The sequence below is a fragment of the Hydra vulgaris genome, chromosome 09, assembly GCF_038396675.1.
Source record: "Hydra vulgaris chromosome 09, alternate assembly HydraT2T_AEP".
Lineage (NCBI taxonomy): Eukaryota > Metazoa > Cnidaria > Hydrozoa > Anthoathecata > Hydridae > Hydra > Hydra vulgaris.
The window spans coordinates 52,555,177-52,627,265 of record NC_088928.1 but is presented as its reverse complement, the minus strand read 5'-3'; the positions used below and the strand labels follow the sequence as shown (position 1 = coordinate 52,627,265).

The window sequence follows — 72,089 nt, the reverse complement described above, 5'->3', positions numbered from 1 at the left end:
AACAAATAATTTATAGTAAAACTAAAATTAAAAGAAAGTAGTAATGAAAAATAAACAAAATATGAATAAAATTATTTCAGTTTTTCAAACTTAAAATAATTATTCGAAAGTTGTTTAGAAAATGTTAACTTGTATAACTACTAGTTCCTTATTTGTTCTTTACTAATGTTAAATAAACTAATTCTTAATTAAAAAAAACTAAAAATTTTTATCTTATTTAATAACATTTATTTATCTTTAAAAAAGCAAACTTATTGTTTAGAATATATTTTGTTAAACAATAGAGAAATTTACGTAAATATGTAATATTGCCTTTTTTTTAATTATTGTTATATTAATTATATTTTGAGGCATGTACATTTCATAATATTTATATATGTAAATGACATATAAGTTCGTAACAAAAATTTCTTCATCTGTAATCAACCGAAACCGTCGCCATCTTGGGAGGCCAAAACTGGCTTCAAAAAATTTGCCACATACGCTATCCAGTTATATTTTGAGATCAGTGGTTTTGCCTAATCTGATCTCGGTACGAGGTGTGTATTAAAATACGACTTCGGTTGAAACAATTTTCCGGTGAGCAAATCCAGATTTCGCATTTTTCGTAAAATCAAGACCCAAATTATTTAAATTTATTTAAACCGCTTATACTCATTTTCCTATAATAAATTGCAGTAGATAAATAATTTAATAGATTTATTATATTAAATAATTCTTTTTTATATATTAAAGCAAAGTTTGTTATAACTTATGTTCTATTAAAAACGAATTCGAAATTCAAGAACTTATAATATTCGGATCGTGATTTTACGAAAAATGCGAAATCTGGATTTGCTCACCGGAAAATTAACTTGCTCGAGTTCACTCTACCAAAAAAATTATTTAAAAAACTTGAGATTTAAAAAGTTTTTTGGCATATACTTAGGTATATTGAAAAAAATTTAAATTTAAATATTTGTAGTTGGTTATCGGGGATATAGCTCAGTGGTAGAGCATTCGACTGCAGATCGAGAGGTCCCCGGTTCAAACCCGGGTGTCCCCTTTTACGATTCTTTTTCATTTCTTCAATCCTTTAAATTATCTTTTTACAGTTTTCTTTATCTAATTAATTGAATTTTTTTCTTATATTTATTTAGCTGTGTGTTAATGTTATAACTATAATAACAATAATTCTCATAATAATAATAAAGTTACAAAAAAATACACAAAACGCGTGTTTTTTTTTCTTTCTAACAAGTTAATTGAGTAAGGATTGAGAACTTTATTTTTTTCAAATTGAAAGTACAGTATAATTTTAATTATTCACACTTCAAATGAGAAAATATCGGAGAAAAGTATTAGGTTTCCGAAATTTTAATATTGGTTTAGTTATTCGTAATGTGCTACCTGCGAGTTAACTTTATTTATTTGAAAAAAATTCTAAAGGATTGTTTGCAAATGTTTTGTTTGTTTTATTTGAATTTATTTTAGATCAAATCTGGTAACTGCATCTATATTTTAGTATTGTTAGCTGTTGTTTAAAAGTATTTGTTAGTTGGTGTTTTACGGGTACGTACCTTAATAGAATTGTATGTTAATGTGTCGTTTTATTTCAACATCCAAAATTTAATAGTATAATTAGCAGTGGTAAGTAAAAGTTTTCTTTTAATACTATTACAAAAATTGCATTATCTAAATTTGTTATTTATCTAAAAATGTAAGTTGTGCTCAGTAAGTATATATTTTTTTTAATTATATTTTAAAGTTTAAAAAACACATGCCTATTTCTTTATGGAGTTACATTGCCAGTGCTATAGCCCTGAGCTCCACAGTTTTGGAGGCTTCGGTCCATAGATAAATATATTTTTAAAAGAAACTCTGAAAATAATTTTTTTGAATAATCATGGAAAGAGGCCTCCTGCTGTAAAACAGCCCTGGGCCCCAAAATATCTTGATCCACTACTGCACATTGCTATAATATATTTTAAATGAAGTCCAGAAATAAAAATGTGCAGGGAAAGGCAGTTTGCTAATTAATGGTTTACTTTTCTGTCATATGTCTTTAATCGTTCTGCATAAAAAATCGTACACATGAATAGGAGGAACCTTGGCGTGGTTTATGTGCTTTAAACAAATACCTTACTGACAGATACTCTTTCAACCTTGATACTGTGAAGATAGAGCATCAGCATATATTCTGAATTTAGTTTATACAAAATAAATGGAAATTTGACTGTACTATTTGTGTTCAGAGAGTAGCAATATTCAAGTTATAAGAATCATTTTACAATTAGTTTTGAATATTAAAATTGTTTCGATTACTTTTAGTAGTGTACACTGTGGATTTTAAGAATGAGATATTGGTTTAATTTCAATTTAATTTAAATTTATAGATATTTTTATAGAAAAGATAATGACCCAAATTTAGTAAGGATTTTTAACATTTGATTTTTAACCTATTTATTATGACCTCCCTCCATGTTTACTTTGCAAACTTTCGTGTGCAAAATAAACAGGGAGGGAGGTTATAATAAATAAGGTGAAGTGTGAATTTTTTTAAAATATCAACTCGCGTAGATGGGAAAAAATTAACTATTGATAAATTGTTAGGGGGCATTTCTTTGGCATTTGACAGTAGTTTGCATGAAAGGGAATGGGGTTGTGAGACTTGTTTCGGGAGGGGGGGGGGAGAGAGGCTTTATAAATACAAAAAATTTTGCCAAAGGAGAAATTTATCCCAGATCCGCCGCTGGACTAGGGCTTGGAAACCAGTGGAAACCGCAGCCGGTTAACCGGTTTTTTGTTCAGTTTTCTTGATACCGAAAAAAATTTTTTTTCCCTAAAAAAACCCAGTTGTTAATTATACATTACTAAATAGATAAATTTTAAGATTTCTTGTTTTGACAAGCAAACAAGTAACGTCACGTCAAACAAGGAAATCACAAGTAGTGTGAAAATATACATAGTTTTAAAAAGAACTTTGATATTCCATTTAGTTTTACTTAATTCAATATTTTTTAACCAATTATTATTAGATTACATACTGACAGTCTTTCAACAACATTTAAATTTTCAAATAGTTATAATAATCAAAACAATCCAGAAAAGACAAGTAACACCAACTTGAAGTATTTTGTCAACTTTTTGATATTTTTGTTTTTTATTTTATTTCGTTTGTTTAATTTTTTTTTTCTTTTATTGTTGTTTTTTATTTTTCATTTTTTTAGTTATAAGTTTGCCGTTTAAAATAATTACAACTCTCGTATTGATAAAATATACACATGGCGGGGGCAAGAAGAAGACAAAATAGTCTTATCGCCAAGCTCCCAATAATCCGTAAATAATATAGCTATCAAATCTTGTCAGTAAAAATGTTATCAAATATAAAAACAAAACAAAAAACAGCAAAAAAACAAAACAAAAGTTTTTTAGTGAACTAAGTTTTAAACCTTTGCAAATAAAATGAAAATATACCATACAATATTTTAAAGGCCAACAAATAAATATAGCTCTAGAAGAAGTCCTTCATGTTTTGATTAAATAAAATTATTTCTTTTAGTTTTAATTTAAAAATATTTATGTTTGCAAGCGTTTTGATGTCATTTCTAATTACTTTACTCCATAGTTGTGGGCCTCTAGCTGTGATAGAAAACTTAGTGGCTTTAAAGTGATTTTTAGCTTGAACATAATTATTGTTTGCATGTCTACTAAGGTATTTGTGCTGTATTTTTTTAAATAGCGTTTTAAAAATATTTGGCATCGTATCGTTATTGATTTTATACATAAACATTAAATGATGATATATATTTATTTGGTAAACATTTAAGATTTTCAGATTAATAAATAGTGGTTGTAAATGAGAGAGACGGTCTGCGTTGGATATTATTCTTATGGCATGTTTTTGTCTGTTAAATAGTTTGTTTAGTTTTTTTTTATTGGTGCTGCACCAAGCAATGTTAGCATAATTGAGATAACAATGAATAAAAGAGAAGTAAATATATTTTAAGCAAGTTTGATTTAAATAAGGTTTTACCTTATAAAGTATGCCAATATTTTTAGAATTTTTATTTTCGATTAAAGTGGTTTATCCATGTGATATTTTCGTCAAGAAGAACACCTAGAAACTTCATTTGAGTGTTCTCTTTTTATAAATTGATTCCCGATGCTAATATTTGGGAGCTTTAGAGGAATTTCGTCTCTTTGATAAAAGCGATGAAAAAAATATACTTAGTTTTGGTTAAGTTTAATGACAATTTATTTGTATTAAACCATTCAGTTAATTTTAACAGTTCTTCGTTGACTGTTTTAAATAGAGTTTTTATGTTACTATGGGAATAAAACAAATTGGTATCGTCAGCAAACAAAACAAATCTAAAATATTCAAAGCTCTGCTTAAGTCGTTAATGTAAATTAAAAACAAAAGCGGTCCTAAAATGGATCCTTGAGGAACTCCACAAGTGATTGTCTTATTGTCAATTTTACCACCATCATAAGAAACATACTGCTTTCTATTAGACAAGTAGTATGTTTAATTATTTTAATTTGAGATAGTTAAATCTCAAAATCGTGCACCCCATCTTATTATGTATTCACTGTATATTATCATGTATACATTATTATGTATCACGACATTGTAAACTGAAAAAAAAAAAAAAAATTAAAATAATTAGGCAACAACGACAAAAATTTTCTTCTACAAATTTGATTTTGTATTACTTAAGGTATTATAAATCGTAGTATATTTTTACATTTACTTTTGTAAAATAACATAATCAGTTATGAATGGTATAAAAATAAAAAAGTAGTTTATTGAGTTGTCACAGAAAAAGTAGGGTTGGAAAGAAAAAAAGAGATTTTAAAAGCAAAAAATGATCCAAGTTCATTGGATTCGAACTAAATTAAAAATGAATAAAAAAAGATGTAAATGTTACTGTACATTGATAAAAATTAATGTTTATAAGTTAATGAAAAAATTATATTTTTTTATTTTAGCTTAAGTATAAAAACTTTCTTTTAGTTTACAGATGGTAAAGGTAGGTTGTAGGATTTATACGGCAGTAATATAAATTCCTTTTTTATAACAAAAAAACCGGTTACCCAGCTTTACAATTTAAAAAAACCAAAAACCGGTTTTTTGAAACTTTTCGGCTTTTGCCTTGCACTTGTAAATTTTTTTAATTTATTTATTTCTTTTTATTATTATTCTTTTAGGTGCCCCAAGAAGTCCTTACGGTCTTATCACAGAGCACCGCGTAAGAGCATATTGAAAGGAAGTTCACGCCTCCTTCCTTAACGATTTTACTAAACTTACCCAGAGGTGGCGTTGAACCAGCGATCTCTAGTTTCTGAGGCAAGCACGCTAACCCCTGCGTTACGGCTGCTCAGTAAAGACCCATTAGCAATAAATGCACATGTTTTTGTCAAATTGTTAAAATCAAGTTCATTAATTTATGAATCACGCAATTTTTTTAAAAAAGCAATAAAAAAAAAGTTGTAAAAGTTACTAAAGTTGTTATATGTTACTTTAACGTTTATTACATTTATGGAAAAACAAAAATTAGTGTTTTTCGAGTTGGTCTGCCTTTTAAGCCTGTGTATAATATATTTCTAGCTGTTACTTCTTTCAACTGCGATGTAAAATATTCACAAATTACGAAGAATAAAATCTTTTTTAGATTAACAAGTATTAGTTTTGTACAGTGTTTTAAAGTAACAAAGATTTTTTAAGTGTAAGGATTGCATATGAGGTTTTAAATAAAATTATAAACATAATTTTAAAAAAGATAGGAAGACTTTTTATGTATAAAGATTGCATTTAAAACATTATTATAAAAGGTAAATTTTATAAATGCACTAACTATGTTAGATTTTAATAATTAATTTAAAAAAACATTTGAAAATACACTTGATTTGAATTTGCTGTAAAATAATAATAAATTAATTTGCATCGTATAATACTTATAAAACACACCTACACACAAATCACCCTATTGGTAGCATTGAATGATAATACGGTATACATTTAAACCATTTTAAAGTATAGTATAATCTTTTAATTTATTGATTTATAAAGTCAAAAGTGCTCTAGCAAGGTTGTGACGAGTGATACTCAAGTGTTAAAAACACTTATTTAAACGTAGAGGCAGAAATTATGACCTCAAAATCATTAGTTCTTTATTTTAATTGCTAACTATATTTTTAAATAGTTTAACTTTAGCAAAAATGTTTTTTACTTTTTGCCTTTCATTAAGGTCAATATCAATAAGGTCGTTAAACCAAGAAAAAAATAGTACAAATATTTAATCAAGTATTTTTATTTTCAGTTTTTAGTAACTTTTAAGCCAGTTTAATGGACATTAGAAAATGGTTCTTTCCCATTAGAGATGGGGGGTACAAACTATGCTTAGCCTTAAATAAAGCTTGCTACGTCAATGAACGTCAATATGCTTAGCAAATAACAGGATAAAATATTTTTAGAAAGTTTTGAAAAAAATTATTATAGTTCCTATAAAAATAAACCCAACAAATTAACAAATTTCTAAAGTTTTATTATCTACATCACAATATTTTACCATAAATATGTCCATAGCAACTGCCTAAATAAGACATAAAGTTTCACCATTAAATATAGAATAACTTATCTTTTTTTGAAAAGTTGCAAGACTTCTGGAAATTTTGAGTTTTACAATATAGTTATACAAAAGTGTTATGGAAAAAGTGGGAGATCAATTAGTTTTATTTGTCCCACTTCACCGCTCAAAAAATAAAATTGTTTTTGAAAAAGTTTGTTTCACAAAAAAAGGCAACCTCAATAATTAACAAAAAAAAAAATTAAAAAAAGATAAGATTGATCTCCTAACTAGATATTTTGGGATGTTCCACTTCTCCCACGTCACACTTCTCCCCACCCTCCCCTATCATAAACAAATTTAACTCTTAATTTTTTATATCTAACTTACAATGAAAATGATATAACATTTAAAGCAGTAAAGAAAAATAAATTAAAATTGGGCCTAATGGACAGTGATTTAAAAACACTTAACATTTAACCAAAATACAGATTTTATTTAATCTTATGAGCTAAATTTTCTACAGGTTCTTATGATTCTGACGATATAAAAAAATAAGTACTGAAATAGTAGATTTGAACGTTACTTTATGTTTGAAAGTGAAACAGCTTTTTTACATTAAAATTATATTACTATTAAAATTTAGTTTTCTCCCTAAATACAAATGCTTTTATTTTAATTTTTATTACATGCAAACATAATAGATAATTCTATTTTAATTTATAAAAATATTTGAATATGTTAGTATATATGTGCATGCAAAATTTATTCATTTTTCTTTCAATTTTGTATAATTGAATGTAAAGTTTACTAAACATCAACTTTATTTAATTATTAAGGAAAGAATTTTGATTGATAGAAAAGAATTGCTTCAAAATTTACCTTTTAGTTACATTTTTTTTACAAAAAATATTATTTGTCCGAACCCCTACCCCCCCTATCCCCACGTGAGCACCTTTGAACCTACTTTCAGGATTTTTAGCCTTCTTTCCTTGTCTTCCTTTTTTGCACCATAGAAAAAATTTTCGTCAATTTTGAATAAAAATTTTTATAAAAATTATTATTGGCTTAATTTAAAGTTATTCCTGATCACTGATGGTATAAAAGGAAAGATTGTCATTTTTTGATGTCATTAGAGGTGTTCTCTACTAGGTTCTTGAAGCATTTTTAAGCATATATACTCAACGATCTTTCTAAGTTAGTTTGAAAATACCAAAAATAACTCCAATCTTTAAAATAGGTGACCATAAAAAGATAACTAATTGGTGACGGACCCAGCATTTTTTGGTGTTTTAGATAGCTAACTTCCAGACATGGAGCAAACTCTAAACACTTGTGTGTTTATACTTATGTTAAAATAATAATTTGCAAAAAATTACGATGATTGGAGGCTGGGAATAAAAGAGACCTAAAATTTTATCCCAACACCCTTTTTCCCCCCTCCCCTACACACAGACCCTAAACGTGAGGGCATCAAGTTGATAAAATATTTTTTGTACCATTCTGAACTAGGCTTATATTTATATATAAACTTTAAGTTTCATAATATTATCTCTCAGCGTTCAAAAATTATGACCATTGTAAAATTTGGGTTTAACTTTATATGGTCATAAACACAAAAAAGCAATTTTAAATAAAAACAAAGTAAAGAGTGTAAATTTAAAATTGATTGAGATAAACATGAATAAAAGTTTTTTTCCGCAATGAAAAATTAAATTTAAAAAAACATTATTATTATTTTTATCATATATCCTAAACTACCCCAATCTTGTCCAAAACTAACCCCTCTTGTGGGGACAATGAGTAGCTTTGAACTAGCTGGGCTTTGCTTTTTTTAAAGAATTAATAACTTAATTCTTTTTTTCAGCAAAAACTGCAACTTTTATTTAAACTGTACAAAAGCTGTGGTACTTTTTTCAAAAATCTTCTACCTTACTGTGGTCGTCTGTATCAAAGGTTTTGAAAAGATCAATAAATACTCCTAATATCAATTCACAACTATCAAACGAAATTTTTTTTTTTGAAAGTTTAATAATGGCATGTTCATTAAAATGAAACAAACATGAAAACATGAGAATATGAAAGTTGTGATTAAGAAATATATATATATATTGTCTGCGACTTGAATTTGAAAGCATCACGTAATACTTTAATTCCTCATCCTGGCACATGTGTATAAAGTCTTGGATGAGTTTTACTCCTTTTTCAGCACAATCATTTACTACATTTAACTTTTCTATAATTGTTTTTTAGAATCGATATCATAAAAAATTATTCCAATTGTTAAGATAAAATATATTCAGGCGTTTTTTAATATTATAAATGTTAAAAAAATGTAATAAATCAAATTAATTAAGAAAAATATTTACTTCAAGCTAACTTGAACCCATTCTGTTTCTATTGCAGAAAGATTTGGCTGTTGAAATAGAATCCAACTTTGATGTCAAACCAGTTGCCATAACTTTGGAATTTTCGTAATGTTGATGTTTGGAAAAGGTAGTTTTCTTCATGTTAATCTTGAAGGAATAAAAATAATTTTTTCACTTGTGTTATTGTCTTACGTTTCATCACACTTAACAACATTTCGTTCGTATTTTATCATGTCCCTGATTGCACATATATCTAAGCAAGGAAAAGAGGCTGCCTTTTGTGCTTTCAGAAACTATATTGCATGAAGTAGCCCAGTAAACTCAGCAACTTGATGAACTGTCGCTATTTCTTCTGCACTAATTATATCAAGTTGTTGCAAATGAAATGCAAGCAGTTCTATTGACATGTAGTAGATAGCTTTGATAAAAATCTTGCATAATAAAAAGCTATAGGTTTACAAAACTTAAAGTCTGCAAGTTTATCACTGCCTTGCCAAACCAAAACAAGCCCTGCCAAATGCTTGTAGTCACCACGTGTAAATTTTTTCTGTGAACAAGGATCGTTTAAGATAAGTTTTGGTTAGAAAAGATTTTGAAAAAATGTAATTATTATAATTTTCCTAATATATTTTTTTTCAATTTAGAAAAAAGAAATATACAAATTTCTACCCTTTATTCTAAATATGTTTCTTTACGCTTGCTTCTTTTAAACCTGCTTAGGTTGTTCAAATTTATTTCCAGGATAATAGTTTCGCAGAAACTGATTTTTTTTGAAAAGAATATCAACTTTTTCGTCTGAGACCATCCCAGAAACTGCATGTACTGCATGCTAGATAATGACAAACAAGATAATAAAAAATCCATTTGAACAGAACTAGAACAAAAGTATTTTATATATAAACAATAGGTAGTATAGTTCTAACCTTAACATGGACCCCATTTAAGTGATGTCTGCAAGCAAACCATAGAAACGGTCTGCACATCCATTTTTCCAGCACTAGAATTGTACCCTGAAATACACATGCACCTTTGCTAACTTAAGAGAAATATCAAAGTCCTTTACGTTTCCAACAGCTGAGTTAATGATACTAGCCAAAGTAGATGTATGTGGTGAATACCATTTCTTTTAGCCGTAGCAGCAGTGGTTTTTACAATTTTTCTAGATAGCATACCTTCAACAAAATCTGGTTTCTTTTTTTCAAGATCTTGGCTTCCTTTCCTTTGATATTCATTATCTTGGTTATCCTCTTTGTATTGTGATTCTTCACTGCAAATCTGATTTACAGCTAAATTGGGTATATATTCAGAAGCTAATAATTTACAATTTGAAGGAGTCACCCTCTTCTTGGTAGATTCAATCTCCCTTTGCTATCTTTAATTAATAAGTACTTTTTGTCTATTCTACCCATCACAGCTTTACGTTCTCCTCGTTGATTATTCAAAAAGTTTATAATGCCTTTTCTTCTTCTTTACTAATTTGTTTGTTTGATAAAATGTTTTGTTGCACATTTTCCACACTTATATCAAATAATAACTTCATTTCATGTTTATAGCTATCTATAGTACTTAAATTTTGCGGTGTATTGCGTGATTTATTTTTCAATAGCTTCTTTCTACGATCTTTCAAGCTAAAGATCTTACTTCTTTATAAAGAAAACAACGTTATAGTGCTATAGTAAAATTGTTAAAATAATGTAATAAGATTCTTACTCTCTCTCTCTCTTACTCTCTCTCTCTCTCTCTCTCTCTCTCTCTCTCTCTCTCTCTCTCTCTCTCTCTCTCTCTCTCTCTCTCATATATATATATATATATATATATATATATATATATATATATATATATATATATATATATATATATATATATATATATATATATATATATATATATATATATATATATTATATATATATATATATATATATATTTATATATATATATATATATATATATATATATATATATATATATATATATATATATATATATATATATATATATATATATATATATATATATATATATATAACATAAATATAATTTTCTTAATTATTTTTTTATCTCGCGCTGACTTTTTTTTTATAAATTGCTAAATACACTGGGAAAAAAATAAAAAAACTGAAAACTATATGAACAAATTATATTTATGTTATTTAAAAAAAAATATATACCAAAAATTATCATTGTAGGTTTATTTTCAGGCTTTGCGACACCATTGTTGACACTTTTTACCGGATGCAACCAATTAATCAATGAAATCCAGGCTTTTCTGGCGGTGAGTCATCTCATAAAGATAGAACTCTGATTTTTTTTATCTATGCTTATTTAATTTATGGAAACATATTAATTAACAGTGTATGCTGATTAACCATCTAAAAAAAAAGGAGGGGAGGGTTTTCTTATCCCTTTTTGGTTATTTCTAATAATGATTCATTATCAGAAATAACCAATAAGAATTGGTAGGGATTTAGCAGCAAAAATAAAATACATGAAATTCTCAATCTCAACATATTGACATTGGTAAAGACACCTACTTAACACAACGAGAACAGCTCTGAGATCCAACATATCTGCCAATAAAATTACTGCTACTCTAACCAAGTTGGTTATTGAAGGGGAAAGTAATCTAGATAAGCAGTCTCGTTTATATTGAAGTGTATACAGAATGAAAAATAAGGTATTAATAAAGATTTTAAAAATTTATTGCTGTGTCAAATCAATTACAAGGATAGCAAAATAGTAAAGAATTTGATACCTGAGCACTGTGACAAAGTAAAGGAAAAAATCTGTGTACTTGAAAGTTTTGATGGCAAGAATTGCCTGTTAGGTGCACGAGGCATTGACTCCGCCACTGGCCTAAACCTGTTTAACTCAATTAGTTACCTTTTGAAGAAGGTGGCTATAGCCGACAACGTGCACGCTTTGTGCTTTGATAATGCCAACCGCAATACTGTTAAACTGCGTGGAGCTATATGCAAGTAAAAAAAATAAAATATAAAAATTTTAATCTTATTACTAACTGTGTTATTTGAATTTTTAAAGTATTATAACAATTATGAAAAGCTACAGAAATATTGATAATAGTTTGACTGCGGTAAGTATAAAATGTAAGAAAGCAATTTAATTTTTAAAGACTGAGATCTGACCTTGTTAACCCCTTACTGATGTTGGCCTAACATCACGTAGAAAAGATAGAAAAGTTCCACATAAATCATTTTTTAATGGCTGTTGGTTGCAAGGCCACTGTTCGTCCTGAAAATCAACTTTTATGAATTGCTTCATAAGTAATGTCATTTCATTGATACTAAAAGTTGCCAGCTGAATAGGTTTGAATGGAAATCTGTTTGTGGAGCTTGGTTAGAAGCTTAAACAAATCAAGAAAAGATAAACTTATGGAGTAAAAACCAAAGCATTTAAAAAGTGAGGTTAGTTTAAAAATATTGTTAGCAGACATTTATTTAAACTCTATATAATCATTTTAAGAAGTATTTTTTTCGTTGCGTTATAGTATCTAGGTTTTAGAAACATTTAATAAAAACATAATAACACATTAGATTGGTAATAAGAGAGATGACTACCATGACCTGGCAGAGTTGTGTTTTATGTACCTGAACCCAAGTTTTATTTGCAAGTTTAAGAAATTTGGTGCTACGCACCATGTCAGATCCATGACTTAGTATTTATTAACTAAAAATTCTCCTTCTCAAAGAATTTCTGCAAATGTTTATAAATCTGGATTCAGCTCTCATCACCATAATAGGCAAGTTTATTGATATCTTCTATGCACCCAAGTTTTTTGTTAATAAGAAGTCAGACATTGCTCCATTACAGGTATTCAAACAAAATATAAATATTAAGTTGAAATATAAATTGACCATTTCTAAATTTTCATGTATTAAAACTATATATTTATAAATTATAATATATAATTATAAATTTTTTTATCTTTATCAGGACTTGAATTCTATCTGGAAGATGTCCAAGTATGTTGAGGATGAACCTGCTACAAGTGCAGTGTTCAAATCATGGAGACACCATAGCTGGTGCCTGGATTCAACTTTTGTTCCCATAGTGCTGTCAAATTCATATGATTCAATCACTGAACAAGAAAAGAAGAGGATCGGCTAAAAGTTTTAAAACATTAACAAGCGGTCAAAACTGGCTCACCTTATATCTGCCAAAATCATGGCTAATATTTTACATTTTAGGCCATGACAAAACCAAGTCCAGCTAGTTCATGAAATATAAATTCTGATTATTTGGAGTTCCAGTTGTACGTTAAAAACCTGGCTGTTGTCAATGGTTGTAGCAAGAGGGCTGTAAAGCTGGTAGAGGAACAGTATGAAAAGTTAAGTCTGAGCATAAGCTGAAAAAGCAGCTCAAATTAAAAAATAACTAAATCGTGCAATCCTCAAAGACAAAAGCTGCCTATCGCAAATTAGTTGAGCAGAAAACACCATCTCAGTTTTTGAAAGAGTTCCCTGACATAGAAAATGTAAGTGTATTCAGCTCCTGTAAAATTGACCCTGAATTAGATAGCAGCACTGATTCGTTTCCTAATGTTGATGCTGCAGAACAACTGTTTAGTGATCATGGGACTGCAAACAACACCTAGTTAATTGTTTTTTTTTTGGTTTTTGTAATGTTTGTTTAAATCATTTTTATCATTGTTTGTTTGTTATAGTACTTAAAAGAGATTGACTGGGGTGGGCTCTCCTCACCCCCTTCTTTTTGAAGGTTAATCAAAATACGCTGTTAATTATTATGTTATATAAATTCTTTAAGTGTACATACAAATAATCAGAGTTCTATCTTTATCAGAAGACCCACTGCCAGAAAACCTGATTATCATTGATTAATTGGTTGCAACCGGTAAAAAGTGTCAACAATGATTCCAGGTCTTGCGCAAAGCCTGAAAGTAAACCTACAATTAAAGTTTTTGGTATATGTCTTTTTAATAACATAAACATTCTTTTGTTAAAACAGTATACAGTTTTTTTATTTCTTTCCGGGAATATTATGCAGTTTAAAAAAAAATTTGTTTAAGTCAGCGCAAGGTAAAGAAGTGTGGCCTTGGCCTTGGTAATGCTACTTTTGACCTTGTTAACGAATCTGGCATTGAGTCTATATTTTATTTTTCTAGCTTTAAATAATTTGCCATATAAATATTGCAGAACTTGCTTTTTAGTAGGCAGTTGAAATGATCGTAGCATCTCTATTGTATCATTTATTAAAAAACATTATGTTTCGATATTGTATCTTTTCCCATTTTATTTTAAATTATACTTGTTTCTACTGTTATGTAGACATTTTATTTTTTCCGCTAAAGCAAATCATAAAATAAGGAAATAATAAAAACTAAATTTATTTTTGAAATTTTTCTGCGAAAAAAATCAGTTTCTCTACTTAACTTCCACAAAAGCTTAAAAGCGTCTTAAATATTTGCCTTCTTAACAAAATAAACTGACCGGCAAATTGAAAATGTAGTAAAAACCAGTCAAATTTTTAAAAACCGGGTCAAAACTCTGGGTCCAAAACGCTTGAGCACAGTCCAAGTCTTATTTAATTATTTTAAGGTTAGGCTTAACAGTATCATATAGCCTTACAAAATCTGATAAAAAACAGTGCCTCAAAGATATTCATTTTTTAATTCATTTGTAAAATTTTTTAAAAGGGTCCCACTTTTTTAAGAGTACACACACACACACATATATATATATATATATATATATATATATATATATATATATATATATATATATATATATATATATATATATATATATATATATATATGTATATATATATATATATATATATACATATATATATATATATATATATACACGTATATATATATATATATATACACGTATATATATATATATATATATATATATATATATATATATATATATATATATATATATATATATATACACACAAGTGCTTATCAGAGTCTTGTTTTCCAGCCTTCTGGAAAGCGGCATCTGATATCCCTATTTTCAAAATTTCTGGAGAGCAATCTGATTCGTCCAACTACCGTCTCATTAGTCTTCTTCCTATCATAAGCAAGGTTTTTGAATATTTAATTAACAAACAATTAATCTCTCATCTTGAATCTAATAACTTACTTTATTCATCAATAGGGATTTCAATCTTTTTGTTCTACAGCGAAAATGCTAACAGTAATAACGGATAGATTTTATCGTGCATTTGATAAAGGTGGAGAGGTTAAGGCTATCACTCTTGACATTTCTAAAGCTTTTGATAAAGTTTTTCATGCTTGTCTTCTCCATAAGCTATCTTCTTACAGTATATCTGGTAACATCTAAAGGTTTTTGAATCCTTCCTTTCCAATCGTAATATAAAATTTGTTCTCGACGGACAGCACTCTTCTTCTTATTCTGTAACTTCAGGGGTTCCTCAAGGTTCTATCTTTGGCTCTATACTCTTTTTAACTTACGTTAATGATTTTCCAGATATTCTTACATCTAAAGTGGCATTGTTTGCTGATGTTACCATTTATTCTTGTCGTGATAAGAAGCCAACACTCTCTGATTTTTTGGAGGGGGCATTGGTGCTTGAAAAGGATCTCACTTCTGCTACAGCATGGGGCTCACAGTGGCTGGTGAACTCTAATTCAGATAAAACTCAATTTTTTTTAGCCAATTGTTATCGCATTAGTTTAGATCTTCCTATATTTATGAACGGTAATGTACTCTATGAGTCATCAACTCTTCATCTTCTAGGATTAACACTTCCGATCTTTCTTGGAAACCATATATCAAATCAGTTGCAAAATTAGCATATGCCAAGGTTGCATCTCTTCATCAGGCTCAACACTTTCTTACCTCGGATTCTATTCACTATCTCTATATATCTCAAATCTGGCCTTGTATGGAATACTGTTGCCATATCTAGGGCGGATCTTCTAATAATGCCCTTTCTCTTTTATACAAGGTGCAAAAATGCATTGTAAACATAGTTGGACCTGCTCTTGCAGCCAACCTCCAACCATTATCACATCGTTATAATGTTGCTTCTCTTTCTCTTTTCTACAAATACTATAATGGGCACTGTTCTAAAGAGCTAGCGTCTCCTGTGCCATCTACTAAAATTCATTCTTGTGTTACTCGTCATTTAATTAAGTCTCATCCTTTTTTTGTGACTGTTCCTAAGTGCTCCATATTCTTTTAAGGAAATTCCTTAATACAACAGTTTTTTTTTATTTACTCTCTTATAAATAATCTCTTGTTTATAAACATAGAGATTATTTGAGTATGAAAAGTAAATATTTAAGAATTTATTCAATATATTTTTATTTGCAATAATTTTTTTTGAAGATCTAAACTATAAAGTTTTAAAAGTATTGACGATTTTTAGAAATACGTCAAAAAGTAATAAAATCAAACAGAGTAAGTATGATTTAACTATATATGATAATATTTTGGATTTGAATTTTTATGTTTTTTTGATTTTTTGTGAAAAGTTAAATATTTAAAATGTATTAACACTAGTTTGTTATTTTTATTTTAATAGAGTAACCATTACGGTTCGTTAAAAACATTTAATTTTTAGATTGCCAAAAGTAGTCATCGACCGAAACCGATATTTGAGCCGAAACCGAAAGTACCGAAATTTCGGTTCAGTGAAGCCGTAGTCGAAACCGAAATTTCGGCCGAACCGAAACCGAAATTTCGGCCGAAATTTGAGAAAGAATGTTTAAAATTCCATGAGCCTTTTATGATCACCGAATTAAAGCAAAAAAAAATATTTTATATATATCTAAGCAATCACCATGAAACATAGTTTGATAAAAACTATAATATGTCAAGACATTTCAATAATTAAAGGTAATAATTAAAGTATTTTCTCTGCGGAATACTTTTTTTTCATGTTTCCTGGCAAAAGTCTGTTTCTTTTATTTGAACGAATGTCTTGAATACTGCTTTTTCAGTTAGGAGATTGTTTAGAGTAAACGACTTCTTAAATGTGATGAAATGTGATGTGATGAAAGTCCGCTAAGTGATTGAAGTTTTGGATTTTGCGATCCACGAGATATTTTCAAATTGCAGATATTGCAAGTTCCGTATTTGAAATCACTAGCTGTCACGGTAAAATGATTCCATAAACCAGTTTTTTATCGATTATTTTCCATTGTAAAATTTAGCACTGAGAAACTTTTGACGAAACTATTGGTTTGGGTTGCTTTACTTAAATGTTAATTCATTTTAAGAATGATTTGAGAATAGTAACTTAAAACTATTAAGTAACGTGATTTCAAATAAAATTTCTACAATTTTATAATTAAAAATTAATTTACTAACAAACAATTACAATTAGGAAACCGTCATGATCCCACTCTAAATTAAAACTTAAAAAAAATCTTATAAAAGTTTCGGTTCATTTCGGTTGCGGTTTGTACCGAAATTTCGCCCGAAACAGGAAAAGTAAAAAAATTGTTGAAGCAGAAATTTCAGTTTCGGTTTCGGCCGAAATTTCGGCCGAAGCCGAAAGTTTCCGTTTACTAGCCAAAAGTAATCGCCTCCGCGAACTTCCGTTTGTTGGATAACGCAAGTACCTTTGCTTTTTTTTATTTTTTTTTTTATTTTTTTTTTATTTTATTACATTTTAAAAAAAGCAATTCGTTATATAATATAAAATAGAGAATCATAATTAAACTCTACATGTTCAATATTAGGAAATAGTGGGGACTCGTAGAAGACCGTACGGTCTTGTCGTCAAGAACCCCTAAAAAAAGTTTTGTGTTGAAATTTTGTATAACAAAATATTCACAAAATAATTAGAAAAATTTACCATGAAAAATAAGAAATAAAAGAACTCAAGCTCTCAAACACTTGTACTAGATGCAAAAATAATTTATAAATTAAGAACATAAACAATAATTTGAACAAAAAAAATTATTAAAACTACGTTTTTAGTCAGGACGGAACTATTAGTTTAAATTTATTAGTTTCGGGTTTTTTAAATAATGTTACCGCCCTTACTTTTTCCCTTAAATCAAATTAATTTTGTGACAAGACCTCTGAAATGAATTTGGCTAATAATATAATGATGCATTGTTCTGCAGATTAAAGATTAAAAAGATTTTTTTATTATATTACAACGCACGATATAAATTTTAATTTACTTAAACGCATCAAGTTGACGCTGTTCGATTAAAATCACACTTAGTGAAAAAAATAATGATAATATAAATACTTGCTTTTTAAATTTTGATTTGAGGTTGTGAGCAATGAAGAAAATTGTATATCTTTCACTGTTACCTTTATTATTAGTGTTTATTTTTATCATGAATAACGTAAGTTATTTAAGAAAAACTAAATCTTATATATACCAACGAAGTGGCTTTCAACAAGAAACTGAAAATCTGCTTTATAGCTTGAAAACTTCAGACTTTATCAAAGAACATTCTCATTTAACAAAAACATGATGGAAAAATACTTACGATCTTAATAAAAACAATGTTACAGTTTCTTCACCACAAAATGTACTTTGTTTATTTAAAACTTTGAAGATAAAAAGCAAAAAAGAATACAAAAAACAGATCGTTGTTTTAGGCATCGGGGTTCATTTAGGACCAGCAGCCGACAATAAGGAGGTTGTACCAAAAGCAGGTTTTAAGTATATTAGTTGGGAATACAGGGATAAACATTTTAATGGACTACAGAGCAAGCTAATTAACGGTTATTCTAACGAACATTTGAAACTAACGCAAGAATTGTTTTGGAATACTTACAAAAATGATTCAGAATTAAATAAAGCTGACATTATTGTGTGTGGATTTAATATACGTCATTGTTTAATATTTGCTCCATTTAACAAAAAACTTGTAATTAATAGTAATTACAGATAGGAACATCATACGAAGATATGATTGAGTTACAAAAAGAATTGTATAATGCTGTACGATATAATCCTGATGTCATTATGGCTGGTGGTATTTTTTATGATGTGATGTAACAGCAGCATTATCTTGGATCACATAAAATAATACCATTACCTGCTTCATGTGAATATGTTCAGGGTCGAATGAAACAAGACATCCTCGAAAAAAGAAATTGCATTAATGAAGGTAAAAATGCTAGCAACAAAACATTAGTTATAATGTTTCCAAAACGTTTGTCAAATGGAGGGAAAAGGACCGCCGATGAAATTATACAAGAAGCAAAAAAAAAAGAAAGAACTTTTGAAATTAAGTATTTTGGCGAGTGTTTTCCAAGAGGATATAATTACTCTCAACTGGGTATGTATATATTTGTGTTTTAAACACTTTGGTTTATTTTGCAAACTCTACCATCAGCCACCGAATTTGGACTAGTTATTTATGAATTAAAATTAAAAAAAAAAATTTAATAAATGTTAAAAAAAAAAAAAAAACCAACAGAAAAGTATTGTAAAACAAAATCCATTAATTTTTTTACAATTATAATATTATATATAATATAATACAATTATATAAGCCTTACTTACGTTTTTTGATAATGTAACAAACATTGTTAAAGTAAATGATTATTTTATATTTACAGGTCAATTTGATGTTGCAATAATGTTAGGATATTCAGTGATGTCATATTTTACTTGTGAAGTAGCTAATATAGGTAATCTAATATTTGTATACATATGTTCATATATATATATATATATATATATATATATATATATATATATATATATATGAACATATTTTGTAAAAATCAAGGTTCAAAAAGTATCCAACACATTGTAAAAAATTTACTCAATACTTTGTCATGTGACCTGTAGCAGCCGAAACTGCTTCTAAACAATTGGCAACTTGTTCACAAGATTAGCACGTATACTAATAAGAATTTAGCCCACTCTTCCTTGCACATTTCTTTCAATTGATTAAGATTTCTTGGATCTCTCTCCTGTACCCTCAATTTCAATTTCCGCCACAGATTTTTAATAGAATTGAGGTCAGGTGATTGGCTTGGCCATTCCAATAAGTTAATTTTCCTCTCCTGAAACCACGCACGAGTTGCCCTAGCCGTGTGCTTAGGGTCATTGTCTTGTTGGAATATCCAACCTCGAGGAAGGTTCAATTTTTCGGCTGACTTCACGAGACATCTCTCAAGAATGCCCGAATAAATTTCGGAGTTCATCCTTCCTTCTATGATTCCCCAGGGCCTGCAGAAGAGAAACAACCCTAAAACATCATGCTGCCACCTCCAAAACCTCACTATTGAGACGGTATTCTACGGGTGAAACGCAGAGTTCTTCTGTCTCCAAATACGACTGACACAGTTCCGATCAAACAACTCATTTTAGTCTCATCTGACCATAATATTTTATCCTAAAAGCTCGAAGTTTTACTCAAGTGCTCTTTAGCAAAGTTCCGGGGTTTCTTTACGTGAATTTCCTTCAAGAGAGCGGTTTTTCTTGGTGACCGAGAGTGGAATCCTTTCTTTCGAAGAACTGTCCTAATTGTATTCTTGCTAACATTTGTTCCAGATTATTGCAAGTCCTTTTGCTGTTCAGAGCGAGTCATTCGAAGATTATTTTGTACTTTTCGAACTTAATTCCTAGCTGTACTGTCACATATTTTTGTAGGACGCCCTGAACGAGGCAGACTAGTCAAAAGATGGAAGGATTTCCACCTCCAAACAGTATCACCAACTGTCGAAACTGGGGTATTTAACACCGATGAAATTTTTCTATATCCCAAACCATCTCTGTGCAGATGAATAATTGATTTTCTAGTTGATTCAGACAATTCTGCAGTTTTAGGTATTGTTGAAGTGCGTAAAATTTAGGCAAACTTTTAATAAAGATGTCAGGTAATTAATGAATGCAGTTAGAAAGATTCTATGACGTTCTTTTGCATTCTAGAATGTTCCAACGTTTTCTGATTCTAGAATTTTCCCTCGAACATAACGGATGAAAAATTATTGGCGAATTAAATTCTTTTTTTACGATGTCTAGGATACTTTTTGAATATTAACTTTTACAAAATTGCAATTATCAAGTCAACATTTAATGATATTGTTGTTTTGATATGATATTTGTATTTCCCATGTAAAATTATATTAGAATAGTGTTTGTTTATGTTATTTTGTTGAATGGTCTTTAATTAAATAAAGTTTTTCTATCGTGTTGGATACTTTTTGCACCCACTGTATATATACATATATGTGTATATATACAGTGTATATTTGTATATATATATATATATATATATATATATATATATATATATATATATATATATATATATATATATATATATATATATATATACAGTGGCGGATTTACCATATGCGAGGCCATAGGCAAGTTTTCTATTATATTAGTTGAGTTTTTAATTCTTGTGTTCTATTGTGTTTTGGATATTTATTAGAACGTAACGAAGCAAAAAACGCACATAGGTTTTAAATGTACATTAAGTATTTTTTTTTATTTTGGATGAAGATGCACTAATAAGACTACTCAAAATGCGATACCATTTATTTTTTTCGCAGATTTTAGGAGGATCGATTACATTGACTTAAAACTTAACTTTTCTGACTTTTAAAGACGCAAACTCATCAATTAAATCAGAACAGTCCAAGGCCCGACTTATTTTATTTTCAATGGAAATCATAGCTAATGCAGATAAGCGGTCTTGACCCATAGTGGAACGTAAATAGATTTTTATGAGTTTTAATTTGGAAAATGACCTCTCTGCGCTTGCCACTGAAATAGGGAAGTTAGTAAAATTTGTAGGGCAATAAATAAATTTGGAAAAATTTCGATTAAAGAATTTGCCGTAATATACTTCAAAATTTCCAGTGCGTCTTTCGATTCCGCCGAAGCTTCCATTCTTAAAAATGTATTTATTTCCAAGTATAACTCTTCATGGTTCACGTCTGATTCTTCTGTACTAGGATTTCTCAGTGATATTTCTAAATTTTTACAATCATTCAACAATTCATTTGCATCTAAACTTCGCATTTTTTCGGTACGGGTTAAAAAACCTAATATTTTGTTGTATGAATCAAGCATTTTGAATCTTTCATTTAAGCTTACTAATGCAACATCAATTATTGCATTAAAAAAATCTACTTAGTATTTAGACTTTCCATTTAGAGGTGTATCAGTTCCTTCATATTCAAAAAAACGTCGTTTTCGGCTAAGCCGCACTTGAGGGAATACTGGCTCAGTACCTAATTTTATAGCTATTTCTTCAGATTTTTTAATAATCGCTTCAAATGATTCATCACTTCTGAATGATTCTAAAAAAATTTTCGTAGTTTCCTCCAATTTTATCATAATAGAAATATCTGCCGAGGGATTCTGCATAACTTTACTTACTTTGTTAATTTCAAACAATAAATTATGCCAAATTGTAAGTGAAAGTATAAACTGATATGAGGATATCTCATTTGCAAGACCATTAGCTTCAGAAACAGCAACTCCAATTGAAATTGAATCTGCAACTTTTTATAAAGCTTCTATAATTTGAACCAAATTATCTTTTACAACTTTTATACTATTTATACGGCTTTCCCAACGCGTATCTGATAATGATTTAACAGTCATTTTACAAACACTTTGCAGTATGTCCCATCGAACGGTTGATGCAGCAAAAAATGTAAAAATTCGTTGAACAGTACCAAAAAAGTTAATTCCAATTGATACTGATTTTGCAGCATCACATACCATTAGATTAAATGTGTGGTTAGCACATGGAACGTAAAGAGCTCTGGGATTTTTTTCTTTGATTAAAGCTTGAACCCCTTTGTATTGCCCTCGCATGTTAACACCACTATCATACGATTGCCCACGACAATTCATAAGATTCAAATTATACTCAGCTAATAAATTTAAAAAAGTTTCAACTAAACCTGTACCAGTGCTATCAGTTATGTGAAAAAAACCACAAAAAATTCTTCAATTTGTTCTTCTTCCTGATTAATTTTTAACGCATCTCAAAAGAATTGAAAGCTGTTCCTTATGACTTACATCAGGAGTGCAATCCATGATAACAGAAAAATATTTTGATGATTGTACAGAAGATACGATAGTTTTCAGTATTCTTCTCGATATAAGTCCAATTATTTCATTCTGCACATCTTTTCCAAGATAAGTGTCAAAGCATTCTTTATTTTTTATTCGTTTGAGATGCTCTAACATAACTGGATCAAATTTTGCAATAAGTTCTACTTGTGCCAAGAAGTTTCCATTATTAGACTGATAAAGTTGCTCACGGTGTCCACGAAAAGGTAATGATCTTTCAGCTAACATTAGCACTATAGTAAAAAGACGTTCAAGTACCAAGCGCCAATGTTTCTTCTCATTTTCTATCATTCTCTGCAAATTTTGATCAATTGTTGCATTTTATTTTAAATTAACTGACATATTCATCCATTTTTGCATACAGCTAATGTGATCCTGAGATTTATTATGTTGTTTTAAGCTAGAACCTATATTTTTCCAATCTGAATAACCTTCAGTCGACGATAAACATATTTTTCGGGTAGGAAAAATTTTGCAACAAAAGCAAAATACCGAATTATTTTGTATAGAATACACTAGCCAGCTTTTAGAAACTTCTTCACTTTATTTCACTTCTTTTATAATTTAGAAGTGAAATGGAAAACAAATAATCTCTATTTTTACATCATTCATCACTTACATTATACCAAAAAATTGTAACTCGCACACAATCATAGCACAACATTTTTTATACCAACAACAATCATACTATAGCTATAGCAATATAACAAACTATAACAAACGAGAAACTAAAAACAAAATTGTTGTCAGGAAAAATAAAAAGATCGTTAATGAAGACATTAAAGTGCTCACAAAAACAAAAATGGCATAGCGACGTCAAACAAATATAATACTACAGAAACCACAAATCTTTTCAATATAAAACCAAAAACGTACCAGGATTTTGTATATTAAAATGTACATAAAGAACTCAACTCATAAAATGCATAAAGACTCAAAGTCAAAAGGAAGGAACAAGCATCCTCATGCAAACATTAATGTAAAATAATAAAAATAGTATGTAAATGTGATAAATTATTAAAAGAAAAATCAGTCTTTGTTGTAAGTTCTGTAACGTCGAGTCTAATCAAAAGCCAGCGTAAGGAGTGAATATAAAAGCTACAACAATAATAAGGGAAGTGCCAGTCGTAAATCAAAGAACCCAAGATGGCTTTAACAGCAATGCAAGGAGAGTCTTTAGACTTTACCAACTCCCTCGGCAGATATTTCTATTATGATAAAATTGGTGGAAACTACGAAATTTTTTTTAGAATTATTCAGAAGTGATGAACCATTTGAAGCAACTTTAGACTTCACCAACTCACCAAGGATATTCCCAGAGAGGGTGCAGCCCCGCTTATGGGACTATTGTCAATAACTGTTAGCAAATGTAGCTATAATTCATCGAATCCACAATGGATAAAACGCCTATACATGGAATAAACACTGATCTATGGCTCAAAGAGAAACCGCTACAACAAATACCCGGAACCAGCATAACATCCCATCACTGCTCAGATTATGTCTTGTGCAACAGTAAAAATGTAAAGACAATATTATATAAAATAAATAAACAAACAAACAAAAAGTCATTTATTTAGGAGGATGGAAAAACAGAAAAAGCCTTTGAGACGTGTAGGTGTATATGGGCAAAGATATATTTGTCACAGTCATTGTCAATGTATATGAGACTAGAAACCGCATACTCTTTTATATGGTTGCAAGGCATTATGTATAACGCAAAAAAAAAATTGCTACATACATAATAATAGATGTATATGTAAAGTTGAATATTTTATAAAAATACTGTTTATAAAAATACTGTACGCATACATTATATTGAATTTTAATAAATGAGTTTCGTTGTTTATATTTATTGCACTAAGAAAATTTTTTTATATTACTTGTACTAAGAAAAAAAAATGCGAGGCCACCTGAGCGCGAGGCCACCGGCAAATGCCTGCTTTGCCTGTGCTTAAAACCGCCGCTATATACATTTATATATATATATATATATATATATATATATATATATATATATATATATATATATATATATATATATATATATATATATATATATATATATATATATATATATATGTATATATATATATGTATATATATATATATATATATATATATATATATATATATATATATATATTTATATATATATATATATATATATATATAAATATATATATATATATATATATATAGATATATATATATACATATATATGTATATATATATGTATATATATATATATATGTATATATATGTATGGATATATATATATATATATTTATATATTATATATATATATATATATATATATATATATATATTATATATATATATATATATATATATATATATACATACATCGTGGACACGCCAACGTTCATATGACGTTGCAAAGTCGTCTTTTTAGGATGTCCGAAATTCATTCTTAATAGAATGCCAAATAACGTCTTTTTAGAACGTCAATAAGACGTCTCTTTTTGAAGGAAGAAAGACGTGTTTTTGACGTTAAATTGACGTCTAAAAGACGTGAACTGCACGTACACACATATATTTAATAATAGTATTCATTAGTATTTTAATCAATTTGAGAATATTGTGTAATTATGTTGATGCGTAAAGTGCGCAACAAGTATATTATTACGGATCAAAATTTGCTATGTAATTTATGATTATGAAATTTACGATGAAATTTATCCTTATAAAGTAAACTAAACATTTAACCATAATAAAAAGTATATCACATTTTTTGCAGCATTTATATTGAGAAGTAGTTGATCACATTCAAGAAAAGATCGTTAAACTATCAAATTATCACACTAGTAAAGATCAAAACTATTTTTAATTTTCAAAATTAGAAAGTAAAAGGATTATTTATACCTAACTTGTTCATGACACTATATGACGTTTATTTTCTTTTTTATTAAAAAATTTAAAGGTGGGCAGGAGACCAAGTCGTTGAGTCTAACAGATTTAAAAACGGAAGTCACGAAGTGTTTTCTATTTTGAAGATATCCGAGCACTTCTCCTTTAGTCCGTTTATAAAGCCTGTTTTATTTCAAGATTTTATCACGTGATATTTCCTAATTGAGTGTTATTGAGTGTTAAATTATCAGTGTTTGTTAACATTCAATAAAATAATAGTTATAACAACAAATTATCGCAAAAATACGGTTTAAATGATTCAAATATCTTATTACAATAATTGGTCGGATCTCCTTTATTGTCAAGCACTTTTTGTATTCTTCTTTGCATACTGTGCACTTATATTTTACAAAATTCTGGTGTGATTTTATTTCTCCACACTTTTTGTAAAACCTTTTGGAGATTATTTTAATTTTGGATGATTTGCTGTAACTATTATCTTCATAATATTCTAGCAGTTTTCGATAACATTAAACTTGGGTGAAATTGACGGGCAATTAATTATTAATTCAGTATTATTATCAGTATACCGCTTCTTAACAATTTCATCTGTGTGACACAATGTTAAATCTTTCTAAAATATGCAGGTTTTGTTAATTTCCATATGTAGTTTTACTTTATCTTTCAACACACATAAATGTATCATTTGTGTATTAACTTTTTCGCCATTTTTTAAAGTCGTGAAAGCCACATCAATGTTTTGCTATAATTGCTCCTCAAAAATCACAAATGCTCTCTAAAATTATAAAAGCAAATTTATGTTAATATATCAAAAGACCTGTGAGTAATGTAATTTAAAATTCAGAAAACAATTACTTAGCAGCTGTAAACTTGTCTATAAACGCTAAAGTATGTATTCAAAAGTGCATATGTTGGTTTTCGTTTTTGCTTGCTAAGTTTTTGGTAGCACTATGTTTAAAATAAATAAAGTAGGTATGAATGGTATATTATTTGAAATGATTGTGTCAGCACGAAAAATGGAAATATCACATCGAAAAAATACCCAAATGGCTTGAGCTAATAACAAGGATAACGGTCAATAAAACTATTGTTACTTAGATTTACGAACTCCTGGAGAGGATAACATTAATTTTTGCAAATTAATTAAAAGTCTTGTATTCACTAATCGATGGCAATTAATACTAATCTAAATATAAAAGTATTTTGAGTTTAATTGAATTACAAGGAAAATAAAACACAGTGATGAATAAACATTTCAGAAGAATCAATGGCTTAAAATAAAATAATTATATTATAGAATAGCAAACCATTTTGACATTCTTGGCAAAATACTTCTTAGTAATTTTGGGCTGTACTCCTTACATAAGAAACAAATATATTTAGTTTTGAGAAATGTTTACATAAATAATTCAGGACAGATAACCTTCATAAAATTATATGTGCAGGTTATCTGTTCAAAACACTTTTGGATAAACAGCTAGTATCATTCATGACTAACATTACAGACAAGAGTATGAATGGGGTTTTAACATCATGGGCAAGTTTCAAGGATCGAGTCAAAATTACTGGTATAAAATTCTCAATCTCACTTTTTTTTTTGCAATGAAGCGTGCTATATTGATTTAATTCAGCAAATTTACATGCTGTTCTCTGCTTCTACTCAACAACAGAAATATTTATAATAAACGTGACTTAAAAATACAGTTAAATCTTTATGCTAAAGATGGATTGAGATTTTACGTATATATATATATATATATATATATATATATATATATATATATATATATATATATATATATATATATATATATATATATATATATATATGTATATATATAAATATGTATATATATAAATATGTATATATATATATACTTATATGTATATATATATATATATATATATATATATAAATATATATATATATATATGTATATATATATATACTTATATGTATATATATATATATATATATATACAGATGTATATATATATACATATATATATATATATATGTTTCAATGTCATATGTTGTTGTACGTGAATATATATAGGGTAAAGTAGGGTAATTTCGGCGTATTTAGCCATTTTGTTGTTTATAGACAATGGTTGCTTTATTAACGTTAAAAAATCATGCATATCGATGCCCTGCAGATATATCTATTAAACAATAGTTAAAAAATTGTTTTAAACTTACAAAATTTTATGTAAAATTTGTTTCACAAAATACTAAAAAATGACGAAATTAGCGACCTAGTATTGTATATTCGGCACTATGATACGGCATAGGGGAGACCGGGGCTAGTTGGCTCGGTTTTTACTCTATGAGCTCTGTAGCCCTAACAGTACATTTTTTTAAAAATATTAAAGTGTAGTCTTAAAGAGTATAGATTAGGGTATCTTATAAAATTTGTATTCATTTATAAAAAAAAATTCTTGGGGCCTTTCCGGACCCTCAAAAAAAAAAAAAAAAATTGCGCCAACATACCCCACCACGGGGTAAGTTGGTGCAAACTATAAAAATGAATATTAATGCACTATTAAGTGCAAAATTAATAGAAATTTTTTTAAAATTAATTTTTGCAACAATTTTATCCCAAAATTTAATATTACTTTTAGCTGGTACCAAATATTAGTCCGTATAAAAGCCAAACAGTAACCCACCTTTTAACTGTGGAAAAAAAAACTAAACAAAATTTTTTTTCAATTTTTTTGTAAGAATAAATATTTTCAATATTGTTAAAAATAAAAAAATAAAAAAAAATAATTTTATAAAAATAAATATTTTTTTCCATAGTAAATGCTATGAGCCAACTTACCCCGTGAAAAATTTGTCAACTTACCCCGAAAGCTTTTTTTTTAATAAACAGTCTATAGATACTGAAAAACGGCAGCTTTGAAAAAAAGTCTGACTGGATATAGTAAACCAATTGTGACTGGAACTTTTACAATAATTTTTTTTTCATACGACTAAATATTTTCTTTGTAAAGTAAAAAGGAAGCGATGTTCTAAAAGTTACGTTTTTGTCCAAAAAACGCATAAATCTCAATATCTCCCATGCGCATGCGCGAATCCTGACACTACTACAGTGAATGATGAAATGGTCAATGAGGAAGTTTCTGAGTAATTTTTGTCACTTTCTGATGAAAGGCTCTAAAGATAAACGCAGTTCGTCAACTTATCCCTGCGGCCAACTAGCCCCGGTCTCCCCTACTTGAGAAAATTAAGACGTTTGTTGAAAACGCATTAATATAATTAGAATATTATAAACAGCGATAAATCTCCATTGTATAAAGTAATTGTCTCTTAAATGGAAATTGTTACACCTAATTCGCAGTAATTAAGGGCGTTGCAATTGCAAAGATTAATAATTTTTGAACCACCTATTTTAGTAAAGTATGAATATATCACCCAAAACAGAAACCTTTTAGAAAAATATGATAAATGAAATGATTACTGATTTCTATGATTTCGATGATTATTTCTAAATTCTGTTTAAATAAGAATTCTTGTTTATAAGCTCATATGAAGTTAATAAAATAATATTTTACATAACTTCTATAGTTAAACATAACTAAATAAAATAAAAAATTCAAAGAAAACTTTATAAAAAGAGATTTTGTTTAAGAAAGTTAAAAAACATTTTATCAATATATGACATGTAACTTTTTTTTAAAGAATCAGTGTTTCATACAATCATCACAAGTAAATACTTTTTTAGCATAAACACCACATATAGCAGCACATGTTTCATGCCACCATCTAGAGCATTTATGGCATTTATCCCAATTATCCGTTAAATACGGATCGACAGGATTACCATAACTGTATTGACATTTTGCACAAAGTTGTTTATTAGTCGCACCTTTTGCATCAAGGTTATTCAAACATGCCTTTTGATGTGTAGATATATCTTTTTTAATACACTTTTTACGTGGCTGCCTGTTCTTATATTTCAAAGTTAAAGATTCCTCTAGCTGAGATTTATATGGTAATCCAGTAATTTTTTCAGCACGATTTACCCTTTTTTTTATACCTGTTTGTTTTGTATTTTTAATTTCAAGTCCAGCTAGTGATCCAAATGTAACAACATGAGGTTGTGAGGTTTCATTAGAGGTGGCTAATTCTAATGACTTCTGAAGTGTAATTGATAAGTTTGGTGAAACAGATTCTAAATAAAATATTTAATTAAAGAAGGTGAATAAAATTAGGCAAAATGTAAATTATAAAAAAATAGTTAAATTGTTTTAAAGAAATTTGAACTATTTTTTTAAGAAATTTTTTTTAGGTTAATAAAACAACTGAAAAATTATTGTTTTGCTTGATATAAAACAAATTAAATTTGTGTTTAATATGGTGGAAGATGGTAAAAATAATACACCTTTTAAAATGATTAACCTTTTTGAGAAGCAATAATACATTCTGTGACAAAATCATCATGATCTAAATCTTTAGCAGAGTCTAAGCCATTGTCGAGAGTAGGATGCATTTCAGAGGTAATATTTGGTTTTGAAATTTTTGATACAATATATGAGTGATCAGTAGCCCTAGCTGCAGCAAAGTCTTCTTCAGTAAACACATTTCTATCAAATGGATATATTCCACACTTTTTAAACCCTGACTGAAAATTTTGAACAGTTGCAGCTTTCCCATAAGATATTCCAAATAATTCACTAACCTCTAATTCAGTTACAGGACTACCTGGATGATGACGAACCCAAGTACCAACTTCTTGATCATAGAATATTTTGAGGCTTTTAAAAAATGAAACATCAAGTGGTTGCAGTTTGTGTGTGTTAAGTGGGACAAATGTGACAATATAATAACATTTGTCTCGCGAGCTTTTATAATAAAACTAAGATTTTTTTTATGTCTTGAATGTCTATCTAAAATTAGAAGAACTGGTTGGTTTCTTGATTGTGGTTTGACTGCTAGTAAAAAATGATCAAACCATTTTTCAAACAAACCAGTTGTTATCCACCCATTTTTGCTGCCACCAGAAATAGAACCAACTGGGGATCAAATACGTGGATAAATCAGCATTGGAGGGACAAAAATTCAGCTTGCTGATTGGCAAACTATTGTGATTGTTTTTTCTCTTTCCGAGCTTTTAAATCGCCAACACCATGTTTTCCCTTCAGGGCAACAACTTTTCCTGGTTTATGGCATATAGACAATCCGGATTCGTCTACGTTGAATAAGTTTGATGGTGGAATAATCTGCATTCCGTTGGCATTAAACATTATTTTTTCTAGTTCATCATAAAAACAATTAAATTTTATTCTATTAAATCCAATGGCTCGATGCAATAACGTTGGTTCAGCAACTCTTACGGAGAGTTTATTATGACGTTTCAAAAAACCCTTAACCATTCTTTTCCTGCTGACTTAGTTCCACAATTAAACTTGTGAATAATACCATTTTCTTCACAAAACTGGAATACAATTTGTTTCACATCTTTTGGAGACAGGCCAAATAATCTCTGTGACATGGTCAGAAGAACTTCTACAAGCTCTTTTTCTTAAAAAGCTGAGAGTGTTGTTGGGTGTCCTGCACTTAACTTTTGAACACAATTATCAACAGACACTCGTTTTATATAGTCATGTAGTGTTTGCCTCGGTATTTTATATTGTTTAGCAGCAGAATGTTTAGAGTAACCATCAACTAAAACTGCATTTACTGCTAGTTTTAACGATTCATTTGACCAATAACCATATTTTACACGTTTTGAACCCATTATATGATGCTGTCAAATAATGTTTATATATATATATATATATATATATATATATATATATATATATATATATATATATATATATATATATTGTATTTTATATATATATATATATATTATATATATATATATTATATATATATATATATATATATATATATATATATATATATATATATATACATACATATATATATATATATATATATATATATTATATATATATATATATATATATATATATATATATATATATATATATATATGTATATATATATATATATATATATATATATATATATATATATATATATTATTGTAATACAATATGCAATTTATTGTATATTATTATTATATATATAATATATATATATAATATTATTGTAATACAATATACAATTTGTATATAATAAATTATTAACTTATATACATGTTATTAAAATGACATAAACTTAATTTATATTGTGGGGAACTAAATTTTATCAAGTTTCACACAGACACTACGAATTCACTTTTTTACTAACTCGTTATTATTTTATTACTATCTGAATTACTAATATTAACTTCTATACATAATAGTTCAAACGCTTGTTTCCATTTCGGTTTCAAAGAAAGAACAGGTCTGCAAATTCGGCACTGCCGAAATTAAAAACTATTCACAAGCCGAAATTATCTCCTTACAGCAGTCCTTGGGGAAACTTTTATATCTTGTAACATTCTCTGTGTTTCATCTTATTGTTGCTCAGATTTTATTCAGTTTATATTTTTGAAAATAATAAATAACAACTTTTGGTGAAAAATTCAGAGAAAAAATTATTTATCCTACATTTTCAAAAAAGTAAAAATGTTAAGAAAAAGCTTATAATCATTAATTAACGTACCTGTAATGTAAAAACAAAAGTTTAAACTTACATTTTTAAAAAAATTGTTTATCTTACTACAATACCCAACTATAATTTTAATATTCCAATAAATAAATATTTTTAGGTGCCTTTTAAAAGGGTGCCGAAATTATCTCCCTCCAGAAATTACCCTACTTTACCCTAAGACATGTCTTCTTTGACGTTTTTAAGTAATATCTGTAACGGTTTTTTTGGATTATATTTTACGTCTGATGACGATCTGTGCAAAAGCAGATAAATATTACGAAGAATAAATTTAGTTTGTACGCAGCTGCTTTTTATGCTTTATATTCAAATATATATATATATATATATATATATATATATATATATATATATATATATATATATATATATATATATATATATATATATATATATATATAACTATTAATGCTGCTGACCAAGGAGAGTCTCACAGAAGCGTTTGAAATTGTTTTAAACAACAATACTCAACTATTAGGAGATTGTTGTAGAAATATAAACAAACTGGTACAGCTGAAAGGTCTGTTGGATTTGGGAGAAAGTTTAAAATATCAAAAAAGGAAGATTGCTATATTCTTAATTCCGTCAAAAAAGTTCATAAAGTTACATGTTCTGAGATAAAACTAGATTTGAAACTTACTAATATCTTAAAATGAGCAATATCTTGTCGAATAAAAGCATCAGGTGAGTTTTTTGCTGGTAAGCAAACAAAAAACCCTTTTGTTAGTAAAATTAATCGCAAAAAAAGATTAAAATGTTTCATTGAGCACAAAGATTGGACATGTTAGCAATAGACTAAAGTTATTTGGAGCAATAAGTCTTCTTTTGTGTTGTTTTATAATGGTCGATCTCACTGCTGGAAATTAATTGGGGAAAAGCTCAACCCCAAACAAGTAAGGCAACCATTAAACTTGACAAAAAGATTAATATTAAAGTTTATTTTTTAGTGCACACAAATTTGGAAAGCTTTACCGGGTGGAGGGTACCATGGACCACCATTTTTATCACAAATTCTTAGTTTATCAACTTGGACTAAGTAATGAAGAACTTTTCCCTAATAATGAGTTCATCTTTTAACAAGATAACAATCCCAAACATACGGTACAGTTGAAAAAAAGATATATGAAATCGAAATTGATACCAGTTATATCTTGACCAACACAGTCTCCTGATTTAAATCCAGTAGAAAATCTTTGGTCTATATGAGATAGAAAGTTGCAAGATCGTAGTGCAATAAATAAAGATGAACTGTTCAAAATTTCTCTTTCTAGTTAGAATGCTTTACCAAATGGCTTATAAAAAAGATAGTATGCCTTATGGCTTATTAAAAGTAGATAGTATGCATTCTAGATGCGTGGAATTCATAAAAAATTAAGGATGGCCAATTACGCACTAATACAGCTAAAATTTGAAAAATCCTTTTCAAATCCTAGTTTCTTTTCATTATATGTAATATACAATAACATGATATTTATTTATTTAAAAATTGTCCTAAATTACTTTTATTATATAAATTTAAGACATTTCTTGTTGTTGTTTTTTATCAAAAAGTAGAGTGTGGAGTGTTTTTTTGCATATATATATATATATATATATATATATATATATATATATATATATATATATATATATATATATATATATATATATATATATATATATATATATATACATATATATATATATATATATATATATATATATATATATATATATATATATATATATATATATATATATATATATATATATATATAATCATATTCATGGAACATTAATAGAAGAAAAGTTGAAGATAAATACTTTTTTCACTTTAACATTCAATTAAGTATCCTTTTTTTATCACTGCCTCAAGACTAGGAAGGAAGGATTGTCAGGTGCTTGTTATACAGTCCCTTGACATTGATTTCCAAGCACAGGTAATTGATGACTTCAGTAACTTGACACTTAAGTGGCCCTTTTTGCAGGCCTTACCCTCAACTACGCTTCACACACTATAGTCAATGGGTTTCAGGTCAGGGCTGGATGGTGGCCAAAAGTGTTTGGGCCAGAAATTAGCCATATTGTCCTGAAGAAGTTGAGTTTTTCTGGACACATGACAAGGTGTATTGCCCTGTTGAAAAATGTAACTGTTTTTTGGGAATGTCTTCTTCCACCACGGCACCACATAGTGTTTTAGTAAGCTAATATACACATCAGAGGTAACTTTTTCTTTCTCTTTGATGTATATTGGTGGGCATTTATCTCCATTAAAAGCGATGATTTCTAGCGTCATGATGAACTGAGGGTGCTTGTTGTGACATACAGGTGGTGCTTTGTCACCCTTCTGCACAATGAATCTGTCATTTCGTCTATTTATCACACAATCAACACTAAAAAGTATTTCATCTGAGAAAACTTTTACTGTTGACGAAGCATGGCTTTTTAGCTGATTTAGAAGCTTCTTTGATCGTTCCAATCGTAAAGTTTTTAGTTATTCTGTTAAAAGTTAATATAACGGTCCGGCCACACTGACTTTCCAAGTGTTTTTAGAGTTCTTCTGACTGTCCTTTCATTAACATAGAACAATTTTGCTATCTTTCTAATGGGTACAGTAGGATTCTCTTCAACATGCTTTTTAAGCTTTTTTGTGAACTTTTTATCAACTTTTCTATTCACTGGAGAAGGCATTTTGGCTCTTTCAGCACTGCTACGTTTAACCACTTTGTAAAATTTAGTTTAAGATACTCCAAAAACATGAATCACTTCACGTGCAGACAAACCGTGTGAATCAAATTTAAAAAATCGGTTCTTTTGGCTTCCATTGTAAAACTTTTAACTATAATGTGTTTTATTTACTATTTTACTAAAATCTAAGACAGCCATTGAACATTATTCAATATATATATAAATATATATATATGTATATATATATATATATATATATATATATATATATATATATATATATATATATATATATATATATATATATATATATACAGGGTGCGGCAGCGATTATATATATATATATATATATATATATATATATATATATATATATATATACAGGGTGCGGCAGCGATTATATATATATATATATATATATATATATATATATATATATATATATATATATATATATATATATATATATATATATATATATACCGGGTGCGGCATCGATTATATATATATATATATATATATATATATATATATATATATATATATATATATATATATATATATATATATATATATATATATATACAGGGTGCGGCAGCGATTATATATATATATATATATATATATATATATATATACAGGGTGCGGCAGCGATTATATATATGTATATATATATATATATATATATATATATATATATATATATATATATATATATATATATATATATATATATATATATACAGGGTGCGGCAGCGATTATATATATATATATATATATATATGTATATATATATATATATATATATATATATATATATATATATATATATATATATATACAGGGTGCGGCAGCAATTATATATATATATATATATATATATATATATATATATATATATATATATATATATATATATATATATATATATATATATATATATATATATATATATATAAATATATATATATATATTTATATACCGTCAGATGGGGTAATATCGCCAGTTTAGCATATTTGCCAGTTTTTCGCTAAAATCTATCGAAGGTTAAGCTGGCATTTTAATGTCTGGTACATAAAAACTAAAATAATAATATTCTTGCTGTTGAGTGTTTTTCGCATGTTATTGTTTTTGCCTTTTCAAGTTTTAAGAACGCTTGTATTGCCAAACAAATAAATGTGGGGCAATTTAGCTAAAACTTTATTTGAAAAATCTAGTTTTTGGATTTGAAATATACAAGTGGCCTAACTAAACTATAATTTAATTTTTTTTAAATGATTTTCATTAACAAACTTAGGTAAAAGTTTTAAAGCCACATTGCTACCCAGTAAACACAAAAACGTCTATTAAACGTCAAAACAACGTTTCGACAAGACGTTTAGATTTGGTCCATTATCCATTTAGAATGAAATACAGATTAACGTTTATAATTATTAATTATTGTATCAGAGAATATTGTACGTATATAAAGCGTTTAGATTTTGTCTAATTTACGTTTAAATTTAGTCTAATTAACGTATATAAAGCGTATAGATTTAGTCTAAGTAAACGTAGGGTAGATTAGGGTAATATGAGCACCTTGGTAATATGAGCATACTTAAATATTTCTTAGATGTAAGCAGTGAAGTTAAAGTTGGTATGTATTTTTTGAATCGAATTTATGTGGTAATTACAGGAATCAGTACAACTAGCGTAAATCTATATGCGCTAATTAGCGGCTATCATCTAACTAAAACGTTGTTAAATTTTTTGCGTTGTTAAAATAATATCATCACGCATGAATAAATCTGTGGCGCAAAATTTTGGTGCTAAAATAATGAAACTAATTTTTTCATAAAAAAAAATATGTTACCTAAAAATCCGATCCATTTTTGTTTAAAAAATAATGCGTATAACTATTTAGTTTTCACTTTATTTAAAGATGCCATTTTTGTGTAATATGAGCATGCTCAAATTACCGTGATTTTTATTGAAATTACCTAGTTTAAAGTCCTAAAAAAGCAGTGGTTTTATTTGGATTTTGAATAAAAACAAAATATAGTAAGATTTTTTAATATTTTAACAATACTAAATTTTTTTCTGTAAATTAAATTAAAAAAAAATTGAATTTTTATTATTCCAAGGATTGATGTAATAAAATTGAAAAAATAACGAACTAATTTTTTTTTTTTTTTTCTTGCTGAAAACATAGTAGAATTGTTTCAACAAAAAGTGGCTTAAAATTTGATCTTTTAATCATAAGTTTTGTTAATAACGAATCATAATATTTTAAAAATTAGTTCTAATAGTCAGGTTGGTATTTTTTTAACAAAATTAAAGTTTTTTTTTGAGTTAATTTAAAGTGCTCATACTACCGAGGGGTCTGGGTAATATAAGCATTTTGGCTACTTTTTTAAAACCTCTGTGTTTTTAAGAAAATATTTTGGGTGCCCAAATATCTAAGTAGATCATGAGTAGGGATCCCTAAATATTGTTTATTCGCAAAAATTTTAGATCCAGCAAAATAATTTTTGAAATTATTCCAATTTTCGCTAAAGGAGCTCATATTACCCTAATCTACCCTATACTAAACTTTTAGATCTTGTTTAAAAGTTTCTTTGTTTTAATTAACTTAATTTCAATTAATTTAAGTTTTAAAACTTATATAAATTGAAATTACGTTATAGCTTTTTAACTTTATATAAGTAATGAGAGCTATATAGGTCTTGAAATTTATAAATAAGATACAGTTATAAAAGTAATAAAATTTATAAATAAGATATAATTATAAAAGACCTGCTCTTATTTTTTAAAACTATTATACGTTTTAATTTAGCGGGGAGTTAGAGAAAAAATGTTTGTGCACTATACTTTCTTATGCTCCGATAATTAAAAAAAAATTAAATGATCAAGCTTTTTGCAGTGGAAATTTTGTAGTAACAATTTCTATCAAATATTTTTTAAATTTAATCTCATTAGCAGAAAATAAAAGTTTACATTAAGATTAAGTTAAAGATTACTAATAAAGTTAATAAACTTAAAAACATATTTTGGATCACCGTTTTCTCTGGTTTATGCATTATCAAAAGTCTTCCTAGTATACCGTTTACCGCTTGTTTTGCACCTGTTCTTGTCATCTCCTATAATATAACGCCATCTTCTACATTTGTATCCTGATCGTCTGATTTCGTAACCTGATTTGTAACCGCAAAAAAACTAAAATAAAATAATTAGCATTTTAAATGTAATTTCACAAATCAAAATTGGAATTACACAGAAGACTTTACATATTAAAAATTTTCTGAATGGAAGTTTTCCAAAAATTCCTGTACCATCCATGTTTATTTTGACATTACAAAATTAGTAACGTCGCTACAAAACATATGCAGTGATTTTTACCAGCTCTGTTCCACCATTTTTCTTTAGCAAATGTAACTAAATTAAGCTAAAATGCATCTAAATAAAGAAATGCTAAGTTATTAATTTTCTTGGTTATTACAAATATAAATACCAACTGTTACACAATCATACTAGCGTTTACAAAATGATCTTAAATTCATGGAAGTTGAAAACCTCTTTTCGCGACAATCTACCTTCCTAAATGCCAACAAATCAATGGACTCCGTTGTTTTAGAAATTGATGGTCACATTGACACAGTTAAAAAATTTGAGTTGCTGGTCTCTTGTTATGAAAGTCCTAATGAAAGGACATTTTATTAACAGTTTAAGATCATTTTATTAAACGTCGATCAAACGTTTAAAATAACGACTTATATTAGTCAATACTGTAAATGTTTGATTGACGTTTTATAAACGTATATATTAAAAGTTTTAAAGCGTAGATTTAAAATCTATAAACGTTTACGTTTAATTATAGAAGATTAAAGCTTTGCAACATTGACTAACTTAAGTCAATATTCTAAACTTTAGATAGACGTTAAGTAAACGTAAAAGTTTGAAATACACATTTCAAATCAAGCGTCGATTATTAGTCAGTAATAGGTCACTAAACCTTTTTTCCAGTTTTCAACCGATTTTGACTAAATATTGACCTTCTCTGAACCAATCTGTGTTACTGGGTGATTTTCACATGAGGTTTTTTTGTTAAGTGGCCAAATCACGCCATTTCACGCCAAATCATGGATTTTTCAAAAATAATTTTCATTAATAAGTTATGGTTAAAGTTTTAATGTGCATCTTATCGTGCATATAATGTGCATCTTGTAGAACTAATTCTTGAAAAAATCTACAAGTGTACTGCTTTTGTGTTCAGCAAATTATTGAAAAAAAAAAAAACAGTCAAAATTTGGCCATATTACCCCCATTGACAGTATATATATATATATATATATATATATATATATATATATATATATATATATATATATATACATATACATATATATATACTTTTTTACATTGCAACATTGTTTTTTTGATTAAAACTAAGTTATAGCAACACAATTTAGGTATTTCATTGTTTGTATCAACACCGGAGTTATATGCCACCTATGAAAAACTTCATCATCTTGTGGAGGAAAGAAAGCAACGGTTAAACCATATTACATATGATGCAATAAAGCAGAACAACAGATCTTTAAACTACGGGTAGTTTTATTTTCCGCTAAGTTATTTTTAGAAATCAGAAATTTTAAAAAGTAAAATCAGAATATTATTTAAAAATATTATTATGTAGGGTATATCTCATAGTAAACTTAAGGTAGATTTTTTATTTTAAAGGTACAATCCTAATGATGACTTTGATGACAGAGCCCTTCAACGTTGGCTCAGTTGTTCCGACTATTACTATTACGGTGGTGTCGAACTCTTCGATAATTACGACAATCTTTTCAATAAACTTTCTACTAAAAAGTTCTTAAACTTAAAACTAAGTTCTTATGAACATCGCATTGAGAACGCCAAAATTGGTGTTGAACATTGGCAAGCCATTGGTCGGTACTTTTTTGGTGAAACTGATTTTCCTCATGAAAAATCGGTTATACCAAATACATTGAATGAAGGTTTGGAAATGTGGCAAAAAGCTGTTAGTAGACCTAATTTTAAGTCAACTAGTGGAAAACTCTTTGATGGCCTTCCCGTTGTTGCTGATATGCTTGATGATTTGAACGGAATTATACCAGAGTGTTCCATGTTTAAAGACGATAAAATATTGTTGTTAACAAATAGAACTGAGATAATTAATGAACGTCAATTGTTAAACTAAGCAACACTTTTAAAGAACTTAGAAATAAATTTATCTTTTAGTAAAAATTTAACTAACTTAATAAAATGGCGTGAAGTTACAATGGTGATGTATGCAATTTCAATACGTGCGAGTAAAATTACAATTTTTTCCAAAATAGAAAGTGTTTTGAGAGATTGTTATATTTCAAATGAGTTTGAATTCCTTGGAGACAAGAATCATGGAAAATGTCATTTTATGATTCATCACAATATTGGTATATTTTTGCACCAGAAAATAATCAAGTTTTTAATTATTGGATCAAAACTCTGTCGTCATTTACAAGTGAGCTTGGTACTATATTGCTAACAAAATGCCAATTTTTTTTTCAAAATAGAGAAAGTAATTTTTCTGAAGAAGAAATTGAATACCTGAGTTCTTATTTGCAATATTGGCAAAGCGATGAAACTGAAAGTTTTTTTCACGTTGTCGATCAGTTAAACTTTGAACTTGCGGTTCGTGGTTATCTTTCAAAACTAGATGCCAAACTCCATCGATGGTTGTTGCACAACCTTGTGCAATTGGGTTATTATTAATTGCCATTAATAAGTAAGTCAATCTAGAGATCTGGTCTTTACTTCTATATGTTTTGAAAAGGTTTCAAGTAAAGATTTTTCAATATGTAGGTATGTCTGTATGCACTAATGTCTGTAGAACTACGTATGCACACACTGTACCTATGTTTTTAGCACATGTAGTCTTGAAATGCACTTGTGGTCAAACAATTGCATATTTCCAATAAGTATGTGAGTTTCACCTTTTGATTTTTTTGAACATGTCGGATCCAAAAATTTTCAATTAGGTTGGGTGGGGGGGGAGGCTGGATGTTGAAATATTTTTGTATCACCCTTGCGTCTAAAAAAAAAATAAGGTCCTCTGCTTTTATGTTTATTTAGGACTTTAAAAAAGGGGAAAAAATTTTTTTTTAACTGAACATGTTATACTTCATGTCATACCTTGGCAGAAAAATGCTATTTTTAAGTCTGTATGCTTTCAAGAAAATTTGTAATTTGAAATAAACACCGAGTAGTTTTCTAGAGAGTTTTTAAGCTAGGCCCCTGTGAAATTTATTCATCAAATTCAATCCCGAATATAATCACCTACATATTCACAAATCGAATCAAATGTCGCACTTATAAAAACGAGTTTTTTTCTTATTTTAACTATTTTCAAAAACATATCAGTCTAACTGCGTAAAAACAGTAATATTTTTTTCATACTTTTTTTAGTATTCTATTAAGCAAAGTTTGACTAAAATCAGGAGGTTATAAAATATACATGGTCATAACATTCGAACATTAAAACGCAATTAGAAGACAGTTAAACTAAATATTTTATTAAATCAAAAATAAACCTACACATCAAAAATAAACCTACAGGCTCATCTCGTGAGCTCATCTATGATCTAATTTCAGAGCTCATCCTCTTCCCAAGCGTGAGCTTGGGTAAATTCGTTCCAAGGCCACAATTTTTTGCAAACATTCTAATTTGATCAAAGTATGAACATACTTAAGTTTGTTTCAAAAAATATGTTTTTTAAAAGTCTTTTGAATTTTTGAAAAGGTCTTTTGTGGACCAAATGCCACTGAGCATGTTACAGAAAAGTAAAGTTGTCATAGATTTTTGTACATCTAAAGTGGTTTTGCATGTTTTACTTCAAAATATGAATCAAGAACCGCGCCGTTATGTGTAAAACTGTCGCCGTTATATGTAGAAAACTAGAAATTAAATATAGTTTACCTAATTAAAAGTCAGTTTATAAAATAATGTTTTTCTTATTTAATTGTTATCTTATCTATATGAAATAGATTTACATAGCGTAAAATGATAGTTGTATATTTTTATACAGTTTAAAAAATTCTTTGCAACATTTTGTAAAAACATTACTTATTTACAATGGAACGTTATAACTAAAATTGAATTTTTGTCAGAGTTGTTAACCGGAAGATTTCGTACAATTCCGGAAAAATAAAATTCTTTCGGATTGATAGGAATTTTTTTTTTCTAACCAAATTTTATGAAACAAAAAAAACCGTCGATGTTCATTTCGCAAATGCTACTTACGAAATGTAGCCTTTCGCAAGTTGAATTACGAAACAAACCTATTTTGCTACATACGAAATTAGCGCTTACGGAAGTCGCACTTGCAAAACGATGTTTTGAAGTCTATAAAAAAATTTTGTTGGTCAAACGGATATAATTGTAAAAAAAAATTTTATATACCAAATGTTTCTAATAAAGTTTTATTTTCAGTATTAGCAAGTTTCATACGGGAAGGTCTGGGTACTAATAATTAAGCTGTAGGGACAAAAAATTTTATTGCGTTTGTTTACATTTATAGCAGTTTAAAGTGAAGCAAAATATAGCTAATATAAATATAAACTAATTTACTATTACTGTTATAAATGGAATTAAATATTAATGTAGTTAACATTTCAACTGCATCAAGAAAGATTTGTGTTAAATGGCTTGTTAACCACGGACTGGGTGTCACAGGCTCTGTTATAGAATTGCAAGGCAGAATTTTGAAGTTCTTACCATATCCAAAACTAGTTAAGAAACTTTATCTGAAAGCAAAAAAAAACTACTTATTCAAAACAAGCTTATATGTAAACGAGATACCACACATGTCTCAAAATTGGACTGGAAGTGAAAACCTCTACCCTTGTGTAAACTCTGAACTTTTTAAAAAATACATACTCAATAAAAGAGAGGGACATTTGGACAACAGCAAAAAGCATACCAAATGTTAACTAGCAGAAAAATTATATCAGTTAAAATACATTCAGATAACAATATAGTATATGTAAGAGCTTTCATAAGAAAATCTTATAGCCATGATGCACGCCCTGCTTATTTACTTTTTGTAGGAGGGACACCTCATAAAGATTATAGTGAATGCCCCGTTGGTCTTAGTGGGCTTTGTTGTCATGTTTTAGCTATCCTTCTTTACTTAAAGCATTATGATGATACAAAGACAACGTGCACACAAGTGATACAGAAATGGCATAAAAGATCAAAAAAAGGTTCTATTCTAATGGTCCCACTATCACATATTAAAGTAAAATCAGCAAGAAACAAAAGCACAATTGAAAACTTAAAAATTACTCCAGCAGATCCAGAAAGTTCATCTTTTCTGGATCTGCTGGAGTAATTTTTAATAAAGAGGTGTTTTAAAAATGAAGCAAAAAATTAAGAAAGGGTTGAAAAAGGAACCCAATTTTGAAAGACACGTATATTATACTCTTTGTTCAATAGATCTTGGATATGAATCTTCACTAATGGGGCACTTAAGATTTTGATATGACCCTGAAAGTTTTAAATCCCAATTCAATAAGTTAAGTTCTATAAATGCAAAAAGTCGTACTTAAAATAAACAAGCAGTAAACTCACAAAAATGTCAAGATAATTATAGTGAAATACCAACAATATTGCAAATACTAAATCAAAATAAAGTAAACACAGAGGTATCGTAGTTTCGCCTGAACAAGTTTTTGTTTTAGAAAAAATTAATAAACAACTTTTAAATGAGGATCCTGTTATTTGCATTGATTTGACAAATCTGATACCATCACAAGGACAATACACAAATCTTATTAATGTCAAACAAAATACACAGGAGTGGATGGACACAAGAAAAGGGAAAAATAACGGGGAGTCGATTACCAGCGTTGCTAGGAATATATGGACAGGAAAAATTTACAAATTATTGGAAGTTAGTTAAGGAAGGATTAAATGAAAATGATATTTATAACACACAAAACATAAAAAATTTTGAGTCTGGTCATAATTATGAATTTATTGCACTTCAGCACTTTGCAAAGATGTCAAAATGTTCTCCTGAAATGAAGATTAAGAATTGACCAATCGCGTACGCATCCTATGAATCTCTCTACATGAATACGGGTAGAAGCTATATTAAAATTATCAGTTACATCAGCTTGTGGGAACTGATGGCTTGATTTTTGAGATGGTCGATTCAGATATATTCCTTTTGAAGCGCATAAATCTTGAATTGAAAACCCTCTATCTGCCATAACTTCGTGTTCTTTCTCAACTAGTTCTAAAATATGAGATTGTTCTGTTAATTCATTATCTGTGATCGAACCAGGGTATATGTTTCCAAAAAGCAATCCTGACCCATGTGGAGAGTTTTTATACACTTGAAAACATTAAAGTGTTAAGATCATAATTGGTTGGTTTTTGAAACTTAAATTTTGAAATACAACAATATCGGTTTCACCATGGCCAGTTTTTTTAAAAACAGAAGACATCATCAGGGAAATATAAGTGCTTTTGACTTTTAAATTTATCTCTGAAAATATTGTGTCTAGAAATACAACCCATCCAGTGAAAACACGATACATGGTGCTTTTAGAAACGCCAGCCATAAATCCAATAACACCAAGATAAAGTGCATGTCTGCACAATGTTAAAACTGAAAACAATTCGGTTTTCTTTTCAAGGAATCTGGTTCCTATACCTTTGCAATCCGAATATTCAATTAAGTGGCAGTATGGTGCTACACAATTATAAAGGAGTTGAAATTGCAGGACAGTTAAACCACATAAATATTTAAACTGCTTTGGTTTGTCTTTAAGTTTGGAATATTTAAACATTCTTTTTTCAAATTTGTCTAGTTCTTTTTTTTAAATTTGATTTCTTACAGATAAAAATAAATATTTTTTATGTAACATATCATTCTTTACTTTGTTTATTTTTTTTTCTTTTTTAAGCTGTTTTATATAATTGTTTGCATTGTTTATTTTTTCTAGAGGAATTTTGTTAGCATCTGCTTCTTTTTTTAATTTGGAAAATAACTGTTGTTTTGTTGGTTTAAGTAATGATAAAGGAGATTTTGTAACATAAGAAGGTCGGTTTGTTGGTTTTTTACGAATAGGACAAGGTTTAGACAAGGATATCATCATACTAAGCTTACGTTTTAACCCTTTCAAATGTTTTTTATCAGCTTCAGTCGTTTTTCTTGATTTAATTAATTTGGCCAGAGCATTTGCGTATTTTCGTTCCATTATAGCAATTTGGCTTGGTGGTGCAGCTATGTCTGGAATATCAGTGCATAACTCTCTTATTCCAGATGAAAAATGTTCACAACAAATATGCCCACTTCCGAAATTCATTCCCTTTGTATTTAAAACTCGGATATATTCTTTCTGAATAGAAACATCTTTGGGAAGCTTGTAAAACTTTATACGTTCTCTGTTAGTAGTTTTGGTTCTAAAGTTGTTAAAACATAATGCTGCGCCACAAAACCAGTTAACCATTTCTTTTAAGTGATACAATCAATATAATTTGATATTTAATAATGTTTAATATCTTTTTATTAAAATAAATAATAATTACATATCGCTAACTTATTTTATTAGCATATTAAAAAAAAAATATTTGTTTTGATTTTTATATATATTTTTGACTCGATTGTATCAAGTACTACGCTATTTTTAGTAGTTTAATCGAGAAAAAAACTGAATATCGCTTAATCTAGAAACATTATCTGATTGGCTAGAATTTTGTCCCTACAGGCAATATTCGCTTAGTTAAACCGCGTCGTATGAAACTTGGTAATTGCAACATTTGAACATTTTAAGGTTTTATTTTTTTAATAAAAAACCAAATTTTTTTCGAAACGAAACTCTTTCGCGAAAACAGTTCTTAACGGAAAAAACTTTCGAAATGCGGCATAATAATTATATTTAATTACGTTTTATGAATCAAATACGTTTTATGAATTAATTACGTTTTATGAATCAAATGCGCTTTCGCTTTTATTACCTCAAAAACAACATGTAAATTTAAAAAAATTTCAAAGACATCCTTTACAATAATTTTTTCTAAAATGTTTTCATTAACAAAATAAAATAAAATTCAGGGTGGGAAAGTAGGAAGGGCATTTGTTGCCGTTCGTACCGTTGGCCCTGGAAAATGCTTTGATTTTAAACATCCAACCGTTATAGGGACTATACAACCGCTGAAAGTTTTAAAGCTCTAGCTATTTTGGAGAGCATTAAAAAATTAGTTGCAAGATTTTGTAGCAAAAAAACGGGCACGTATAATACAACCATTCCCTGGGCCTTTGCCTCCGGAAAAAATATTAACATAGAAGCTCACTAGGACTATGCAAGAGCTGAAAGATTCAGAGCTGTAGCTAGTCTGAAAGGAAGTGAAAAATTATTTACAAGATTCAGTAAGATCTGACAATGGCCAAACAAAAATTAAAGTTCAATTAAACTTTGTAATGGAACCAAATATTTTACTAAGTTTTTATATATGAGAATATATATAGTAAACCTTCATTTCAGCTAAGCCAAAGACAATAACCAACCGAAAGTTTGAAGGTAACCAAAGTTGGTACTTGATAAATATAAATATCTATATAAACACTGGCATAGAGACATGTTGCGGAGGGAGCGTTGCCCTTTTCCCTCAAAACTAACTCAAAGTTTCAGTTTTTTCTATTTAAATTTTAGCTGAGTTAGGTCCCTTAATTTCTGTTTCAGCCATACACGCACCCCCCTATGTCCTAACTTTCTTAACCTTTCTAGGTCACTGTTATACAGTACTGTGAATAAGTTTTAGAGCACTTATATAATTAGACCTATTTTCAACTTTTTCAATGCAATTTTTTTAAAGCGCACATAAGTTTAATAATATATAAGAAAAGTTAAAAGATTATAGCATTTTGAATAAATAAATGATGAGGAAACATGAGGGATTTATTTGTTTATTCATTAAAACAATGTGTCAAAACAACTACATCAAAACAGGATATTCGAAGAATGCTGTTACAGAAATCAGAGGAACTGGCTCCCTAGAAGATAGAAAGAAAATTGATAGACCTCCTAAGCCAACAAAAGATGCAAATGAATATTTAAAAACCCTATCTTTAAGAAATACAAAAAAGCATCAACCGAGCTGGCAAAATACATTAACAAAGCAACTGAGGAAAATGTCAGTTCTTCTTTTATTCGAAGGCACAGACTTAAATTGGGATTAAGAGGGTGTGTTGCAATTTGAAAACCATTATTACGGTGTGGCAATAAAGAAATGTTTAACCGGGTTGTGAACACCGATGAGTTCATTTTCGAAATTTTTGGATCGAAAAGACGCCAATATGTTTGAAGAAGAATTAAAGAAGCCTATCACCCCGAGTGTTTAAACCCTACTTTTAAACACGAAGGAGGCTCTTTAATAGTTTGGGGCTGTTTATCTTCATCTGGAGTAGGTGATTTGATCAAAATAGGGGGGCGACTCACCGGGGAACGTTTTGTAGATATCCTTAGACACTATGCTGTATCATCTGGAATGAGACTAATAAGTCATAATTTTATTCTACACCAGGACAATGACCCAAAACATTGTTCCTGAGTAGCAAAAAATTATTTAAATGAAATGGCAGAGGAAAGAGTACTGGAATTGTTGACCTGGCCTCCCCAGAGTCCAGTTTTGAATATTTTAACATATTTGGGATTACCTGTACAAAAAGAAGGTCGAACATGCTCCTCGAAATGCTGAAGAATGTTTTGAAGTACTTCAAAGAGAATGGCACAACATACCCCAGGATTTTATAACTAATTTGTATGAATCTATTCCCCGGCGAATAACTTAAAATATGATTTTTAATCAATATAAAGTAAAAGATAGTCAAACCAGTAAATAAAAGTAAATCTTTTTTTCTCAAAATATTTATTATTAAAATTACTTTTCAACTTCCAAAAAAAGCACTAATACAAATTATTTTTATATTTATATGATGGATTAAACTTTAAGCAATTAAAACCTTTCAAAAAATCGTTAGTAGTGCTGTTTTGATATTGTTGCAAAATTATTGTATTAAAAAAAAGAATAATTTAAATTGCATATTGTTGCTATTAGTAACTATTGTGGTGGATTAAATTCTAATAATACACAGGAAGTTCAATTAAAAGTATCATGTTTTTGTTTGTACAGATCCTTTACATATGATAATAAAAAACTTTCATTGTTAACTCAAGAAGGACAAAAAGATTAAAAAAAATGTTCAATTACACTTTGGTAGGAACGTTGATAGGTTTAAACATGGTTGTCAAATCTATCAGTTGATAGGCCAGTTCTGCAACTAGAAATATGTCCGTTTAAACGTAATCTTAAATTATGGTTACTTTTTAAAAACTGAAATTTCTATGACAGCTATGATTATTAAAACAACAAATACTCCTAAGCTTTTAGAATTGTCTTGAAATTTCTAAAACTTTTCAAAGCTATGTAGAATTTTAAATAAACCTTTATAATTTTCTAGAGAGATTTTGTAAAAATATGACGCCTATCTTGATACTTATTGCAAGTTCTTACATCTAAATATATTGGACATCCGTTTTAAAGCAAAGTATAGCAAAAAATCAGAGCTGGCTTTAGGCTAATGGTAAACTAAGCAGCCGCCTAGGGCCTCCGATTGGTGAGGCCTTTTAATTGCGCAAGTATTTTTAGAGGTTTTAAATATTTTCTAAAGTTTAAAAAAAGAAAGTTTTATAAATTATATATATTTATAGTTATATAAATGCTTTGAACATTGATAGATAAATTGATAAATAAATTGATAGATAAATTAAACTAAAGTTTGTTTAAAATAAAAAAAGTTAGTGTATATGTCTATTTATCATGATAATTTTTTTTTTTGACATTATGAACAATATTATACAAATAATTTTTTTTTGTTTAAATTAATACAATCTGAGCTGCGCCGTATAATCAAACTTTTTTCTAATTGTTGTATTTTCAAGTTACAATTATTACTATTAAATTTAAGTTACACCGAACAGATTTGAACTGTAAGCTCATCATTGACTAGCATGCTAGCTCATATAGCTGCAGAAGTACAACCCCGGAAAATGATGAAATGTGGTAATTATACAGTTTGCTGGTCTAGTTTATGCTTTAAATTGTCAATATTAGAGACATTGGAAATATTGTCGGGCAGGGAGTTTCATTTGTTTGCAAATCGATTTTTAAAAAGTTATATTGAGCGAGACAGTTATTACAGATTTCGCCACGAAAACGTTTACAATGAATATAAATAAGAGGATGGATAAGGATTTAATATATCGATTGATCAAATCATTATTTTTTTAATTTGAGTTTTTGGATTTAATCAGCACGCTCTATTCTGTCACTAAGTAAAAATAGGCAAATTTTAGCACATCTTGTTTTGTAGTGTTGTTTCAATTCATGAGGTATTTTCGTGACACAATGTTTAGTTTGTTCAATTGCATTAATGCCTTTTTTAATGTGAGGGTACCAGGCAATGATAGCATCCACTAGACGAACTAATTTGTGTTGAGGTTTTACTAAATTTTTACTTTTCTGCAAACAAAGGTTTGTTTTAAAACACCTTAAAATTTATTTGCCTAAGCAGCAGCGTTAAGTCCTTCACTCTTGTAATTTAGATCATCAGAAAGTTGAAGGTCTTTTTTTAACATTGTTGATATTGGCTGGATTTTTTTGGTACGCTCTTTGAGATATTTTCCTCAATAAAATAGATATAAAGAACAGATTTAGTTTGACTAATGTGCATGAGTTAAAATTTTTTGATAATTAACTTGCATGAGCTATTTTTGAATCCAATCGAACAACTTATAAAAGTCGGTTTGCAGACAAAGTTTGTTTTCTGAAATGTTAACTACACTGAGAACTTTTTAAATCCTTTTTCTGCTAATGTGTTCTGGTAGAAATAGATTACAAATAATAATATAGTTAGCATTGCGGAATGTCACAGATAATCTGTTTCCAGAGGCAATTCTAAAATTAAAATGAGAGGTGGGGTGAGTCCTCATTAGCCAAAGAGCCGACTTAATTCATGAAAAAACCAACTATAACTTGAAAATCATCTTTTTTGGGAGGGTTTAACGCTCCCAACAACCCCCCGTAAAATCATTATAATGAAACGTTACCAAGGAAGACACGTTGTGTACTGTTGTAAAGTTAAGTACTTATACAATTTTAGACTTTGACACAAATTCTATACAATTCAACCTTTTTAAGTAACTTTTATTTTTGTGTAGAACTTTGTCAAATAATTAACAGGTTGCTTACACAATGCCTTGTAGATCAAAAAACCCATAGTTTCAAGTAGATTTTAAGCACAAGTTTTTTTTGCTGACACGTTGACATTTGGAGAGAAGATTGTTAGGTATTAATTTAGGCATACCTTTCTTTTTGATCTTTTTTACCTCTTTTCACTAGGTACAGAGGAGATGGAAATAAGTCTGTAGTTTGTTGGATCAACTTTTTAGCCATTTCTATATACAACTATATAGCCATTTCTTCTATTTTATCTTATATCTATTATTATCTCTTTCTTATATCTTACATCTTATTCTATCTTATCTACACTTATATCTTATATATATATATATATAGTATAAGAAACTGCCGGTAATATTAAAGACAACTTTATTACATTTGATGTAAGTCAAAAGAGTTGTGAAGGTATTATTATGAAAGATAAAAATAAAGATACAAAAACTAGAAGAGAAGATGCAGATTTTCTTAACGACCAGAAAGGAGCGCGTGTTCAGAAAATGTTGGGTAAAGATAAAATTTCACAAAAATTTGTGAAAAACAAAACAAAAAGAGAAATGAAAATAAGAAATCAAATAAACAAAAGAGTCCATAAGAAAACAGAAAGAGTGGGTTACTGAGAAATATGAAAACAAAACAAAAATTTTTAATACTTTAAATGATAACCAAGGTGAAGAGTATCTACAGCCTTCTAGAAAAATTAGAAAATCTAACGCTGTTCCTCTTATCGTTCCAAAAAATATAGGAAAAGATTTAGCTCCAACAGCATCACGATATGGAATAAGTTCGACTGCACAGAGTGCAACTCTTGCTTCTCTTATAAATAATAGTTCTGGAACGACAGATGATTTTTCTATTTCTAAACGAAGTATTTTGAGGCAGAAAAAATTAAGTATAAGAAAAACTGCCTGTAATATTAAAGACAACTTTATTACATTGGCTAAGGGTAAAAGTCTTACTGTGCATTTTGACCAAAAAATTATGTTAGAAATGAAAGAACCTGGTAAAGAAAAGTTGAAAGAGTAGCTTTACTAATCAGTTCACTAGATCTCTCAGAATCCCAACTTTTGGGTATTTTAATTGTGAAAGATGGCACTGCTAATGCTTTTGGGAAAGCAATCAAAAAAACTTTACAAGACTGGGAACTATTTGACTATGTTGATTGTCTTTCCTTTGACACCACAGTTACAAATACTGGTTGGCTAAAAGGAGTCTGTACTCTTATTGTGCTGTGGAGAGGAAAAGCTTTAATTTGGATGGCTTGTCGTCATCACGTTTATGAATTACATATTAAGGTAAATATTGAAAAAATAATATAATATTTTTATATTTATTTATATATTTAATTATTAATATTTCTTGATGAATTAAATGCTTTATTAATAAAATTTATTTAAATGATTTGAAATAAATATATTTTAGCACTTTTCAAATGTTCTTACTGGTGGTAAAACAAGTGGACCCTAAGACTGAGTTATTTGATAGGGTGAAGGGTAATTGGAAATCGATTCTTGAAAAGAAGATAAATTATGATAACCTAAAACGATTTGAAAATTATATCTTTTTTGGAAAAGCAGGTTGGTTTAATTGTCCTATTTAGATTAATGTGTTTAATTATAAGTTTTAATAATAAAGTTTTTTGAAATTTAGGCTTCTGAATCATTAACATTCCTTCAAAATTGCCTAGATAATGATATATTTCCAAGAAATGACTACCAGTATTTTATACAATTAGCAGTTCTTTGGTTAGGTGGCAAAGTAACAAAATTTCAATTTAGATTTCCAATGGCTTTGCATCATGCCAGGTTTATGGCACAGGGAGCTTATTATTTAACATATGATCTTCTTCAGCCACAATTCAGTAACTTATGTCCTAACATAATATCATTGCAAGAGGGAAAGCTGATTTATGAAATTGCTTCATTTACAGCACTATTTTATGTTCCATGGTTTATTAAAGCTCCTATCCCTGCCATAGCACCTTCTTTAGATCTAAAAGCTATTAATGAAATGATACATTATTCTGAATTTAGTTTCAAACCAGCAGAAGCCGTACTGAAATCACTTAAAAAGCACAATTGGTATTTAAATGAAAGATTTGTGGTTATGTGTCTTGCTGATAAATGTTTATCTGTAGATCAGCTACAAAAATTAGCTCTTAAATTAGCTCAAACAGCGAAGCCCACCAGTTATAAGATGGGGAAACTGAATTCCGAAATTTTTACTGACAATGAAAAAAAAAAAACTAAAAATATTGAAGATTTTATTGGTCCTGAAAGCTGGTTTTTATTTGATTTATTAAAAATGACATTACATGAGACAGAATGGCTTAAAATCAGTTCATCAAACTGGGAAAAATTTTCGGGTTACATTAGATTTTAAAATTATGTCACTGTTCTTCTTGTTGTAAATGATAGTGCAGAACGTGCTATTAAACTTGGTCAAGACTTCATTGAAACTTTCCGAAACGAAGAAGATAGCCGAACAAATTTATTATTTGTTGCAGATCATCGGGTAAAATTTCAGACAACAGAAAAAAAATTTTGGTTGAAAACTTTAAAATAATCTTTCTTTAAAAAATAAATGCAAATTTAAAAATATTTTTTATTTAAAATATGTAGGAAAAAATATTTATACGACCCCCCTCCTCTACCTCTCAAATTTAAACATCATGTATTTTAATGGGTAGGGCTGACCATTTCCATTATCTTTTGCAATAAAACAAAACATAATCTAAAAATAGATATAACAGGCTACAAAAGTAACCCTTAAGATATCTTTAAAATATTTGTAAGTGACCCTGCCCCCCTTATTATTTACAAAAATTATAAATTTTCTAACTTTCGGACTGCTGGGACCAACCATAGGACATTCCTTAAAAAAAACAAATTACATTTTGTTAATACACATATCAAAAGGAACGAGAAAAACTATTATGGTATTTTTTTTAATGACTTTGGTGTTTTATGCCCCACCCTAATATATATATATAATATATATATATATATATATATATATATATATATATATATATATATATATATATATATATATATATATATATATATATATATATATATATATATATATATATATATATATATATATATATATATATACGTTAATTATAAGTACAGTGAAAATATATATATATATATATATTTATATATATATATATATATATATATATATATATATATATATATATATATATATATATATATATATATATATATATATATATATATATATATATATATATATATATACGTTAATTATAAGTACAGTGAAAATATATATATATATATTTATATATATATATATATATATATATATATATATATATATATATATATATATATATATATATACGTTAATTATAAGTACAGTGAAAATTCACTGTACCTAAGGATGCGTTTTTTGATAGGTACAGTGAAAATCTAAGTGCAGAACAGTACTATATATACAATAGTGTATACTGTATATACTATGACAGTATACACTATTGTATATGTGTATACTATACATAGACTATGTATAGTATGCACATATACAATAGTGTATACTGTCATATTATATACAGTATACATAGTATATACCAAAAAACCCGGGTTTTTTTAAAAAAAACCTAGCCCACTGGGTTTTATTGTTGTTTTTTTTAAATAGCTTCTTTTGCTTAGAAAATGAAAGACATAATACATATTTTGCATTCAAACTATCTTTAAACATTTAATTTTTTTCAAAATAATAATTAAAAACACATGGTTATAGTTATTTTTATTTATTGAAAGGAGCTTTTACAAGGAAGATTTAATAAATTAAAGAACTGTAAATGAAATTCTCCTTACATAATTTTACTTTGTTTTATTATTACAATAAGTTTCAATTTTTGTCAGCTTTTTAGATGTTTTTGACAGATTTCCAGTTAAACACTTCCTCTGGGATAATCAAGAATAAACTAAAACAAATATAAATTACACTTAAATAATAGAAATAGAATTTTTACAGAATTTAGATGGTTATACTAAAGTTTAAATCGATTTTTCATACTACTTACCTACTTATTGGTAAGTAGTATGAAAAATCGTTACTTAGCAAATGTTCTCAGAATCACCTTCAGTGATTCTGAGAACATTTGCTTGGGGAACACCTCCCTGTCCTTCAAGTAAAACTTGTATAGTAAACCCAAGAAATCAGGGTTCCTGTCCTCTAACCATTGTTTTGCACTGTTTTCATTATCATTATCAATGAAGCTTTTGTAATCATCTACATAGCGATGGTCAGTTATATAGGCCAAAACATGAAAGGGTTGTACAGCATCTTAAAATCTTTTCTTTATTGCATTATAGTATATGGATAGCTCTTCATCCATTATCAATGAATACCAGATATGAACTGCGTCAGAGAGATGATAAGAATCACTCTGCATCTTGTATAAGGCAATCCCCAATTTTTTCATTTGACTAAGAAGACGACTTGCCTCACGTTTGATGGCTCAATTATTCTTCCAATATTGGCTGGAAAATCTTCCATCTTCTCTCCATAGATCTCCACGTAGAAGTTATAATTTTTCTGGTATGTCTCAATGCAGGCAACTTGAGAGTTCCAGCGTGTTTCATTTGGCACCTGAGGCATGCATCCACCTTTTTCCTTTAACAAACCATGGGCCATATGCACATTTCTAAAATATTTCTGAACTTCCACAACCTGTTTTAGAATTGTTGAAAAAGAATTGCCAATGTCTTTCTGTACCAAATTCATATAGTGTGCATTATAGCCATATGTTAACATATCAGGATACTCTTGTTTGATCAGCTCTTTCATTTTCTTCATCTTAGCTTCATTGTCAGTACAGACAGCAAATACAAACTTATTATAATCATTTTTTATGCTAACTATAGCCTCATTGATGATTTTGAAGCAGTATTCTGCAGTTTTTTTTTCTGATCCTGAGTCAACTATGTTGTACTGATATCTCTTTTTTCCATCATAAAATGAGTGAGCAATTATTGGGTCATTCTGAATACTAGACCATCCATCTTGAAAAATTACCAACGTGTCTTTGGTTTCCAGTTCGTTCTTTATATCAGCTGACAGATCATCATAGACTTCATTTAATAGATCTCCACCCAGTTTCTTTCGGCTTGGTGGGACATACCCAGGACGAAAAAGGGAGCAAAGTTTCTGGAGTTTGAGAAACTTTGCTCTCTTTTTTGTCCTGGGTATATATATTGTCAATATATAAATTATATAACAACCATATAAAGTTTATATATGATAGGGATGTGAGAAAATTTTGAAATTTTAAAATAAAAAAATATATGCCTCTAATTTTGAATTTTCTAAAAATAATAATATTATCTTAGTAGGTCAAGTATTTCAAAAGTTATGGAATTTTAAAGTTGTGATTTTTAAAATATGGAGAGGCTATAAAAAGTTGGACCCAAATTTTTTTTTTTTGCCAAAAAAAGTATATTCTTCTAAATTTGCCAAAAAATTATATATTAAAATAAACCATAGAGTGTAGTGAACAAAAATTTTGTTGAAAATATAAAATTGAATATATAATTTAAAACTTTAAAACTAAATATAAAGTTTTATATGTTAAAACAAAAAAGCCACAAGTTCCAAGGCCAAGAACAAGGACGAGAGTTTCAAAGCCAGGGACAAGGTAAAAGACAAATCCAAGTATTTCACGGGGTCATACGTACATTTCGATCTGCAAACAACCAATCCGCATGTTTCAAAATTAAATCAAAGTTATGCACATAAGTTGTAAATAAGAAAATATATTTGAAAATAGATGTATATTAAAGCCAAAAACAAAAATACATAAAAATTTAAAATTATATGATGTTAATATTAAAAAAAAATGTATATTTTTTTTATTGAACTTTCATACTTTTTAAATCAAAACTTTTCGATGAATGAATACATGTTTTCTTTTTTATAAGGATATTGCATATAAGCATATGGAGGCTCAGATTTATAAAAAAATAAGCATATTTAAACATATTGTCGAGCCTCAGCTTGTATTATATTACAGATGTTTATGAGCGCAGTTCAACTAATACTAAGATTTTCGAAAGTGCATGAAAACTATTTAATGAAGTTTTTGTGATCTAAAGCAAAATCTGTATCATAAATCTATGTAAAAATATCTATGCAAAATATGTATCATAAATCAAAAACCTATATATATGTATCAGAACAAAAGATTTTTTGTGTCTCGCTTACAAAACTTACAAGATCGCACATGTTTTCAAAAAGTATTGCAATAAGCATATCTTAAGAAATATGCTTAAGAGCCACTTTCTGTAAGAACCAGACAGTTGCGAATACTAGTTGTCACTGATTTAGTTCATTTTAGCATATTTGCTTTGTATAATAGATGCAATTACATATACAAAATATTTTGGTCTAAATATTTGTCGTTCGGACAGGGCGGTACTTTAAAATTCGGATAAATTTTAGTCAATTTGCTTATTTTTCATTATGTCATACTTTAAGAAGCTACAACTGAAACATTTTAATATGTTTTATCAAATTATTTATAACAGACAGACACAAGTTTAACTAGAAAAATTAAAAGTTGTTCATTGTCTACAAATCATAGCCTTAAAGTACAATAATTGTAAAAAGTACAAACTTTAAGAAGCCGTTACTATTAAAGCCAACATAGCTCACATGGATTTTTTTACCACAGATGATAGCTGTGGATCCAATCTTTTATTAAAAAAATAAAAATGCGCGGGGTTGCATTGGCATCTCAAAATACAAGCCGTAAAAATCATGTTTTTGAAAAACCTTTTCTACCTTAAGACCGCTATAAAAACTAAAGCCAAAGGTTTTGAAAAATATGTAATTAGAAATGTGTTTATAAAAGTGTTGACTGCAACATACAAAAAAATTTTACGTGCAATCTTAACTTACTCTTTAAAAAAATCATTTTGAAAAAATATAACAATATGATATTTTTCATAATAATTACTATTACATTTCATAATCATTCATTTATTAAATAGAAAGTTTAGTTCAATTGTTTTTATATATTCTGTAAATACTTTGCAACATTATATAAAACTACTAAATATGTGGTAGAATGAATTAAATAACAAATAATGTACTTATTTCCTACGAAGAAGTATGCTAATTAACGTTTGCTTTATCAAAGTCGCTTGCAGGCACAGTAAAATATGATCTTGGGTTTATTGGAATTGGTGGCACAATTTGACATAAAATTTTATCTTCCTTGTAGTTAAGGATTTTCTCTGCAGCTGGCCATTTGAAACAGTTTTTGTCACATGCTGCTACATATTCCATCCACGAAACACTTACGCTATTCTCATCAATCTAAACAGTGAAACAACTTGTTTAATTGAATAACAACATTTAAATAAAACAACTTTTAAACGTGGTATTGCAGAAGAAATTAAATAAAAATAAATTACCTTTGTAACTATACTAGGGTAAAATATGTTATTTTGTTCCACAGCCATCCAACTGTCTCTCTTATACGCAGCTAGCTTATCGATAACAAAATCCACCTGAATAAAAAATGCAGTGATAACAAAAAAAATTTTAAACTGATATCAAAAGTTAGCTATCAATGTCAATATTATATTTTAAATTCTTTTATAATATATTATAATATTAACCTGCTCTTGTATTGCCATTCCAAATTCATTTTCATTATCTTGATTGTTATTTTTAGCATTTTGACCATCATCGTTGTCATAATAAGTTCTATCATTCAGTTCTTCTTCTTCAGTTGACTGATTGCTTGCTTTTTCAATCTTTTTTTTAATGTCCCTGCTTTATACTGCCCATCTTGAAAACAAAGATTTAAGCTGCTGCGAAGTAACATATTGGCGGTGATCAAAATCTTTATGAAGTAACTTCTCCACCTGGTCAGGACTTATTTTCTTACCTATCTGTTCACCTTCCATAAAGTATTTATACAGCACGCAGCTTTGAGCATAAGAAAATCTAAAAGTGCTTCTTATCAAAATCCTCCCAAACGCCCCCCAGTTGTTTGAACAACCAATCACTCAAGCTTGTGGACTTAGTATCTACAAACATCATGAGGTTTTTCAATATACTAGATATCCCATCTGGCTGGCTTGAAATGGATCCAAATTTGTGGAAGCAGGTTAGTGTCTTCATTCAAGGAAAGAAGATGTTCAAGACCATGTATGTTGGAGAAAGGGCATTATGAGAAACGTCCAACCCGTGCAAGCACGGAAACAAGGAGGCTAAAACGATGATGATGATGATGATGATGATGATGATGATGATGATGATGATGATGATGATGATGATGATGATGATGATGATGATGATGATGATGATGATGATGATGATGATGATCTCTCTCTCTCTCTCTCTCTCCCTCTATATATATATATATATATATATATATATATATATATATATATATATATATATATATATATATATATATATATATATATATATATATATATATATACATATACATATATATATATATATAATTATAATTAAATTTTAGAAAAAACAATTTTTAATGGAACTTAAAGTTTCATGCCTATCGGCAATCATCAGCCATAAAGTACAAAATCAAAAATATAAAAAACCGTTTAAAAATTACAAACTACGGTAGAAATCCTGCGTCAAAAATTTGTAAGCTTTGTTTAAATGAGAAATTTGAAATATTATTTTACAAAGGGAACAATCTGCTAAACAAAAGAGGCGAATTAGTTCTAAATGCAGACACAAAAATAAATTTCTCCTTTCATTATTTGATAGCGGAGATTAGTTTTCCATTACGTCTTCTTGTAATATAACGTCAGAACTCATTCTACCGTAGTTTGTAATTTTTAAACGGTTATTTATATTTTTGATTTTGTACTTCATGGCTGATGCTTGCCGATAGGCATGAAACTTTAAGTTCCATTAAAAGTTGTTTTTTCTATAATTTAGTTATAATTATAAAACGCTCTGTTTTTGAAAAAATATATATTTTCTTAAATATTGAGCACTCTACAACAATCAAGAGTTTAGTATTTTCAATAAAAAATCATACAACAGCAATATATATATATATATATATATATATATATATATATATATATATATATATATATATATATATGTATATATGTATATATATATATATATATATATATATATATATATATATATATATATATATATATATATATATATATATATATATATATATATATAAATATATAGATATATATATAGATATATATATAGATATATAGATATATATATTTATATATATATATATATATAAATATATATACATATATATATATATATATATATATATATATATATATATATATATATATATATATATATATATATATATATATATATATATATATATATAATATAAATTTTTTATTAATTAAACTACTTATATTTAATAATTTTGACTAAAATAATAAAAATTAATTATTAAATTAACCATTTCTTTTGCAGCTTTGAAGATAAAAAGTTATTGTGTGGCTAAACTTTGTTGTAAGAATATCATGTGGTATTTTCTGTTCTTCTCCACTATCAAACTTTACTTTGGTCATACCATATGCAACATCTTGCAACAAACCACTCATAAACACAAAGTCCAAGAAATGTTCACACTTTTGAATGTTAAGTTTACTCCTTTTGAACTTAACTTTTTTGGGTAAAACTAGTCCATGACTGAATGCTTGTCATTTTCTGGCTTGATCCACTTTGTATCTAGAGCATCCAAAAGCATTAATAATAGTGTCTTGAAAAAATATGATGATCTATAGTGATATAACTACAGTTTGGCTCAAAGAATCGCTTTCTTTGTACAAGGTAACATATTGACCTAACTCAATCGGAACTACTTTCTCTTTTTCGGCAGCAACATTATGCAATATGGATATAAAGTTGTCTGACTGTGTGGGAGGTACTGTTTCAGCAAATCTCTTTGTGGGTGCGTTTAAATATTGTTGATGTTTTCGCTTTAGGTATTTCTTAGTATCTTTGCTTAGCATACCTACTGATGTTTTACTTATTTGAAATCGTACTGGGCTTGCGTCCAAATGTTTAGATAATTTCACTTTAGATTCACTACTTGGGTTTAAAACATTGTCATGAATAACAATCTCTTCTGGGATATAGTTCTGATCAAAATCATCAAAATCTTGGTTATGTTCTGGTAGATTAGAAGTGCCTTTGTTGTAATTTCGCACTGCGTTTAAATGAGAATGACACATAACAGTGCCAATGGGAAGATTTATTTTATACATTTTAAATACTGTTGTTAACAAGGTTATGGAAACTGAGCGTGTATTTGGTGCTTTTTTTCGTTTTAATCATGATTAGGATGCCCACACTTTTTAGACGGTTTCCACCCGATACCATTGGTGAACTTGTGATATGCACATAATTTTTCACTTTTATTTAAACTTCTCATAAGCATATTTTCGATAAGATTTAGCTCATTCCATTCATGATTTGTCGCATTCAGTTTTAAACTTGTAAAGTGCTTTGACACATCTCTATCCAACTGTTCGCTGGTGAATAAGCCTTCAATTACATTATGGTACCGCTTATAAGAATTACAATCACCTTGTTGATTCAAAGTGCATTCTTCATAGTTAATTATGTTAAGTTCTAAAATTGAAAATAAAGAAAACAGTCGTAAATAAAATATCCATTAAATTTAGAAATTATTATAAAAAATAAACATATCATACAAAACTAAAAGTTAATTCCAAATTCTTTCTTACCAACAATTATCCGAAAAAGAAAATGCAATAGCAGACAAAGTTGACTTATTTGCAATGTGTTTGTTTTCTTTATTATTCTTCTAGCAAATTTATTGTGTTTCGATAAAGGTGAGTTTTTTATACAGTTTCTCAATACTCAACGCAGGGCCATAATACTGTAATTAGCAATTAATTTTTTAATCAATATCCTCAATAACATTGCACCGAGGAAGTGTATTGTTTTGAAGGCAATCAAAAATAAATTAATGTGGGTATCATTTTTGTCAATTGCTTTTAAATTTGTTAAAAGCAATTATTATAGGCTTGATATTTTTTATAAAACCCCAAAAACAATTTGAAATTATTGTATTTTTTTTCAAAGACTTGATTTTCATGGCTTATATTTTGAGATGCCAATGCAACCCCGCGCATTTTTATTTTTCTAATGGAAAATTAGATCCACAGCTATCACCTGGTGTAAAAAAATCCATGTGGCTATGTTGGCTTTGTTATTTAATAATTGGCTGCTTAATGTTATTACTTTTTTACAATTATTGTACTTTCAGGCTATGATTTTTAGACAATGAACAACTTTTCATATTTAATTTTTAATTAACTAGTTTAACTTGTGTTTGTCTGTTATAAATAAGTTGATAAAATATATTAAAATAAAAAATGTTCTAGTTGTAGCTTCTTAAAGTATGACATAATGAAAAATAAGCAAGCTGACTAAAATTTATCCGAATTTCAAAGTACCGCCCTGGCCGATCCACAAATATTTAGACCAATATATTTTGTATTTGTAATTGCATCTATTATACAAAGCAAATATGCGAAAATGAACTCAAACGGTGACCTTCAGTATTTTTTTTCTTGAAAATTGTCTGGCTCTTACAGAAAATGGCTCTTAAGCTTAAGCACATTTTTGAGCCTCTTAACTTTTTGCTTAAGCATACCCGAGCCTGTTTCAAAAAATTTAAATGCTTTTGAATATAAAAACATGTATTTTACTCTGAATAAATATTTTAAAATCTTTCAACATTTTTTTTTTATTTCAAAAAAACAAATTGTCCATACAATTTATTGTCTTCAAAATATTCATATGTAATTACTTTTTAATCATTGTAATACTTTTTAAACTTTGTAATTTCCTAAAGGCAAAAAAGATCTTGCTAAAATAAACAGAAAATTAGTAATTCACTGCTGTATTCAAAACAAACAAAAAAAAGTCAAGGCTAAAAAGTTTCAAGGCCAAGAGTTGCAAGGCCAAGGACAAAAGTTGCAAGGTCAAGGACCTATTTTTTGGCCTTAAGGCAAGGTCAAGGCCTAGGACTAACAACTCTGTAAATAATCTGTAAAAATATATGTAATGTGTACAAAGTTACGCGAAATAAGAAAATAAGTGTTGAGCACCAATCCGAATTCAATAAAACTACCATGTGATCCGGAAATTTTACATATGCGATCTCAGTGTAACAATGCTTCAAATTTTCAAATTAACAAAAATACCTTGTCTGCTTGGGGAAACCTAAACTTAATACGGGCACATCAGATTTACTTCAAATTTTGAGGATAGGTAGTTTAATAAATGTTATAAAAGACCCTTTGAATTTAAGAAGGTTCATTGCTTATATTAGGAGCAGTGGTTCATAGAAAAACACCAAGGATTTAAAATGTAAAATTGCACTATATTTTCTTTAGAAAAATAACCATGAAACAAATCAAAATATAGGTTGATGTTTTTTTTAAATAAATAATAAATTTGTTTTATTTTGGTTCCAAAATAGCGATGAGCCTGGTTTAGCTTAGTTCTACTTTTTGCTAAATCGATTATATTATGAATAATTTGATTTGAATAAATTTATTAAAATTAAAATTGAATAAATTAAATGAATAAATTATTATACACAGGAAACAAAATGTTAAGAATAAAATGTTAGACGAGTATTTAACATTGTTTTATTTTTAGTTTGCTTTTACAGGTGGATATGCAAACATTATGGGGAAGTAATGCCCAGTGTCTTAGAGAGAGGCACAGGGTTACAAGACAATAGTGTTCTAGCAAGTGGTTGTAAGATGGCTATTTATGTAGCCTATAAAAAAGATAAAAAAGATATAGGAGTTATTTTATAAGGAAAAATAATTTAGTTCATAACCATCCACATGGGCCTGAGCAATTCTTTATGTATAGTTCGGAGCGTCAAGCAAAAGGAGTTCTCGAACAGCAGACAATGCTTCTGCTAACTCATGGTGCTAATCCTACTCTTGTAACAGACAATTTAAACAAACATGGTTTAAAGACAAGACCTTGTGATATTTATAACATAAAGCAAAGAATGAAATTTAAAGGTTTTTGTTTTGGTTGAAACTTAAATTTTAAAATGTATGTCTTTGAGTTATTCTCTTTTTTAAATGATTAATTTTTTTCCTTATCAAATAAACAGGTCCTGCTCTTGATGAAATTATTAAAGTTCTGGAATTACAGAACGTTATATCCCATATTGATGCCGATCTTGATAGAAAAGTAGAGTGTATCTCATGGACAACAACTGCACAAATAAAATTGTTAAAAAAGTATCCCGAGTGTATCATGCTTGTTGGTACCTATAAGGTTTGTATTAACCTAGGTTTAGTGTGTGGCATAACATTTAAGGTTATAGTTCTCCTTGGTGTTTTAGATAAATATTACACAAATATTGATGTTTTTTCACAAAAGCATGCAAATCAAACACATTTGATCAAATCAATATTAGCAGTTTTTAAAGGAAAATGATAATAGTATAGGTCCGTATTATTTCATTATATAACTTTATGACCATATTTAAGTTTCAATCCACTTATGTTATTGATTGCTAAACTAAAATTTATTTGACTATTAATCAATTTACAATTTAGTAAACAAAACATGTATTGTAATGTTGCACACAATTTACTAGTTATTGAATGTTCTAATTTTGTTTATTATAAAAGAAGTTATTTTAACAAGTTATCTTGTCATTCAGGTTATCTAAGAAGTAAAACAAACGATGATGCTTTGATACATTAATTGCTTTTTTTTATTGCTAAATTGACTGTTTGTTATAGTTCAATTAAATGAAAGAATTATTTTTATTTAATTTTTATTTAAATTTGTGTACACTGAAATAAAGGTTTTTCAAAACATTTTTCAACTTACTTCACACTATTTACTATTTACAGAAATTTTTTACAACAAAATTGATTTATTTAGATGGATTTCACGTAAGCCTGAAGTAAACCAGGTAAGTTTTGACCAATCGCCATCTCATATTACCTGAAGTATAGAATCATTACCTCACTGTTGTGCCACATCTTTGCTCTCTGAAACGCCACCCCAAAAATTTGAACTTGCAATTACCTGGTTAGAATCTATTAATCAACAATGCATTTCTGGTGAATGGGAACTTATGGTATGTCAATGGATTTTACATGCTTTTACATGCTTATAAGCTACAATGGATTTTACATGCATTACAGTTTTTGAATCATTAAAGAAATGCATAAGAAAACCTTTTAATTTTTTTTAGTTTCAAAGTGATCCTTGTCTTAAAGGTTTTACGTCTACAGAAGATCAAAGTGATACTTGTCTAGAAGGTTTTAGAAGTTCTATCATCGAAAGAAATTTTAGTATTTTAGTCAGCTTCAAGTGCAGATTTTAGTTGACCCCACTTGAATGCAGAAATAAAGAAATATCTGAAGCAGTCTCTCAAAAGCCACATACAAATTTAGTTTTAAGGCAACCCCAGGGGAAGCCACCTGGCTGCGTAGGTAAAAACAAACAGAGACTTTTTGACAAACCTTTAAAAGTATTTGAAAAGTTGGGTTCTTTTGAAAAAGATCATATCCGTCTCTGTTGGTTTGTAGAAAGAACAGTTGCCCAGCAGGTTTTGCATGAGAGTGCTATGATTACCACCTGCCAATTTTTAAATCATTTATTGAATAAGATAGCAGATAAAAGAGAAAGTCTTGATGACATTAAGCAATATTTTGAAGAGGCTGCATGGGCTGAAGTTATCAAACAATGTGAAGCTGTGAGCATTGAAAAATGGCCATGTCAATTATGCGGGCAATCTAAGGCGAATGGAAAAAGTCAAAAATGGCTTCAGTGTGATCATTGTTTAGATTGGTCACATGTTTATCTGCAAATATCTTGCAAACCTAAAGGGTATTGGTTCTGTGCTCAATGTAAAGTAAGGAAATTGTGAAATTTAGGTTCATAACATAAAATATTAAAACATGTTTGAAATATCTATTTATGCTGCAACATAATTTATTATTTATAGTAATGGTTAATATATTATAAAGAGCATATTTATATCTAATTACATTATTAGGAGCATACTCCATATTTATTTATATTTATTTATTTAATGTATCATAATATAAATTAATATATTATAAAGAACATTTTAATTAGCTTTCAATTAGCAATTAGCTTCATATTTCTTTAGATAAAATTAAAAAGAAAAATATTTCTTTTTAAATAGCCCTTTCGTGCTGCTGTCAAGCATTTCTCGCTTTAGTTTGATTTTTCTTGATAAAATTTGAATGTAGAAATAACTTTTGCTGATCTCTGCATATTTTTTGTTGCAAGTTACATTTTATTGTTTTTAATTTTTGTTATTTATTAGCTTTAAAAAATTTATTATTTTTGTTTCTTTGGGAGCCATTATTTTAATTTATATTTAAGAATTTTCAAATTTCTGAATTTTGTAGATTTTTGAATTTTAATTTAAAGTTAGTAATTCTAGAAATTTTGGTATTTTAATAAGTTATTAGCTTTTATCATTAGAAATTGTTGTGCTATTTATTAGAGCATCAGGCCTCGGCGGAAGCGAGAGTTATAGCGACATTAATGCAATAACTATCGCGTCATTATTTGAGCTTTGCTTAGTCATATGATACATTATGTTATACATTTTATGATATATTAAAATATAATATATCATAAAATCTATGTAATGCATCATAGTATGTATCAAAGCTAAAAATGTTATTTTAATGTTCAGACCTAGGCTTCCTGCCTAGGTCTGAACATTAAAATAACATTTTTTAGACATGTTATTAGGTATTGTTCTTACTTCAATGCTTAACTTTGATAACGTTAATTTTTTTTTCATATTGCATTCAAGAAGTTTTTAAGTTAGTTGTGTAAAGTGATTTCTCAACTGTGCAGTTAATTTAGTTGTTTTTGATTTTATTCCTTTTCATAAAGTCAATCAACGTGAAGTTTATGTTGGAGATTTCTTGTTAATTTTTATTTATTGGATGACTCATGATAATATACCTCATGGAAATAAGTAATGTGTAACTATTAGTTTTATCAATGTTGTAAAGATTTGTAATATCAACTATTTTCTTTAATTTAGTTATGAATTAGTCTGGCATAGATAAAAGTTGCATTTTTATCATTACGAAGTACAAGACTTAATGGTTGTTATATCTTTATTATTCCCAATATTCAACATTGCATTATGTTGAAATTATTGGAAACCATAAAGATCTATGAATTGAAAACTACAAACTGATTTCTAAAACGGAAGTTATAATATCTTTAATGTATATTGTTTACTTAAAACTACACAATGTTATTCAACAACCCTAACAACGAGTGCTACATCAGCAACTGCAGTATCAAACAAAGCAGGTAAACTGATTTTAGTTTTTATAAGTGGTGATCTCCTTTTTTGTATACATTTTTAACTCTTTTTAAAACCTTATTTTGCAACACTTTATGTCCTCTGTAATGAGGATTTATCATTTTGGAAAGCGTTAATGGAACTATAGCTGTTTTTGTGGTAGCTATTTATTAGGGGTGTACCGGATATGATATCCGGATAATCCGGTATCCGGGATCATAGTATAACCGGATATGCAACATATATAGCCATCGTATATCTAGATATAGCCGGATATGTAATATTTTAGATAATCGTTAATCCCACCTGTGTACATTCTTATATAACAATTAGGAATTAACTGTTTTGAGTAATTTTAATTACAAAAGTAAAAATTAGGTAATATAATGAAATAATATAGTAATTGCGCAAATTTAACTTTTGAATGAGTGAACTCTTTATTACACAGTTCTGCAAAAATCATAAAATTATACAAGTTTAATTAATTTTAAGTCATAAAGTATTTTATTTACATTATATACAACTATAAATCTTTATAAAATCTGTTTTTTTTTTAGTTTCGAAGCTTTGTTAAGTGCTTTTTCTCTTGTGGGACGTTACATTTCCTTTATGCAGCATCCATTAGTAGTCGCCCATCATATTTGTATCAATAGACCTTGATACCTTCTCTCCATTTCTTTGATATCTTGGTGAAACTTCCCAGCTTGCTCTTCACTTACTGCACCAAGATTTTCCGGGATATAATCCAAATAGGAGTTCAAAAAATGGAGTTTTAAACTCTTGAGCAGCCCAAATTTTTTTAAATTGCACAACATATTTTCTACGATATTTTTAAAGTCCGAGTCCTTCTGATTCCCTGTAAACTTCGTAACTACATCTTTAAAAGAATTCCATGCTGACCTCTCAACATAGTTCGTCATGTTTTTGAAGTTGTTATCTTCCATTAGCCTACGAATGTATGACCAATAATAACTTTCGAATAACTTACAAATGAACCAACAAAAACTCTCTCCTTCAGCTTTGCTTCAGACATACCAGGAAATTTGCTTGACAGGTGTTTTAATGTCTTACCATCTTTTAGCAAAGCCTTCACAAACTGACAAAATTCAAAGTGCACGTTTTTCTCTCCAACATTCGATGTTCTTTTTAGCCACATTTTCTGGTTCCAATGTGATAAAGCTAATTATCACGACTATCACATTCACACAAAAAACAAGGAAATTTTGTGTAACCACCTTGCTGTCCAAGTATCATAGAAAATAATTTAAGATCCCCAGGAAGTTGGGAAATGTTATAATTAATTATGTAATAATTGTAGTATTTTGCAACCAGGAAGTTGCATTAACTACATTAGATAATTAAAAATTCATGAAAAGAATTCTTTAGAATATGGAAAAATTTGGACTGGTCATTTTTTTAAATAGTTTTTTAAAAGGAACTTATTTTCAAGTCTGCATTTAGAAATTAATTCTGATTTTTTATTCAGTAAATTTAGACCAAGAAAATTTACTGAATATAAAATCAGAATTAATTTTCTAAATGCAAACATGTACGCTGCTCACAAGTACGAAAAAAAGCTAGTTTTTATGATTTCATTTCATAAGCATATATACATCTATATATATATATATGTATACATATATATATATATATATATATATATATATATATATATATATATATATATATATATATATATATATATATATATATATATATATATATATATATATATATGTATATATATATATATATATATATATATATATATATATATATATTATATATATGTAAATATATATATATATACTAATTGTCCGCATTAAAAAGTATACCCAATTTGTTTTATTTGTACTAGACCAACTTGCTTTGTTGATGTTATTAAAGTAGAAACAATTTTTTCCTTAAACCTAAACCATTGATTGATACTAAGCAAATAATATACTAAAATAACTGTTAAAATATAAGGTTTAAACTTGGTATTTATCTAATTCAGTACTTTCACTAGAAAATCCAAATTCATACTATACAAACTGTTCAAAAATTTCCTTTCCTTTTCTAACATCTATTATGCTGAGAAAACTATTTTTTAAAACTTTTATGTACAAGGAACTGGCAAGCAAATAGCAGAAACTGGCAAGAATCATCAAACTTCATTATAGTTAAAGTCAATAGTTTGTGTGGATATAGCTTAAGAAATCTTGTATATAATAGAAATATAAACAATTTGTTTTACACATAAAAGTACTCAAAAATTATTAGACAATAATAAATTGACAAAAATTTACACATCATTAAAAATAATTTTATACTAATGTGCTATATGTAGCCAAAGCCAATTTTACAGGGGAGTGTGGGGGTGCGATTTTCAAGTTATAGTCGGTCTTTTGAGAAATATAGTCAACTAGTAGAGTATTCTACACATTTAAGTAGGGTGAATTTTAGTTTTGAGGACCTTTTTTATTTTTTTATAAGAGCCAGTTGATACTTTTTAAGGATCCCCTGCTCTCCTTCTTAAGGATTCACCCCCCTCCCTTTTTAAGGATTCACCCCCCATCCTTTTTAAGGATTCACCCCCTTTATTTTATCTGTAAAATCGCCTCTGTATATAGCTTCTGGATACATGTCCTTTTTCTATATTTATATCTTCTTATATACCATGTTAAAAAATTTAAAATAAATCTATAATTATTTTAATATTCTTTGAGTAGAACAAAATTTCTAGATATTTTAAATAACTTACTCGAAATGATATTGCTGATAAAAAAAGTTTCTTATTAAACCATCTTGAGCCGCATTCCAAGAATCAGAAGCATAAACTTTGAGATTATCAAAACTTTAAGAATGTTTATTAATTTCAGAAAAGATTACTTCTCCATTTACTCTAATTGTGTATACAAAACTCTTTTCTTTTAGAATTTGAACTATCCCAATGTTCATCCATAATGATAACTCTGAACTTATGATAATGTAGCGATTATTCGGAAAAGTTGTTAAGTAATCATTAAGTGGAGTCACAATTAAAAGTTTTCCCTCTTGGTAATACCAGATCCCAAAAACTCCATCACCAGATTCAAGAGAGAAATAAATAATACCATGCATACCAGGAACATATTTATTAAGAGTAAGATCAAATGATAATAAATATTCTTTCTCAAGCTTTGGTATCACAGCTATAATTTTACCCATTATTAATGAAGTGAGGTGATAATTGCTAACAATGTACTCTAGAATATGAGATAATAATTGTAACTTTTTATTTATAATATGAGATAATAATTGTAACTACTTAAAAAAAATAAAACTTAAATTTAAAAAAAGTTTAAACAATAGATACTTCTCTTACCAGGTAACCCATTAACAATTAAAAGTTCAGCAATTGCACCATTTTGAGCATCATACCAAAGATCAGATGCATATACCTTCACAATTTTAAAATCTCTAACTTCATAATTTTCAATTTTATGAACAATGAAACCATTTAAATCAACATATAGCCAATACTTATTTTCTTCAAAAACTTGAAATATTTTGACAAATGACCATTCACCTAATTTAAGAGGAGGTGTTTCAATGAAGTAGTTATCATTACCATTTACTGAAGCAATAATAGAAAGCTTTCCAGAGCCATCTTCATGGTACCAAACACCCAAACTTCTGTCACTATATGATCCGCAATATTTACCAAAAGTTAAATGAAGCACATTTTTTTTACCTTTAATGAACTTTGTTGCCTTTACTTTAAAAGACACAGAGAAAATCTTCTTTAAAACTCTAATAGTTCCAAGGAACAAACCCCGAATCAAAGGAAATTCTTTTCTGTTGTTGATATAATCTAAACAAAAATTTCAACATCATAAATTAACTTTACCATTGTAAAACTTTTAAAAACAAGGGTCATGTGTTATCAACGGTTTTTCTTACAAGATTGAACTTTTATTTTAACTGGTTGAATCAACATCATATGGATCACTAATATTATTAAAACAAAATTTCTTTATAAGTATGTCTTGGTCTTAAAATAAGCAAAACTAAAAAAAAACTTACTGATTACTATTTTTGTTATTGTGTGTTTTATAAACGTGTTTCATATAATTTTATTTATAAATTGTTATGTGCATTGTTTTAGAGCATTTAAATTTTGATCAATTCACCCTACATTGATCATTAAAAATTTTATTTATAATATATGGATAATATACATAACATATATTTTTTATATAAGATATGGATGAAACAGCAAATCTGGAGCGCTATTTTTTAACTATATTAAAGGAAATTTTATTTTAAATACCTTTAGGCTGAACAACTATGGTTTGCAAACTCCTATCTAAAAAAACAGTAACAATAATTATTAAATAAAGAATTTTCATAAATTCTTGAACAAATTTAAAGGGGACCTAATTTGAAAAAGAAAAATGTAAAAAAAATTAATAACTAAAAATTATAAAAAATTAAAATTTTTATTTTTTTATAAATAATAGTGTTAGAAAAAAATTATAATTATTAAATTAATATAAATAAACATATTATTTATTTTGGTTGATTTTTGTTAAGGATTGCATTTTTTTAGTCTGTATATTGTCAAGTGTTAGATTTTGGTAGTCTATATTTGGTTAAGTGTTTGATTTTTGTAGTCTGTACTTTGTTGACATACAGATTAAATATAAAAATCACAAAAAAAAGTATAATCAAAAGTCATTTTGTTTTTCAAAAAATGTTTAAAAAAACTTACTTGAAATTCCATTTATTATAAACAAGTTTTTTATCAAGCTTTCATAAATATTCAACCATTTAAATGAAGCATAAACATGCACATTATCAAAGTTTTGAGTTTGATTATTAATTTTAGAAAATACAAGTTCTCCATTAATTCTGATTGTGAATATATAAGATGTATCTTTCATAATTTGACACACTTCAATGTTTGACCATACATGTATTCCAATAGGATTGGTAATGAAAAAAATAAAACCTTGATCATCAATAATAGGAGTGTAAATTTTAAGTTTGCCATCGCCATTTTCATGAAACGAAATGCCAAAGGTATTATTATTAGAATCAGCAAGAAAGTAAAGAATATTAACTTCATCAAAAACAAAGTTGTTAGGATAAATATCAAATGAAATAAAATATTCCTTTTCAAGTTTTGGTATCTCAGCAATTATTTTTTTGTTGACTAAGGAAGTGGGGATGTTACCAACAAGGTACTCTACAATATAATTTTTAAAATACA

At 28.0% G+C, this 72,089-nt stretch overlaps 2 protein-coding genes and 1 non-coding gene across 3 annotated transcripts in view; 2 read left to right on the top strand and 1 right to left on the bottom strand.

The window, feature by feature from the left end:
• Window positions 1-973: 973 nt before the first annotated feature.
• trnac-gca (transfer RNA cysteine (anticodon GCA)) lies at window positions 974-1,045 on the top strand. The gene has a single exon. It is a non-coding gene; the product is annotated as a tRNA-Cys (tRNA).
• A 16,475-nt stretch (window positions 1,046-17,520) lies between these two features.
• Window positions 17,521-41,127, top strand: LOC136084859 (uncharacterized). The gene is made up of 4 exons (XM_065806033.1): window positions 17,521-19,190; window positions 19,474-19,545; window positions 39,599-39,737; window positions 39,870-41,127. The coding sequence occupies exons 1-4, from the start codon at window positions 18,977-18,979 to the stop codon at window positions 40,351-40,353; spliced, it is 909 nt and encodes a 302-aa protein (XP_065662105.1). The 5' UTR covers window positions 17,521-18,976; the 3' UTR covers window positions 40,354-41,127.
• A 28,564-nt stretch (window positions 41,128-69,691) lies between these two features.
• The window catches only part of LOC136085572 (uncharacterized), a 2,862-nt gene continuing 464 nt past the window's right edge, over window positions 69,692-72,089 (bottom strand). Inside the window, exons 2-5 of the mRNA XM_065806893.1 lie at window positions 71,589-72,065; window positions 71,148-71,183; window positions 70,200-70,688; window positions 69,692-70,080 (exon numbers count right to left, since the gene is read on the bottom strand). Coding sequence (XP_065662965.1) covers window positions 69,692-70,080; window positions 70,200-70,688; window positions 71,148-71,183; window positions 71,589-72,065 — 1,391 coding nt within the window. The remainder of the gene's footprint in view (window positions 70,081-70,199; window positions 70,689-71,147; window positions 71,184-71,588; window positions 72,066-72,089) is intronic.

Coding starts and splice junctions, on each gene's coding strand:
- LOC136084859 (XM_065806033.1), top strand. CDS start 18,977: ATGAAACAAGACATCCTCGAAAAAAGAAATTGCATTAATGAAGGTAAA. Junction 19,546..39,598: donor TTGTGAAGTAGCTAATATAG/GTAATCTAATAT, acceptor AACACAATTTAG/GTATTTCATTGTTTGTATCA. Junction 39,738..39,869: donor AACAGATCTTTAAACTACGG/GTAGTTTTATTT, acceptor TTTATTTTAAAG/GTACAATCCTAATGATGACT.